The 60,948-nt window shown below is 51.0% G+C and overlaps 2 protein-coding genes and 1 long non-coding RNA gene across 14 annotated transcripts in view; 1 reads left to right on the forward strand and 2 right to left on the reverse strand.

Annotated features, from left to right (window-relative positions):
* The window catches only part of SUN1 (Sad1 and UNC84 domain containing 1), a 53,531-nt gene extending 51,147 nt beyond the window's left edge, over positions 1-2,384 (reverse strand). For 2 of the 7 annotated variants that reach the window (XM_082430624.1, XM_082430635.1), the window contains exon 1: positions 2,295-2,384. The gene's annotated coding sequence lies outside the window, so the exon portion shown is untranslated. Of the gene's footprint in view, positions 1-1,718; positions 2,262-2,294 lie in introns of those variants that run through there. The other 5 variants (XM_082430623.1, XM_082430632.1, XM_082430625.1 and 2 more) reach the window with 4 other exon arrangements.
* Positions 2,385-19,529: 17,145 nt separating this feature from the next.
* Positions 19,530-56,290, reverse strand: DNAAF5 (dynein axonemal assembly factor 5). Of its 3 annotated transcripts, XM_082430637.1 has the most exons (13): positions 55,594-56,287; positions 54,637-54,821; positions 47,444-47,568; positions 46,987-47,105; positions 43,470-43,702; positions 42,702-42,914; positions 38,924-39,067; positions 37,241-37,409; positions 35,208-35,355; positions 32,342-32,492; positions 31,482-31,638; positions 29,742-29,933; positions 21,357-21,743 (listed from the first exon to the last, which is right to left on the reverse strand). In XM_082430637.1, exons 1-13 carry the CDS (start codon positions 56,210-56,212, stop codon positions 21,607-21,609), a joined length of 2,592 nt encoding a protein of 863 aa, XP_082286763.1. In that variant the 5' UTR covers positions 56,213-56,287; the 3' UTR covers positions 21,357-21,606. The 3 variants fall into 3 exon arrangements, with proteins under 3 accessions (XP_082286765.1, XP_082286763.1, XP_082286764.1); XM_082430639.1 differs by lacking the exons at positions 21,357-21,743; positions 29,742-29,933 and adding an exon at positions 19,530-20,639 and having other exon boundaries at positions 55,594-56,290; XM_082430638.1 differs by lacking the exon at positions 38,924-39,067 and having other exon boundaries at positions 55,594-56,289.
* LOC309645488 lies at positions 55,593-58,282 on the forward strand. 4 transcript variants are annotated; one of them, XR_014254919.1, is made up of 3 exons: positions 55,593-55,699; positions 56,491-56,716; positions 56,961-57,152. It is a non-coding gene; the product is annotated as an uncharacterized lncRNA (long non-coding RNA). The 4 variants fall into 4 exon arrangements; XR_014254920.1 differs by lacking the exon at positions 55,593-55,699 and adding an exon at positions 57,685-58,282 and having other exon boundaries at positions 56,350-56,716; positions 56,961-57,459; XR_014254921.1 differs by lacking the exon at positions 55,593-55,699 and adding an exon at positions 57,386-58,282 and having other exon boundaries at positions 56,354-56,716; positions 56,961-57,165.
* Positions 58,283-60,948: the final 2,666 nt, after the last annotated feature.

A 60,948-nucleotide genomic window follows, 5' to 3' on the forward strand; every position in this document is an offset into this window, starting at 1 on the left:
CAATTAAAAAATGGACGATGGACTGGAATGGACATTTCTCCAAAGCTATATAAATGGCCAACAAGTACATAAAAAGTTGTTCAACATCATCAGTCATTAAGGAAATGCAAATCAAAATCAAAATGAGACACCACCTCACAACCACTAGGATGGCCATAATAAAACGAAATGGAAAATAAGTGTTGGAGAGGATATGGAGAAATCGGGACCCTCTCACACTGTTGGTGGGAATGTAAAATGGTGCAGCTACTGTAGAAAACAGTTTGGTGGTTCCTCTGTAAGTTAAACATAGAATTACCATGTGACCCAGCAATTCCACTCCTAGTTATCAAGATATACCGCAAGAATGAAAACAGGTGCTCAAACAAAAACTTGTATACAAATGTTCATAGCAGCATTACTCATAATAGGCAAGAAGTGGAAACAACTCAAATGTCCACTAACAGATGAATGGATAAGCAAATTGGGATATATTCATACAGTGGAATATTATTGGGTTGTAAAGAAAAATGAAGTTCTGACACACACTACAACATGGATAAACCTCAAAAACATTATGCTAAGTGAAAGAATCAACACAAAAGGCCACATACTGTATGAATCCATTTACATAAAAAATCCACAACAGGCACATTCACAGAGACAGAAGAAAGACTAGCTGTTGCCAGAGGCTAGGAGCAGCGGATAAGGGGGAGCGACTGCTGATGGGCACAGGGTCTCCATCCAGGGTGATAAAAGAAGTTGTGCAACTAGGCAGTGGGGATGGTCGCACAGCACTGTGAACACACTTAATGCCAAGGCAGAGTACAGGTTAAAAAGGTAAATTTTATATTGTGTATTTTTACCACAATTTAAAAAAAAGCAGTTAGCTACTCCGCACGGATCCCCTTCCTGCCTCCGCTGAAGAAAGACTGGGGCATAAAGCCAAGGGCTCTCTAGACCAGAGGGTAAGAGGCACAGCTGAGTTCTAGAATGCATTCCTGTAAAGGGAGTAAGTGAGCACTTCCTTGCTCATCTGTGGAGGCCACAGCCCCACTCTTCTACCCGACTTCTAAAACGAGGCAGGAGGCTGGAAAGCCCGTCTCTGGGAATCTAACAAGTCCAGTAAAAGGCCCTGAAGACAATGACACGGAGCGTCCCTCGAGGTAACCCCACCCGTCTTCCTAGCCAACAGTGACAGGACCAGCGCAGGTGCAGAGAACGTCCCAAGGGCTGGGCAGGGTCCCGCTCTCGGCTAAGCGAGTTCAACCAAGATCACCTGACGTTTCAGGACAGGCGGACTCAAGCCAGCCAACACTTAGGCCACGGACGGAGACTGCGACGCCACGGCATTTAGAAACAAGAACATGTTACTAAATTTTAGAGGAAAAACAATAACCACCAAAAACCTCTGGGAAATTTAAACTCTGATGGCCCAAATAAAACGCTCAACACATGAGTTAGAAAACTGAAGAATCTAAAAGTCGAACAAGAAGACAAAGCTGGAAAATGGGAGAGAAAGATGAAAAAATAGAAAACCGGTCCAAGAGGTCCAGTGCCCCAATACAGTAGCATTTCCAAAACACACAGAAAAAAGATTAAGAAAAAAGAAGAGAAAACTGTCAAACCAAATAAGCTGAGAAAATTCCCCAGAACTACCCAACCGTCCCGCGTTTCCAGACTTAAAGGAACTCTGAGGCGTCCACCGAAATGGACGAAAATAGACCCGAACCGCTCACGTTTCCGAGCTGGGAGGGCGGAGCGAGGGAACGGGTCGTGCACGGAGGACCTGGCACAGGACCCGGCACCGAGCTGGGCCCGCCCGACGTCAGCGGCCTCCGCGGGCAGCGGCGGGCACGCGCGACCCCCGGGCAGAGCGCCGAGCCCGGGCACGCGAGCCGGGCAGCCGGCGTGGGGTGCGACGTCCCGGGGCCGCGCCGGGTGCCGGCAGGCAGGGGTCGGCGGGCCGGGGAGGGGGCGCCGTGGTGGGGGGAGGGGAGCTGACGGGGGCGCGCCCGGGTTGGGGAGGGGGCGCGGGGGCGCTGAAGAAGGACCGGGTGAGGCAGAGGGCGCCTGGGGGCAGCGGACTGAGGAGGAGCGGGCTGAGGGGGAGGGGACTGAGGCGCCGGGGCGGCGACGCCGGGCTGAGAGGGGGCGCGGGGGCAGCGGGGCTGAAACGCCGCGGCCGTTGGCGGCCCTAGCGGGGGCCGCGACCCGCCCGCGCCCGCGCCCGCACCCGCGCCCGCCACGAGGGACGCCCGGGCCCCGGCCCCACTCCGCCGGGACCCCCGCCCCGGCCCCTGGCTGCTGCTCACCTGCCTCGCGCCGCCGCTGTCGCTCCCCCTAGCAGCCTCCGCCTGAGGCCTCGTCTGCACCGCCCAGGCCCCGCAGACTGTGCCTCTGCCAGCCAATCGCGCGCCGCGCCTGGGAGAAACGCGGACGTCCACCAATCACGGGCGCGCCACTCGGAGCTCCTCGGCCAATGCGGAGGCGGCCTACCTAGGCGCCCAGCCAATCGAGAACTGTTGCCGAGCCGTGGGGCGGGGAAATGGGCGGGGCTCCGAGGCGGTGCGCGGCGCGAAGGGGGCGGGGCGAGAAAGCCGGGAGGAGGGGCGGAGGGGCCCCAGTCTCAGGGAGGGTGTGTGTCCAGAGGAGGACGCCGGTCTCAGGAGAACCCCGGTCTGGGCCGGCAACAGCCAGGCCGTCCCGCGCCGTGCCCGCCATCCCTGCAACACCCGTCCCTGCGCTCCGTGGCTGTTCTCGAGCCCCCGCCCCCAACACCCAGTACCTGTGCGGTCTCCGAGCTCCGCCCGCGTCCCCAGGTGTGCGCGCCGGGCCGCAAGTGCGCTCCTCCGAGGCGGGAGGTGGCGGAGCTGGGCCCTCCGGCTGCTGCCCCGGGGCCTGCCGAGGACACCTGCGCCTTCCTGACCTGCACGCTCCTCCACCCACGGACCACACAGATAACAACAGGCCACTTTTGGGTGGGGTTTTGCAGTGGCTGAGCCCTGCCCTTTACTATCTCTTGGAGTTTCACAACGGACTTGCCAGGTAGATAAAGAAGCTATTACGATCCTACTTTACAAAAGAGGAAACGGGGCTCCAGCGGGTTAGAGGGCAGGTGAGGGCGGGAAGAGCCTACCACATTGCCCGCTCAGGAAAAGACTTCCAGCGCTGCAAAGGAAAAACCAGTTGCAAGGGCCATTTTAATGAGAACATATTTATTACAGTAATGGCAATGGACTAATGCAATGTTAGCTGGCTGTCCTTGTAGGGTTTATGAAGAAAAAGGATGGCCTTTTTCTTCTCTTAGCTTATTAACTCACAGCACAGGGGCTGTGCCTTTAGCTGAGCTTGTAGGAAGTCTCATCCCTGGTATAAATTTTACAGATGCCGGTAGGTGTTTCATAAGCAGGGTAGGTGTTCATCAGGAGCATTGGCAGAGAGAGGAGAGAAGGTTGTGTCTTTTGAGTGTTGCCTGGGAGGGCGGGGGGTGGACTGAGGAGAATAAAGATCCGGATGAAGTCTAGGCCTGTGTTGTCTAGAGTAGCTACTGGCCACACGTAACTGTTGATCCCTGGAAACGTGGCTAGCCCGAACTGAGGCGAGCTGTGTGTGTATAAAACAGAATTGTGAAGACTAAGTATGAAAAAGAAGGTAAAATACCTCACTAATATTTTAAAATATTGCTTATGTGTTAAGATGTAATATTTTGGATATGTTGGTTAAATAAAACATTATCAAATTAATTTCATCTGTTTCTCTCTGCGTTTTTAATGCAGCTACTAGAAAATGTGAGATTTCATAGGTGGCACTCATGGTGTTTCTAGCGGACAGCAGTGTAGACATCCGTGGACACTTCTGGGTACGGATTCCACAGGGAAGGCAGATCACAGAATCAGTCTTCTTCCTCCCGATAATTACGAAATGACCAAGACCAGCTTAAAAGAAGAAAAGATATTTCACCGGCAACAACGAACAGGGAAGGGTGCAAAGCCACGTGCCATAAGGCCAAAGGAGGGGACGAGATACTGGCGGGGCTCCATGGGACCCCCAGTACATGGTGAAAGGAAGCTCACGAAATCCTGAGGGTCCCGCCAAGTTTGAGAGGAACAGCAGAGGATGGCGGGCAGCATCGGGAAAGGCAGGAACAAGCCTTTGAGGGTAGAAGCCCGTGCTTCCCATCCTGGGCCGGTGGCGGTGCGAGGCAAGGCCAGCAGCCTCTCAAATCACTTCAGCCCCACCCACTCCCACCCCAGCTCAGAATCCGGAATCTGAATGCCTCTCAGCCTTGGTGAAGGTGGGCACCAAGGCTGGGCTCACCATTTAGGCCTCCGGGCTGGGGAGTGGGGAGCGGCGGGGGGAGGTGGGGGGACACGGGGGGACGGGGAAATGTCCCTGGCAAAAAAACAACAGAAACAGGCCCTTAGAACACTCACCAGCAAGAGGAAACGAGCAGGACAAGATGCCCTGATGGAGGAAGCAGTAGCTGCCAGCCCCCCACCTCCAGCACACAGTGAGGGGAGGAAACCCATGACTCTCCCTGCTCTTGTCTCCTCCACCTGCGGGGAAAGAGGCTGCAACCAGGGACAGACCCCCCTGGTGCCGACTCAGGTGAGCGCCTGGAGGTCTCCTCTGGAGGGACTGCGCCCACCCTGACCACTTGCATCTCGTTTGTGCTGGCTTCGGCCGGCTTCAGCTGGTTGGTATTGGTCTGTGCCGCTGGGTGGGTGTGAATGAGTTCACCTGGCACTGCAGCTGCTCCGGGCCCTTCAGCACGGCCACAGTCACCTGGAGAGCACCCAGCCCGGCTCCTCTGGAGGCCGAGGCCCGAGCAGGAAGAGACTTCCCCATAGGCACCGCCAGGGGCGTCGGGAGTCCTCCTCCCCTCGCCGTGCTGGCCCCGCTCCCATGCTCTCTGCCTTCCCTCACCCTCTTGCTGTGGGCCTCCTACTCCACGAAGTCTTCCCCGCTCACCTGGCCCACCTGTGCCCCTTGACTTCGACCCCAGCGTGCTCACCTGGACGGCTTCTTGGGCACTTACTCCCAGTCTTCCTTCTTATTGGGACCGCATTAATTTAACATGTTTACTGGATGCCTACTGTGTGCCCTGTACTTAGTAGGTGTCGGGATCCACCACTGAGAATCAAGTGTGCTGCCCACCTGACACACCTACTTTCCAGTGGGAAGAGCCTTGCGCAACAGATACGTGTGTTTGTGCGTGTGTCTTACGCTTACTGAGTGAGAATTCACTATTCAAGAAAGCAAAATGGGTGGAAACACTGGTTTCTAGATGGAAAAACAAAAGAATTCTTCAGGTGACAGGTCGTTGGAGTGAGACAATCACAGTGCAGGCAGTTAACCTGGAACCTGATGTCTTATGGAGTTAAATCACGGGAGGGAAGAGAAAACTCCAAGAACAAAGCTACTTTTCCTTGAAAAAGAAAACAGCGCTCACAGTGTCATATGTGCAGAGACGGGGCATGAAATGTACTCAGGAAATGACAAGCTGTTAACTGAAAAATGTAGGTTTCTATATGATTCCATGTGTGTGTAGACACACACACACACACACACACACACACACACACGGCACAGAAAATTGCCAGTGATTCTATCCAAGTAGGGGCATTGTAAATTGTTTTCTTATTTGACTTTACCTGTATTTTGCACAAAATACTGAGAAATTTTTAGAAATTTTAGAAGTTTAGAAATGTTAAACTATGGAAAAAGTACAGTAATATGCACCCTGACTCCACTGTCCTAAATTAACAACTACTAATATTTTGCCGTTTTCTCATTGAAATTTTATTTTTAAAGAAATAAAACTAGATTCCAGATGAATGAACACCTAAATGGAAGGAACGCTACGGGGGCTTCCCTGGTGGCGCAGTGGTTGAGAATCCGCCTGCAAATTCAGGGGACACGGGTTCGAGCCCTGGTCCGGGAAGATCCCACATGCCGCGGAGCAGCTAAGCCCGTGCGCCACAACTACTGAGCCTGCGCTCTAGAGCCCGCGAGCCACAACTACTGAAGCCTGCATGCCTAGAGCACATGCTCTGCCACAAGAGAAGCCACCACAATGAGAAGCCCGCGCACCGCAACGAAGAGTAGCCCCCGCTCACCACATCTAGAGAAAGCCCGCGAGCAGCAACAAAGACCCAACACAGCCAAAAATTAAATAAATAAAAAAATTAAATTAAAAAAATAAAAAAGGAACACTACGATGTCAAAAGAAAATAATGAAGGAGGCTCTGTTTCCCAGGGGTGGGGAAAGATTTCTTAAAACAAACCTCAAAAGCACAGACCTTATGATGAAACACTGATGGATCTGATTACATCAAAATGAAAGATGTCTGCTCAATAAAGATACCGCGAACAAGCCAGCAGACAAATGACAGGTCAGGAGATATCTGCCATTTTTAAAAGACAAGGAGTTACTGTTTAGAATATACAAGAAGCTCCTGCAAATCAACAAGAAAAAGAGGAATGCAATAGGAAAATGGGCAAAGGATGGGAACAGGCAATCCACAGAAAAAGAAACTTAAATGCATGACAAGAATATAATAAAGAGTCGCTTCAGCCCATTAGTAATCAGAGAAATGCAAATTCAAGTAACTCCATACCACTCTACCCCCATCAGATTGGCAGCAATCAGAGTGGACAGCACCGAGTATTGGCGGGCATGTGGAGGGCCCAGCTCAGGGGGAGGGGCCCTGGAGCAGTCAGGCTCACAGAGACAGAAAGGAGGAGGGTGGGCACCAGGGGCTGGAGGAGGGGGATGGGGGTTAGTGTTGAATGGGGACAGAGTCTCAGTTTGGGAAGATGAGAAAGTTCTGGAGACGGACGGTGGTGACATTGCACAACGATGTGAATATTGTTAATACCCCTGAACTGGACACTGAAAAATGGTTAAGATGGTAAATGTTATGTGAATTTTAGTACAATTTTGTGGCTTCTGGAAAGCAGCCTCCCCGAGGTACCTCCCGTGGATGAAATCCTCCCACTCATTATAAAATCCACCTGCTTGGGGGCTTTAACCCGTTCCAAGGGGAAAGGGCAGCATGAAAATAGTGACCCAGGAGCCGGATGGGCCAGAATGAAGGCTGCTCCCAATGTGGGGCACAGGTGTCCAGACTCGTGTAACCAGGAGTGAAGATGCTGGGAGGTTTCAGCTCCCCAGGGATCTCTCCTGTGCCCTCTGCAGCCCCCACCCCTTTCCACCTCCTGTCCCTAGCCCCTGGAAACCACTAGCCTACCCTCTTTTCCTAAAGTTTTGTCATTTCAGAAATGTTGTATAGGGACTTCCCTGCTGGTCCAGTGGTTAAGACTCCACACTCCAAATGCAGGGGGCTCGGGTTCGATCCCTGGTCAGGGAACCAGATCCTACATGCATGCCACAACTAAGAGCCCACATGCTGCAACGAAAGGTACCGCACGCTGCAATAAATATCCGACATGCCGCAAGTAAGACCCGGCGCAGCCAAATAAATAAATAAATCAATAAATATTTTTTAAACAACGTTATATAAATGGTATACGGTATGTCAACTTCTGAGGTTGGCTTTTTTTTGGCTGTGTTGGGTCTTCGTTTCTGTGCGAGGGCTTCCTCTAGCTGCGGCAAGCAGGGGCCATTCTTCATCGCGGTGTGCGGGCCTCTCACTGTCACGGCTTCTCTTGTTGCGGAGCACAGGCTCCAGACGCGCAGGCTCAGTAGTTGTGGCTCACGGGCTTAGTTGCTCCGCGGCATGTGGGATCCTCCCAGACCAGGGCTCGAACCCGTGTCCCCTGCACTAGCAGGCAGATTCTCAACCACTGCACCACCAGGGAAGCCCCGAGGCTGGCCTTTTAAACTCGGCATGATTCCCTGGAGATTCACTCAAGTCGGTATGTTTATCAGTATTTGGATCTGTGTGGTTGTTTTTTTTTTTTTTTTTTTTTTTTTGGCTACACCACGTGGCTTGTGGGATCTTAGTTCCCTGACCAGCGATTGACTCTGGGCCCATGGCAGTGAAAGCTTGGAGTCCTAACTACTGGGCCACCAAGGAATTCCCATGGATCTGTTTTAACGCGAGACTTTTTTTTTTTTTTTTAATATAAATTTATTTATTTTTATTTATTTATTTTTGACTGTGTTGGGTCTTCGTTTCTGTGCGAGGGCTTTCTCTAGTTGCGGCAAGCGGGGGCCACTCTTCATCGCGGTGCGCGGGCCTCTCACTATCGCGGCCTCTCTTGTTGGCGGAGCACAGGCTCCAGATGCGCAGGCTCAGTAGTTGTGGCTCACGGGCCCAGTTGCCCCGCGGCATGTGGGATCTTCCCAGACCAGGGCTCGAACCCATGTCCCCTGCATTGGCAGGCGGATTCTTAACTGCTGCGCCACCGGGGAAGCCCAACGCGAGACTTTTTAAAAGGAGGTTGCAAACACGATAGGACTGATCAATTGGACCACGATGTGGATCTTTCTGTCGTGGTGAGTAGGGCGCTGTCCCTCCTCCTGTCCCTCTCTGACGACACTTCTCTGAACTTTGGGGACACCCTTCTCTCATGCAGCAGGAAATGGGACGCAGACAAACGTACACTTCACGCTGACTGGCAGCCCTGTTCTCCTGAAGCCACGACACCCGGACTCCCAGGGTCATCCATGTGATGACGACGTCCTGACAGCACCAGGGCTTAGACTTGCGGGGACCCGTTCCCGTTCTCAAAAGGTGCCCACCCTCCTGGTGGCCGCAGACATATGCTGGTGACCGGCTGTTTATGCATCAGGTCCTTTGCATCTGTGAGTTTATCACACAGGCTCCCATGTCTCAAATGTCCATTCTTAAATGCCCCGAAGCGTACTGGAAGTCTCCGTAAGGTAAACCTCTCCTTCTCGGGGATGTGGCTGTAAAGCAGAGGTAACTGAGATTTGAAATCAAAGTGGGATTCTTTTGAGTTCTGAAGCATTTCTGTTGTCATACAGGGAGTGTTTTTGCCTGTGGTGAGTCACTGTCACAATCTACACAGACCATCACACAACCAGGTGCAGCCAGTTCATCCACGTGTGGCCTCTTCAAAGACCCTCCAACCGGCTGGAGAAAAGCATATGAACCTCTGTCTTCCTGTAGGCCCTGAGTCCGTTCTCATCCCTGACGTATTTCCAGACTAGAGGAGGGCACTCCTTTCCCGCACCATGAGCGATAGGCTTTGACGGCAACCAGCACGTGCACGTCTTCTCTCTGACCGCCAACAACGACAGGTATCTTGTAGGAAGTATCTGAGAGGCTTCTGCTTCCATTTCTATGGTCAGAAATCTCCTTGCTTCTGCATATTCAGAGGAAAGTGAAAGGTGACCCAAACTTTCCTTATGAAAAGCCCAACATTGCAGGTAGGCAGATCTCACCTTTATGGGCAGGGTTGTGTGTAAGGGCTGGAGGACACTTAGCAGCTAAGGTCTGTTCATTTCTTTGGTAAGGTCACTGACCGGGCTTCCCTGGTGGCGCAGTGGTTAAGAATCCACCTGCCAATGCGGGAGACACGGGTTCGAGCCCTGGTCCGGGAAGATCCCACATGCCGCAAAGCAACTAAGCCCGTGCGCCACAACTACTGAGCCTCCGCTCTAGAGCCTGCAAGCCACAACTACTGAAGCCCATGCGCCACAACTACTGAAGCCCACGTGCCTAGAGCCCAGTACTCTGCAACAAGAGAAGCCACCGCAATGAGAAGTCCGCGCACCGCAACGAAGAGTAGTCCCCGCTTGCCGCAAGTAGAGAAAGCCTGTGCGCAGCAACAAAGACCCAATGCAGCCAAAAATAAAATAATAAAAAATAAATTAAAAAAAAAAAATCACTGACTGACGGAGTTTGCCAGAATTTACCTTTGCACTGGCACCAAACACGCAGACGGATGAGCACAGTTGAGTTTGTGGACAAGATAATGACAATCTTTGTTTTATGTATTCTGCAGTCTCATTAAACTCTTCACAGACATCAAGAAGACGATTTGAAACTCCTTTCTTCCAATCAAAGCAGCTAAGAGCTGGAAGAACAGTGTTTTGTTGCCGGGATCGCATGGGTCTCATTGGGGTGAGATCTGAAGGGTCAGCTCTACTCTGTCAGGGCAGGAGACACATCTCTTAGCAAAATCTTAGTTCCAATCTCAGAATGCGGAAATGTCACTTTACTCAGCTCCACAGGGCATGAAGGGACAATGCATCCCCAAGCTCCTGCAGCGGCTACTGACCATCTGTGGCTTTGGAGAGACAAAAAAGTTGTGGCTGGTTTACAAGAACTTTCCTGTCACATCAGGGACTCGAGGTCAGTCCCCACCTGTGCCTTCATCCCCCTCTATTTGAAAATCCATACCCAGATCTGTGCAACCCCACAGCCCGAGGCTTTAGCCACTATGCAAACTGCCACGCTCGTAACCACAGTTTAGAAAACATAAGAAAGTATTTAAAATTTTTTTTAAAACCCATAGATCACTTTGATCCCATCACCCAGAGGTAACTTTTGTAAACATTTTTATGTCTGTTCTGTCACTTTCTGTGTACATATGCGTACATTTTTATAGAAGTGCACCCTGTATATGCCGCTTTGCAGTCTGCTTCTCCACCTAGGATGCCCGTGGAATTCTTCTCCGCCCACAGACAGAAGTCAAGCTCTCAGTGCAGAGAAGAACTGAGCACAGGCAGTTTCTCCTCTTCTCACCTAAGGCTTCCTTGAAAGGATTAGTGGAGAAGCACAGAAAGGAGGTGGGTGGGGACGGGAGGCGCCAATAGATGACAGCATTCAGCAAATCTGGGCAAGGAGAAAAGCAGTTAGAAGAGTGGCCGAGGGAGCAGCACCCCAGAATAGGCACGGGGGTGGGGAGGGGGCTGGGGTGGCCTGGGCAGAGGCGGGGGCTTGTCTGTCCTGGTCTCGGAGGCTCAGCTTCGGGGTGGGGCTGGCACCAGGGATTAACCAGAGCTCTGGGCAGAACAACTGTTCCCTCCCAAATGCAGGCCACAGAGCAACTGGCAGCTGGCCTGGCTCCCTGGTCCAGAAGCCAGATTTCTCTTCTCCAAACAAATCAAGCAAACTGCTTGGTGCTTTTAGAGTGGGGCGAGGCTCCCCAAGGAATTCCTCCATCCGTCCAGCACCTGGTAACTCTTACCCTTGGACAGGACACTCCCGTCAACCTTTCTATTTAGAGGAGAGGCCTGTCAAGGAAACTGAGTTAGCTGGAATAACCAAGTAAGATCTGACCACATCGAGTGATGGGAAAGATTCAGTTCCATTCAGGGTGAATGGAATTCTCATACATTTCTGGTGGGACCGTCAAATGTTACAACTACTCTGGAAAACAGCTCAGCAGTTTATAATATAGTTAAGCCTACACTTTTTATGCCATCCAGCGATTCCACCCCTCGGCATTCGCCCAGGCAAAATGAAGATGTATGTCCATGCAGAGACTTGTACACGAACGTTTCTAGCAGCATTATTCAAAACCGAACTGGAAGCACCCAAACGTCCCTCAACTGATGAACAGGTAAAAAATTGTGATACAACGGAATACGACTCAGCAATAAAAATGGAATGAATAACTGATACATGCAAAAGTGTGGATAAGTCTCAACAACACTGTGTTGAGCATGACAATATAGAAATGACATTGTCATCTGTAATGTCAGAAAGCAGATCGGTGGCTGCCCAGGGCCTGGCTGTGGAGTGGGGTTTGACTGGGAAGGGTACCAAAAAAACTTTTGGGGGTAATGGAAATATTCTATATCTTGATTGTGATGGTAATTACACAACTGTATATATTTGTCAAAACTCATCAAAATATACACTTAAAATGGGACCATTTCATTGTATGTAAATTAAATCTGAATAAAATTCACTTAAAGAAAAAGAGACTTGGGACTTCCCTTGGTGGTGCAGTGGATCAGAATCTGCCTGCCAATGCAGGGGACACGGGGTGGATCCCTGGTCCGGGAAGATCCCATGTGCCGCGGAGCAACTAAGCCCACGCACCACAACGAAGGGTAGCCCCATCTCGCCGCAACTAGAGAAAGCCCGCGCGCAGCAACAAAGACCCAACGCGGCCAAAAACAACAACAACAAAACCCAGAGACTTAAAAAGTAAATGGTGAAAATAAAAAGGTCGATAGAATACTTAGAAAATAAAGCCAAATAATTATTTTAGGACATAGAAGAAACAACCCAAAAAGAAAAAGAGGAGAAAGAGGAGAAGAAAATAGGTGAGAAATGATGGAGCTGTGGAGGATGGTCCAGGATGTTCAACTTCATGTACACAGAAGTTCCAGAATTAGAGAATAGAGAAAACAGAGAGAAAGTTCTTAAAAACAAAGAAACAAACAAACAAAAATTGTAGAAAATGAAAGGGCCCCTCAAGCACAGATCAGGGTGAATGAAAAAAAAAAAATCCCCATCTAGACTTGTTCTTGTAAAATTTCAGTGTATTAGGGATAAAGAGACATCTTAAAAGCATCTGGAGATAAAATTCCAGTGACTCCTCCAAAGGAAAGACCATCAAACTGTAAAATTCCAGTGACTCCTCCAAAGGAATGACCATCAAACTGTCAACTGCAAGATAATGATAGAACTGTGCCTTCAAAATCCTGAGGAAAAATTTGGAATCTAGAAACCGGTGCCAAGTTATGAACGCAAATTAAAGGCCTTTTTAGACATGCAAAGACATAACTTTCTGAGGATGTGCTTATAATGTACTTCAGCATACGAAGCCAGAAACCAAGAACAGGAAAAGCACGGGACCAGTGGGCCATGGGTGATGTCCGCAGTGACGGCCGGGCAGCGGGCCTGACAGCAAAGAGGCCAGGGGCTCTGGGACAGACAACCGCAGGGAAAAAGGCAGGCTGTGGGGGCTTCTACGATCTACAAGCAAAGCATGAAAAAGCATTTTCAATCTGTTCTAACCGTAAAGAGCAATCTTGACAACGTACAAGTAAAAGTCTGGGTGATGGGAGTTGGGAGGAGGGTGGAAGGCGGACAGACAAAGGACAGGACTCCTGTCTTCCCTTGGGGGAAAGGATAGCGATACCGTCCAAAGCTGGCAGGACAAGATATAGAGATTTAAGGATTGTATATTGTTTAACGCCACACAGGTACTCGAGGAAAACCTACAAGAATAATAGAATTATAATAAACGGAGGTGGGAGGAGACGTGAAGGGGTAAGTGAGAATATGTTCTCTACCCTCACCTGATGTGGTCCTGACGTCTGACTCTTGCCGTCTGTCCAATCTTGCCTCCTACCGTCTTCCTCTCGATCATTCGTAAGCTCCCTGACTTGTCTCCTTGCTGTTCCTCCAACTTGCCAAGTTTGTCCCTGCTCAGGGCATTGGTACCTGCCAAGCCAGTAGAGACAGGTTGGGCGGCTGAGATTCCACAGAACCACATTCATCCCAGCATCTCACCAGCTCGTGCCTTGCTGAGCCACAAGGGTCAGCCCTGATGCTGAAGGTCCCTTGCTCACCCGGTCCAAGAGAGTGGTAAATTCACCCTTGTCCACTTGTACTTTGCAAAAATAGTATACAGACTTCCGATGTACTCTTTGCCTCATTTCCCCCAGTGTTAACATTGTTATGTCTCATACCTTAAACACTTAAAAAAAAATTATTTATTTTTTTATTAAGGTAACTAAGAATACTTAAAAAAATTTTTTATCCATTTATTTGGCTGCTCTGGGTCTTAGTTGCAGCATGCAGGATCTTCGCTGTGGTATGTGGGATCTAGTGCCCTGACCAGGGATCAAAACCGGGCCCCCTGCATTGGGAGCGTGGAGTCTTAACTGCTGGACCACCTGGGAAGTCCCTATACCTTCATCGCTCGGTTAAGGTGTTTTGGTCAAGTCTCACCACTGTGAAGTTACTATTAATCCCTTTGTAATTAAAAAATATCTTGGGGCTTCCCTGGTGGTGCAGTGGTTAAGAATCCACCTGCCAGTACAGGGGACAAGGGTTCGAGCCCTGGTCCAGGAAGATCCCACATGCCATGGAGCAACTAAGCCCGTGCACCACAACTACTGAGCCTGCACTCTAGAACTGGGAGCCACAACTACTGGGCCCACGTGCCACAACTACTGGAGTCCGCGTGCCTAGAGCCCATGCTCTGTCACAAGAGAAGCCACCACAGTGAGAAGCCCGCACACCGCAACCAAGAGTAGCCCCCGCTCACCGCAACTAGAGAAAGCCCGCACGTGGTAATGAAGACCCAACGCAGCCAAAAATAAATAAATAAATTTATTAAAAAAATTATCTTGGGGGAGATATTTGAAGCAATAATCTGTCTCAAAAGTTTTGCCCACTAATCTTAGAATCCATCAGTAGATCTTGCCTGGGACAATTATTACTGTGGTGTGTTTGCCTAATGCTGATTTTCTCTCTCTCTCATTCCTACTATATCTATTGGAATACTTTTGTAAGGAAGGGCTGTCCTTCCTCCCCCACTTATTTATTCTTTTTTTTTTTTTTTCTTTTTGGCCGCACCGCGTGGCTTGTGGGATCTTAGTTCCCCGACCAGGGATTGAACCCAGGCCCTTGGCAGTGAGCGCTAACCCTGGAGCACCAGGGAATTCCCTATTTATTCTTTCTTTATATCACTATGGACTCGTGGATATTTACATTATTCTGTAACTCATAAGCAAATAGCATTATTATTAATTTTGCCACTCATATAGTTCCAGCTTTGGCCACTAGGAGCTCCTTCAGGTTGGCTGCTGAGTCCCCATCCTTTTTAGAGCACTTCCTTACTTTCTGGCAATGCAGGACACGCCAGGCTCATCTTGGACTTTCCCTGCCCTAGCCCTGGAATCAGCCACGTAAGCCCATGTATAGGTGTTGCTTGACTTGCAGCGCTCTCTACCCCAGGTACGAAGAAAGGAAGCGGGTGTGGTGAGAAGGAAGGGCACCCCTGCCCTCTCCTTCTCCCGCCCCTGGCCCCGGAGACAGGTTCATCCCCGGCTCCCTGTTCTTCCCTTCAGGAAGGGTGGTGCTAACAGCAGGTGGGGTGGGCTCTTGGTGGACCGCGCCCCGCTGCCCCCCGTCAGTATTCCCCAGTTGGGTATGGGGTGTAGAGCTTGTGCTCAGAGCGTCATCGGAAGAGGGTGGGCTAACTGCCAGCCGCGAAAGCTACGGTCTGTCAGCATCCCGAGCCCCCCACTCACAGGCCCCTGGTTCCCTTCCAAATCTCTGGGGGCCGGGGGAGCCCCAACTGGAGGAATGGGAGTCTAATCCCTACCGGCTCGAAGACTTTCTTACTAAGTCACAAGCTTAGGACATGAAAAATTCATTTTTTTTCCAGGTCGTTCTGATCAGTATTTATCTCTATCTGTGTTTCAACTCTGACGTTTAATCTTGCAAGTAAGAGAACGTGCTGCTCAAACTGGCTTAAGCTAAACAGGTTTCGGGGACTCAACTGAAAAGACGTGGTAGGACCGCAGGTGCAATTTGACGAGGGTTCTGGCTCCATTTCTCATCAAAATAACAACCGCCACAGCGGCGCGCCCCGACTGGACCCCCAGCCACTGAGGAGCGGCGACGCCTGCGGGCCGCTCCGGGAACCTGCCGCGCTCCGGCGGGGCTGCACGGGGAGGGGAAACTCGGCGGGGGCCACGTGACCCAGAATCGGCCAATCGGGGCCGCCGCCGCCACCGCCGCCGCCACCGCCGCCGCCGCCAGAACACAAGGCCGCGGGCGCTTCTGCGCACGTCCGGCCCGAGGCCGCGCCGGCGCCCCGGATTGGCCGAGGCCGGATTACGCGGCCGCGCCCTCGCCGCAAGGTCGGCTGCAAGGACGGCTGGCTGGGCCCGGGGCGTCCGTGAGTCGCGGCTCCGCGGCGATCTTGGGTGCGGCCGGGCCCGGCGGAGACGTGGAGGCCGTTAGGACGCGGGGCGGGAGGAGCGGGGCCCCCTGCCGGCGATGGATGCAGGGCCCGTCAGCGGCCGCGGGGATGGGGGTACTTTCTCTTCAGGCGAGGGCGGCGCGCACCTGCCGGAGGCGCGCAAGGAGGCCGGCCGCGGAGCTGCAGGCGGGAGGGGTGGCTGCGCGCCTGTGGGGGGCGGCGGGGGGCGGCGACGGCGGGACCGGGCCCGTCAGCTCCGTCAGCTGCACCCGAGCGGGCGTCACCAGCGCTGCGTGCCCCGCGGCAGGAGGCCAGGCCGCCGGGGCTTCTGGGCCTCGGGCCGGAGTCGGTGGGAGAAATCCCGTCGCTGAACTGTTAGAAGATACATTTTTTTTAGCATGTTTATTGGAGTATAACTGCTTTACAATGGTGTGTTAGTTCCTGCCGTATAGCAAAGTGAATCAGTTATACGTATACATATATCCCCATATCCCCACCCTCTTGCATCTCCCTCCCACCCTCCCTATCCCACCCCTCTAGGTGGTCACAAAGCACCGAGCTGATCTCCCTGTGCTGTGTGGCTGCTTCCCACTAGCTATTTTACATTTGGTAGTGTATATATGTCCATGCCACTCTGTCACTTCGTCCCAGCTTACCCTTCCCCCTCCCCGTGTCCTCAAGTCCATTCTCTATGTCTGCGCCTTTATTCCTGTCCTCCCGCTAGGTCCTTCAGAGCCATTTTTTTTTCCTTAGATTCCGTAGATATGTGTTAGCATACGGTATTTGTTTTTCTCTTTCTGACTTACTTCACTCTGTAGGACAGCCTGTAGGTCCATCCACCTCTCTACAAATAACTCAATTTCATCCCTTTTTATGGCTGCGTAATATTCCACTGTATATATGTGCCACATCTACTTTATCCATTCATCTGTCGATGGAAGAAGGTACGTTTTTATCTTGTAGGGATTTTGTACACCAAACTGAAATTCCTAATTTTAGTTTTGCCATTAAATGTCATTGAGGCTTTAAAGTCGTATGAGAAATGTTAACAGTAGCTTCTGAAACATTAATTTTATTTTGTTAATAATGGGAAGACGTACAGGCTAAAGCACTTCCATGAGAGGTGTTAGTTGCTAAAGCTGTCATCCTGCCATGAAAACCAAGGCCACTTCTCAGGGCAAGTGAAGTCTTTCCAGGAGGGTCATTTTCAGCAGGTAAAGAGCTGTAGCCAGGCGAGCAGCAAGACTGATGTGTATGCTTATGTGAAAAAAATACCTCCTGCCTGGACATGCAGCCCCAAATAATCGATCCTGAGGCCGAAAATCCCAACTCAAATGCCTGTCTTGGGAGACTGGAAACGGGCCAGTGTTCTGTCCCAAACCCAGTCCCCCTACGTTAGTTTAAAAGGCCATTGTTGGGACTTCCCTGGCGGTCCAGTGGCTAAGACCCCGTGCTCCCAATGCAGGGGGCCCAGGTTTGATCCCGTCAGGGAACTAGATCCCACATGCCACAACTAAGAGCCCACAGGCCGCAACTAAGAGCTCGCGTGCTGCAATGAGGATCCACGTGCTGCAGCCAAATAAATAAATAAACATTTTTAAAAAATTAAAGAAAAGGCCATTGTTGTCCCCACCTTTACATTTGCCATTTTCACCACTTCTCTTCACTCTCAATCTTAGCCAAAACTGTCAACTCCCTTTTTGAAGAATGGAAATGTAAAGGAACTAATGTAAAGTCCTAGAGGATGAAAGTGCCATCAGGCCAGGAAGAGAGCACCTAGATTTCTAAATGGATTCTTCTGTCTGCAGTTACCACGTGTTGTCAGCTGACAATGGGCACTGCTTTGCCTCTTCAAATTACACTTTTCCAAAACATTCAGAAAACCCTGCACAAGCACCTAAGAACGACGGAGCAAGTGCTTTTGCCTTTGGGACAGGCTCCAGGCCTGTGTCCCAGCCAGCTCCTGAAGCCATCACTTGCTTGTGGGAAGAGTCACAGGAAGGAGGCTTAGACCCCCAGGGAGAGAGGCTGAGGGGTAATGGAGGCTGCTGCCTCCCTACTGAGATAGCAGCCGGTAGTGGAGAGGCAAGCCTTTGCTTGGTAAGGGGACGCAACGCTTCCTGCTCCTGCCTGGGGAAGGCAGCCTCTGAGAGCGCTTGGTCTTAGCTTTGGCCTCCCAAACTCAGCCAATGATTGTTTTTAGTTTTGGTATTTTCAATTATGAAAAAGTTCACACAAAATCCACACATACACAAGTAGAGAAAAGAGTACAACAGGTCCCTAAACATCTGTCATTAGTTCAGTGGTTAAAAAGAACCATGGAATAGCTTTGCCTGTTCTAGAAGTCCAGTAAAAGATGCACTCCTTCACATCTGGCTTATTTCAGCCTAATGTCTGTGACAGCCACCCATGTTGCAGTGTTTAGTTTCTTTTGATTGCAGTCTAGTATTCTGTTGTATGGATATACTACAGTTTATCCATTCATAATTGTTGATGGACATTTGGGTGATTTCCAGTTTGGGGCTGGAATAAAGCAGCTATGAACACTTGGGTACAAGTCTTTGCATTTTCATTTCTCAACGAGACAACTTTTTGGTAAACTTTTTGCTTCGTCCTGAACATCCTTCCCTGGAATAGGGCTCTGGTTACACAGAAGAAACAGGTGTGCTGACTTAGGAGCCAAGACCATCACCCAAGTCAGTCGGGTTTCTGATTTCTGAGTTAGTCTCAGCTGAGTTGTATTTTTGACTATGGAACACGTGCACAAGAAAGTAAATTCAAAGGTACCAAGAGGCATAGACCCAACTTCCACTCCAGTCTCTCAGCCCTACAGGTCCCCTTCCCAGAGGCCACGACTCTTACCAGTTTCTTTTGTAACCTTCTAGAAATGTCTTATGCACATAAAAGCAAATAGGCAGCTCCTTCTCTCCTTTTACATATGCTGCATTCCATACACAGTGTAGTGTTCCTTGTTTTTTACAATTTTAGAGGTCATTCCGTACTGGCACATATAGGGCTCTCTTTGGCTACTAAAAGGTAGGTGTTTCATCTTCAACCAAGCAACTCACCCTAGAACAAGGGTCCCCAACCAGGGAACCAGGGAACAAGGGTTCCCTGTTAGGAACCGGGCCGCACAGCAGGAGGTGAGTGGCGGGTGAGCTCCGCCTCCTGTCAGACCAGCAGCAGCATTAGATTCTCATAGGAGCGCGAACGCTACTGTGAACCGCGCGTGCGAGGGATCTAGGCTGCACGCTCCGTATGAGAATCTAACGCCTGATCTGAGGTGGAGCTGAGGCGGTGACGCTAGCGCTGGGGAGCAGCTGCAAATACAGATCATCATCAGCAGAGAGGTTTGCACAGAGAACGTAATAAATCAGTCGCTTGCGGACTCATCAAACTCCTATCAGTGAGTGGCAAGTGGAAAACAAGCTCAGGGCTCCCGCTGATTCTGCATTATGGTGAGCTTTATAATGATTTCATTATATATTACAATGTAATGATAATAGAAATAAAGTGCACAATAAATGTAGTGTGCTTGAATCATCCTGAAACTATCCCCTCTCCCCCTTCCGTGGAAAAACCATCTTCCACAAAACCGGTCCCTGGTGCCAAAAAGGTTGGGGACCGCTGCCCTAGAAGGATGTACCTTCATTTAGGTCACGGAAAGGAGATTTTAAAAGGAAGTAAAACTTGTTTTTGAACCACAGCATAGGTAGAGGCAAATAGATAAATTATCTTTATGAAAATAACTTTTTGAGCTTCTTAAATTCAGGAAATGAAAAATTTCCTGAATACAGCAAAAATTTCTTCCTAGATACAGCACAAAAAGCACAATCCATAAAAGAACAAATCAATAAATTAAACTTCTTTTGGGAATTCCCTGGCGGCCCAGTGGTTAAGACTTGGCGCTTTCATTGCCATGGGCCCGGGTTCGATCCCTCGTCAAGGAACTAAGATCCCACAAGCCGTGCGGCACGGCCAAAAAAAATCACCTCTCATAGGCTGTTAAGATTGTGTCAGGTGTCCTGACTCACTGCAGCGCTGCCTCTGAATAGTTCCCCTAACGATGCACAGAAGCGAAAGCGCACCGCTAATGCTTCCGTGGCAGCCGCGTGGCAGCTGGGCTGGACAGCAGCTGGGGGGGGGGGGGCACCCGACCCGCCTGCCTTGTGGGAGGTGAGGGGTCGAGCACGTGGTGCCCTCTCAGCCGTGACACTGAACGTCTGACCAAAGGTAGAAGATGGGGCTTCTTGCTGGATGTGAAAATGCGTGGCTCTCAAGGCAGGGGTCCCCATACTTTAGGGACATCGGAATCCCCCGGAGGGCCAGCTGCTGGGCCCCAGCCCATCGTCTCTGATTCAGTAGGTCTGGGCCAAGGCCTGATAATACGCATCTCTAACAGGCTCCAGATGGTGCTGAGGAAGGACACGCAGAGGACACAGAGGGCAGAGGGCAATCAGGAAGCTGGGCGAAGACCACACCTGAGGGCATCCTCCATCCTTGTAGTCGTCAACTACAGACATGGGGTTTGGAGAGAAACTGGCTTCAGAGACTCGGAAGGGTCACTGCGGTCAGGAGTTGCGTCACCATGGGGCCGGGGGTGCAGTGACCCAGGTCTGTGCTGCAGGTTCAGTTCTCAGCCCTTCTCCAGGTCCGACCCCCACCCGGAGGGTGAGCCCTTGGAAGCCTTGCTGACACCCTTGTCTTAACTTGTTTGGAGCTCCTGCCACCCGGTGTCCGGACAGGGCACTACAATGAGCAGCGGGGACCCCTCAGTCCAAAGGCCCAGGATTCTCGAGGCTGCGATCACTGTGAGGTTAGATCTAAGGAAAAAAATGAGTCTCAATTTCAATTATCAAAATACACAAAGACAGGCATACAGAATAGTTATAATAAATATTTTAAGTAATATTTTCAAACACCAAAGCATAAATGTTAGTATTTGATTTTTGGAAAAAACACAGCATTTTTTTCCCCTTGTGTTAACATAAATATTTGGCTTATGGAAATAAAACTCACTTAAAATGAAATCTTTTAGGCACTTGGGGATAGAAAGTGCAGGAAAATATAATACAACTTTACTGTACTGCTACTTACAAGAGAGCAACCAAAATTATATCTGATTAAACATCCTATTTTCAACTGTCAGAATTACTGACCTAAGAAAAAATACTGTGACCAAATATATCCACATAACATTTTAAATTCCAGTGTATTTTAAATGGGAAAGATTTCACTGATAATAGTTCTTAAGATTTCAAATTCTTTTCAGTCTTTCACTGAGAGATATTAAGTTTCAGGAGAAAGAACATTTCTTTTAATCATTTTGTCTTTTTTCTTTTTAAATACTCAAGAACCTTCTCGGTGGGCATTTAAGCAAGAAAGAACCAATGAGCCATGAACCTAGCAGTGCACGTAGACTAAAAAAAAGAATGTGCTGATTTGGTATGAGAAGCTGACATCGAATTTGAAGTTGGCTGTCGGTTTCTGGCAGACCTCTCAGTGAATTGCATGAGTTGGCCATAAAGTACAGAAGCCACTCAGTGAAAGTCATTTATTTCAAAAACCGCTGGGTGTGAAGAATTGTCCCGGCAGAGCACCGGCCGTGGTGCTGAGAGAATACAGTCTTCTCGCTGTTAAAGGCTTGCTTGTGGAGGTCCTCGGCTGTCCACAGAAAGGTGCCCTGTGACGAGATTTAAAGGCCACGCGTCCCAGTGCAGGTGAGGCCGAGGCCTGGGTGTTCGCTCCCCCTCCAGCTGCTGTGCTGAGGCTCTGCTCCCAGGACTCTGGTCACGGGGCGGGTGGCAGGGCCTGCAGGTGCTGTAGCAGCTGCTCGCAGTGGGTGGGTGAACGATGCTTATGGAGGACGGCCTCCATCTCTCTCACCAGGAGGTCAGGGAAGAGGACACTGCCTGCTTTGAGGGCCTCTGCAAAACAGGAAAACACCTTTATGATGCCAGGAATAAATACTAAGCCAAGCTTAGCTTCATATTAAAGTTACAACAGCCATAAACAGAGCAGAGTGCAGAGCAAGGGAAGTGATCGGGGGTTAGGAGGGCATTGCATAACGATTAAGGGGTCAGTTCTCAAGAAGACATAACGATCCTTATCACGTATGAGCCCAGTAACAAACAACGTGAGGCAAAACCGATAGCTGTGAGGAGAAATAGATTAATCCACTATTGTGGCTGGAGACTCCCATGCCCCTCTCTCAGAAACGGACAGATCCAGCAGGCAGGAAATCGGTAAGTACACCCAAGCGGAACCCAAGAGCACCATCCATCAATCAAATATCTATAGACTATCTCATCCAACGATAGCAGAGTATACATTCTTCTCAAGCTCCCAAGGAACATTCACTAAAATAGACCACGTTCAGGGCCATAAAACACACCTTCACAAATATAAAAGGACAGACATCATACAATCTCTGCTCTCAGACAACAATGGAATTGAACTGGAAATCAGTAACAAAGAGATAACTGGAAAATTCCCAAATATCTGGAGATTAAACAACACATTTGTAAATACCACAATGGTCAAAGAAGAAATCTCAAGAAAAATTAAAAAATATTTTGAACTAAATGAAAATGAAAACGCAACTTATCAAAATCTGTGGGATGCAGTGAAAAGCAGTGCTTACAGGGAAACTTATACCATTAAAGGCACACATTAAAAAAAAAAGATCTAAAATCAATAATCTAAATCACCACCTTAGGAAACTAGAAAAAAGAGCAAATTAAATCCAAAGTTAGCAGAAGAAAAGAAGAATCAGAGCATAAATCAGTGAAATCTGAAACAGAAAATCAACAGAGATCATCCACAAAACCAAAAACTGGTTCTCTGAACAACTCTTTGCCCACAAATTTGATAACCTAGGTGAAATGGACCAATTCTCTGAAAGGCATAATTTGCCAAAACTCACATGAGAATAGACAATCTCAGTAGACCTATATCCGTTAAAGAAATTGAATCAATAATTAATAACCTTCCCAAACAGAAAGCACCAGCCCCAGTAGGTGAACCAGATGAGTTCAGTGGCGAATTCTACCAAACGTTTAAGGAAGAACTGATACCAATTCTCTGCAATCTCTTCCAGAAGATAGAAGCACAGGGAACACGTCCCAACTCATCCTATGAGACCAGCATTACCCCGATACAAACTCAGAAAAAGATACTACGGGAAAAGAAAACTACAGACCAATATTTCTCACGAACATAGATGCAAAAATCCTCAACAAAATATTAGCAAATCAAATCCAACAATATATAAAAAGCATCATACACCAAGACCAAGTGAGATTTATCCCAGGTATGCAAGGCTGGTTCAACATTTCAAAAATCAATTAACGTAATCCATCACATCAACAAGCCAAAAGAGGCATCACATGATCATATCAATAGATGCAGAAAAGCATTTTGACAAAGTCTAACACCCACTCATGAGTAAAAACATTCAGTAAACTAGGAATAGAGGGTAACTTCCTCAATAATGAATACCTATGAAAAAACCTACAGTTAACATGATACTTAGGGTAAGAAACTTGAAACTTTCCCACTATAATCAGGAACAAAGAAAGGATGTCCCCTCTCACCACTCTTTTTCAACACCAAACTGGATGTCCTAGCTAATGTGATAAGATAAGAAAAGGAAATGAAAGATAATATACACATTGGCAAGGAAGAAATAAAACTGTCTTTGTTTACAGATGACATGACCGTTTATGTAGAAATTGGAAAGAACTGACAAACTCCTGGAACTAATAAGTGATTATAGCAAGGTTGCAGGATACAAGGTTAACATACAAAAGTCAATCACTTGGACTTCCCTGGTGGCACAGTGGTTAAGAATCCACCTGCCAATGCAGGGGACACGGGTTCGAGCCCTGGTGCGGGAAGATCCCACATGCCACAGAGCAATTAAGCACATGTGCCACAACTACTGAGCCTGTGCTCTAGAGCCCGCATGCCACAACTACTGAAGCCCGCATGCCTAGAGCCTGTGCTCCGCAACAAGAGAAGCCACTGTAAAGAGAAGCCCGCACACACAGCAACGAAGAGTAGCCCCCACTCGCCACAACTAGAGAAAGCCCGCGCGCAGCAATGAAGACCCAACACAGCCAAAAATAAATTAAAAAAAAAAAGTCAATCACTTTCCTATATACCAGACATGAATGAGTGCAATCTGAAATTAAAACAATATCATTTACAGTAGTACCTTCCAAAATGAAATACCTTGGTATAAATCTAACAAAATGTATAGAAGATCTATATGAGAAAATTTACAAAACTCTGATGAATGAAATTAAAGAAGAACTAAATAAATGGAGAGATATTTCATGTTCATGGACAGGAAGACTCACTATTATCAAGATGTCAGTTTTCCCAACTTGATCTCTATATAGATTCAATGCAATCCCAATTAAAATCCCAGCAAATTATTGTGTGGATATTAACAAACCAACACAATATCGAAGGAGAAGAACAGAGTTGGAGCACTGACACTACCCAACTTCAAGACTTTCTATAAAGCCACAGTCATCAAGACAGTGTGGTACTGGCAAGTAGATCAATGGAACAGAACAGAGAGACCAGAAATAGGCCCACATAAATGTGGTCAACTGCTCTTTGACAAAGAAATAAAGGCGATACAATGGAGCAAAGACAGTCTTTTCACAAATGGTGCTAGAACAAATGGACATCCACCGCCAAAAAACAAAACAACAACAACAACAAAATCTAGACACAGACCTTACCTCTTTCATGACAATTAACTCAAAATTGATGATAGACATAAATATAAAACTCCTAGAATATAACATAGGAGAAAACCTAGGTGACCCTTGGGTATGGCAATAATTTTTTAGATAAACACCAAAAGTATAATCCATGAAAGAAATAATTGATAAGCTGGACTTCATTAAAATTAAAAACTTTTGCCACAGATTGAGAGAAAATATTTGCAGAAGATACATCTGATATATATGGAAACACAAAAGACCCCAAATAGCCAAAGCAATCCTGAGAAAGAAAAACGGAGCTGGAGGAATCAGATGCCCTGACTTCAGACTATACTACAAAGCTACAGTAATCAAAACAGTATGGTACTGGCACAAAAACAGAAATATATATAGATCAATAGAACAGGATAGAAAGCCCAGAGATAAACCCACGCACCTATGGTCAACTAATCTACGACAAACGAGGCAAGAATATACAATGGAGAAAAGACAGTCTCTTCAATAAGTGGTGCTGGGAAAACTGGACAGCTGCATGTAAAAAAATGAAATTAGACCACTCCCTAACACCATACATAAAAATAAACTTGAAATGGATCAAAGACCTAAATGTAAGGCCGGACACTATAAAACTCTTAGAGAAAACATAGGCAAAACACTCTTTGACATAAATCACAGCAAGATCTTTCTTGATCCACCTCTTAGAATAATGAAAATAAAAACAAAAATAGACAAATGAAGCCTAATTAAACTTAAAAGCTTCTGCACAGCAAAGGAAACCATAAACAAAACGAAAAGACAACCCACAGAGTGGGAGAAAATATTTGCAAATGAAGCGACCGACAAGGGACTAATCTCCAAAATATACAAACAGCTCATGCAGCTCTATGTCAAAAAAAAAAAACAACCCAATCCAAAAATGGGCAGAAGATCTCATCAGACATTTCTCCAAAGAAGACATACAGATGGCTAACAGGCACATGAAAAGATGCTCAACATTGCTAATTATTAGAGAAATGCATATCAAAACTACAGTGAGGTATCACTTCACACAAGTCAGAATGGCCATCATCAAAAAGTCTACAAACGGGGCTTCCCTGGTGGCGCAGTGGTTGAGAATCTGCCTGCCAATGCAGGGGACACGGGTTCGAGCCCTGGTCTGGGAAGATCCCACATGCCGCGGAGCAACTAGGCCCGTGAGCCACAATTACTGAGCCTGTGCGTCTGGAGCCTGTGCTCCACAACAAGAGAGGCCGCGATGGTGAGAGGCCCGCGCATCGCGATGAAGAGTGGCCCCCGCTTGCCGCAACTGGAGAAAGCCCTCGCACAGAAACGAAGACCCAACACAGCCATAAATAAATAAATTAAAAAAAAAAAAAAAAAAAAAAAAAAAGTCTACAAACGATAAATGTTGGAGAGGGTGTGGAGAAAATGGAACCCTCCTACACTGTTGGTGGGAATGTAAATTGGTACAACCATTATGGAGAACAGTATGGAGGTTCCTCAAAAACCTAAAAGTAGAACTACCATATGATCCAGCAACCCCACTTCTGGGCATATATCTGGAAAAAACTCCAATTTGAAAAGATACATGAACCCCAATATTCATAGCAGCACTATTTACAATAGTCAAGACATGGAAGCAACCTAAATGTCCATCAACAGATGAGTGGATAAAGAAGATGTGAGAATATTACTCAGCCATAAAAAAAGAATGAAATAATGCCATTTGAAGTGACATGGATGGACCTAGAGATCGTCATACTAAGTGAAGTAAGTCAAAGAAAGACAAATATCATATGATACCACTTATACGTGGAATCTAAGAATATTATACAAATGAACTTATTTACAAAACAGAAATAGAATCAGAGATGTAGAAAACAAACTATGGTGACCAGTGGGGAAAAGAGGGGAGGGATAAATTGGGAGACTGGGATTGACACATACACACTACCATATATAAAATAGATAACTAATAAGGAACTACTCTATAGCAAAGGGAACTCCACTCAATACTCTGTAATGACCTATACGGGAAAAGAATCTAAAAAAGCATATGTATATGTATAACTGACTCACTTTGCTGTACAGCAGAAACTAACCCAACATTGTAAATCAACTCTACTCCAATAAAAATTTAAAAAATAAAAAATTAAAGGGAAACAAAAAAATTAGCAATAAAGTCTTAAGAAAGACATATCTGATAGAGGACTATTATCTGTAATATACAAATCTTAAAACTCAACAATATGAAAACAAACAACCCAATTAAAAAATGGGCCAGGGACTTCCCTGGTGGCACAGTGGTTAAGAATCTGCCTGCCAATGCAGGGGACATGGGTTCGATCCGTGGTCTGGGAAGATCCCACATGCCATGGAGCAACTAAGCCCGCGCGCCTAGAGCCCTGCTCCACAACAAGAGAAGCCATCACAATGAGAAGCCCGCACAACACAACGAAGAGTAGCCCCCAAACGCAGCCAAAAAAAAAAAGGGGGGGGCAAAGACCTTAATGGACACCTCATCAAAGAAGATATACAGATGTAAAATAAGCCTATGAAACGATGCTTCACATGATATGTCACCAGAGAAATGCAAATTAAAATGAGATATCGCTACACACCTATCAGAATGGCCAGAATCAGAACACCACATGCTGGCAGAATGGGGAACAACAGGGACTCTCATCATTGCTGGTGGGAATGCAAAATAGTGTGGCCACTTTGGAAGACAGTTCGGTGATTTCTTACAAAAATAAATATTCTCTTATGATATGATCCAGCAATCACATTCCTTGGTATTTACCCAAAGGAGCTGAAAACTTACGTTGGCAAAAAACCTGCACACAGATGTTTAGAGAAGCTTTATTCATAATCGCCAAAATTTGGAGGCAACCAAGATGCCCCTCAGTAGGTGAATGTATAAATAAACTGGTTCATTCAGACAATGGAATATTAGTGCTAAAAAAAAAAAAAAAAAAAAAGAGCTCTCAAGCCACGAAAAAACATGGAGGAATCTCAAATGCTTATTACTAAGTGAAAGGAGCCAATTTGAAAAGGCTACAGACTATATGATTTCAAGTACATGACATTCTGGAAAAGGCAAAACTATGGAGACAGTAAAAGATCAGTGGTCGCTGAAGTTTGGGAGGGCGGGGAGACAAAACAGGTGGCGCACAGAGGACTTTTAGGGCCGTGAAACTATTCTGTATGATACTATCAACGTAACGATGGATACATGTCATTATATACTTGTCCAAACCACACGATGTACGGCACCCAGAGTGACCCCTAACGTAAACCGTGGACTTGGGGTGACTGTGGCGTGTCTGCGAGGCTTACTGACTGGACCAGATGCAGCACCTGGGGGGGCTGCTGACCACGGGGGAGGTGGTGCATGGTGGGGATCAGGTGTGAGGGAGTCTGTGTACCCCCTGCTCACCGTCTGTACGAACCGTGCGGTCTGTACGAACGGGGAGGGCGACGGCTGGCCGAGAGCCCCAGTCGAGCGCACGTGCCGGCCCCTGGTGCAAAGCCAAGGCAGACAACCTGTCTGCTCTCAGCTGTCGCCGTTGTAAGCAGTTTCCATTGGTCTCGAATTCACAGTTTGTTTCCGTTGCCCGGAGAGCAGCGACGCGGCGCCCTCACTCAAAGCACAACGGGGCACCTGAACTTGCGGGTGGCCTGGGCAGGGGCTCTCAAAGGGTGCCCCAGGGTTTCTGGGGGCCCTGAGACCCTTCAGGGGGTGTGAGTCAGAACTCCGTCCACAGTGACACGAAGGGCGTGACCCCCAGCTCACGGGGCACCCTCCGCACTGAGGGCTCAAGGCCAGGGCGGCACAAGCACTGGCCGGGCTCTGGGGAGTGAGTCACTGCAAGAGTCAGTTAATGTCCTCAAAGAGGCATGAAAATCATCTACTTCATGAAATCTCAACCCTTGGGCACCCAACTTTTAGTAAACTCATTCCAATGAAGTCTGGATCTTCTAGGGACTGACAGAGTCTGCCCTCCACCGAGCGCCCAGCGTGGATGGTCACAGATCACGCCGTGGCTGGATCTGCTCTCTGTCTGCTTCCTGTTCATCCCTCCTCTGCGTCCTTCTCGTTCTCCTTTCTTGACTTCTTTTGGGTTATTTGAACAGTTTTTAGAACTCCACTCTAAACTGAAGTCTGTTTATGGCCATCTCAGCCATGTGGCTTCGCTCACACGTTGGTGGTGGTTCAGGGGATACGACACGCGTCCTTCCTTTTTAGCTTTTCAGCACCCTGGGATGGAACGGGAGGCACACGCGTGTGCAATGGGGCCGTGGGCTGGGCAGCTCCCAGACACCACTTTTACTTGAAAGAACGACCAGTGACAACTGCCTCTTGTTATTCAGACTTGGGGACTCAACAGGATGCTTTCTTGTAAGCGAATGAAGTGACAGTATTTGTGGCTGATGATAAAATTTAAGCTCTCAAGCAGTAATCAGAATTATAGAAACTTGTTTCTGCCACCAAAAGCCTGACAGCCTCCCGAAGCTGTTCTTTCCAAGACTTTTCTGAGCTTGATGCCAACAGTGACTTTTTGACACTGAGAACAGAGCGCGTCCACGTTAGCGAGCACACAGGGCGGAGAGATGGACTTGAGCGGAACGGGTGTGGTTCCACAGTGGCTCCAGAGTCTACACTCCAAGGAACCTTGAGGAGACTACCACCTGTCCAGTCAGGGTGCGGTAAGGAAGAGGACCGCTATCAAGGTACTCCTCTCTTCCAACTACATCTGTGGTGGCCGTTTGTTTTTCACATACTTTAACCAAACAACACACATCACAACCGACGCAACGCAGAGATGTGCGTCTGGTTGTTTTCTATCAGCGCGACATTAGAGAGATTCACAAAAATGTAAAATAATGCCACTGTTCTTGTTATTTTGTTTTACAAAACACACCTTTCAAAACCACGTTATTTATGTTAAAATGTAATGGGTTTTTTGTTATTTTAAACAAATTAATCAGTATCTTAACATTTTCTCAAGTTTTAACTTCTACCACGGTGAACACCAGGGGCCGTAACCCACAGGACACAAGCTCGTTGGGACCCGCAGTGACTCAGAGGACACGGGTTGCGAGACTGCGGGCCCAGGGGAGTCCGGGCGCCCGGCCAGCTGCTCCCGTGCGCTGGCCCGAGTACGGGGAAGAAGCTCTTACCGAGAACTGCGTCCTGGATGGCGCTCTCGGGGTCGTCCAGGTACACGAGGAGCTCCCTGTACAGGTGCTGAATGTTGCTCTGGTAATAGCACTTCCCGGCCTCGTTCCTGACACGCTCCAACCAGGTGACCAAGGTGGAGGTGGCCGCCAGCCTCACCTCGTTGGAAACGTCATCCAGGCGCTTCAAGAGTTCTGCAAGGAGGGGCCAGACAGGAGAGTGAGCAGAGGTCCCAGGGCAGGCGGCTCCCAGCTAAGCTCCCAGCACTTGTGGAGCACCGGCCCCCGTCCTGGGAAACCCACAGGCGGGTGCTGGGGAGGCGGTGGTGGTAGCAGGTGTCCCGGGACCCTCGGCCACTCTGGCCCAGCGGTGGACTCCGTGGACACAGAGTGAAGGTGTGCTTCACACCCGGCCTGGGCGTCCTCGCCCTCTGACCTGCAAGGCGGCTGGCGGCCCCCCGGCTCCGAGATGCTCAGCCTCAGAGTCACACACAGGCCTCACGCCCCGGCTGCCCCATCCTCCCCGACGAGCAGACAGCACAGGAAGGGCGTCTGCTGACCCCGCTTTCCGCCCACCGTGGCTCTGGGGACAGAGCTGAGGGCCTGGTGACACGACGGCCACCAGCTACGTCAGCTGTGTTTCTGCTGAGCCTCTGGGACCAGATGTCCCACGCTGAAAGTGGACAGACAGTCCTTCCCGACCCGCAGAAATGCCTCCTGTGAACGGGTGAGACGTCTATCAATGCCTGCTCTTCTCACAGATCTAGGCGACGCGCCTGCCCCTACGACTGGCGCCTTTTAGAGACTCAGCCCCGCCCCCATCTTTGCTCCCAGGGTTTCTGTGTTCCCGCTTCCATCTGTTTCTCAACTTGCTTTTTTACTTCTTACAAACGTTTATTCTTACACATGCAATAGGTTCCAAGATAACACTTCATTCTAGCCGTAGGCGGCAACAGATGTTACGGCAGGGAATCCAGATGTTTACACAGGAGGGGCTAAGGGTCACCACTGCCTCAGGCACGAGGAACCGCTGACTTTTTGCCAGATTTGTTAGTTCCGCCTGTGAGCAGGGGGCCCTTCCCCGCCGCCTCTGCTCTCAGCTCCTCCGGTTCTGCTCCTGTTTCTGCCGGCTCGCCCGCTCTTCCTCGTCCGCCTCCCGGGCTGCTTCTTGCCACCCTTGGGGCCAGATGTGGCCCCTGCTGCAGGAAGTGCTCAACTCGTTTGGAACGGCTGTTACCCTGGTAGATTTCCGTGGATCTCAACCGCACGTGGAGAAGACGGCACTGAGGGCCTGTACCTTCCACCTCCTCCCAGCGTGGGCACGCCCACCAGCCCCTGAGCTTCTCGGCTGCAGGCCCACCTCCAGCGACGCTGCTCCGCTCGGGCCGGGTTTCGCTTCTGTGGCCGGGACTCATCGGTGCTCCCAGGCTCCAAGAGGCAGTGACACGGGGGACGCGAGGCAGGGCTGGCGCCCTCAAACCAAAGGCCACGGGGTGGTAGCCCCGGCTGCCGTGGGCGTCTAAGCTCCCACCCCGCAATTCCGGTCCACAAGACGTCTGTCCTGTTTCTCGTGCTACGTTACTTATTCAGTGACATTCAGTGACGTCATACCTGTCACATCCATGTTTAGACTCATAGCACCAACCTGACCAGAAGTCAAAGTAGCATTTTCTATTTTTCCTACAAAAGAAACAACTGTCAAACAAACAGAGGCATATGATTTGGAAAAGAAGAATGTCCTACCAGGATAAATCTTGATGAATTTGTCTGGATCAATCACACCGTCAGAGGTCTTTAAAAATACGTTAATGATTCGGCACGAAATTAATCGAGTCATCTGAGAATCTTCTTCCAGGGTGGTCAGAATTTGAGGCATCAACATTTCCTGCACTTCCTGTATCTGCGATAAAAAAAACCACACAAGCTATGGGTCAAGGCTGGTGCCACCCTCGTGACAGAGACCGCTACTCACGCACCGTGTACTTTGCCCGTCACTGAAGAGACTTGGTTTTGATGCGAGTGTGACTGAGTCTGGAAAGCTACTTGGAAATTTCTATGTAAGAAGCAGATCTGAATCTTGATTTTAAAATCCAGGTCATTTGAACATCGGTCAGTTGGTTTTTAAAAAATCTGTTATCCAGAAAGTCTTAGGCACCGATCCTACACAGCCCACTACTTACTAGCAGGACTGGGTATCGTGTCCAGTAAAGTTTGGGGGACATTTCAACTTAAGTAACAGCTGTTCAGGTACCACAATGTTTTGCCTACTTCTACTGTTTCCTCAATTCCTCATCTAACTGGAAATATGAATACAAACAACACTCTTGAGTCAGACTCCTGTGATGAAGTTCTTTTCTTGTAAACAGTAACAATCACCTAAGAAAACCCCCAGGTGACCCAAGGAAACAACAGGCTTTCCCCCCAGACCTCCGCTCGCCCTCCGGCCCCACAGTCCCGTCCCCTCGGTCTGTCTGGGAGCATCTGCTGCCACTATCAGGAGACTCAGGTGAGCGCCCTTCACCTGCGGCAGGTGCGCCGGGCAGGCCCCAGAAGCCCAGGGCACAGCCTGTTCCCCTCTTGGGTCCAGGACGCACGAGCCCTACCTGCTCATCTGACAGGACCCCGCTGCTGACAAGCGCCCAGAGGCAGGACACGGCCGCTGTGCGGATGGCCGCAGCCGTCCTCCCCGCGTGCCACTGCAGATTGGGGACGAAGATGTCCTTGATCAGGGTGTCCAGGTAGCCATGGAACTGTCTGGAGTGGACGCAGGAGAGGGTGGGTGAGGGGGGCACCGAGACTCCCCGAAGGAAGCGCTTCCATTTGGGAAACGGACTGGGCGGAGGGAAAAGGCCAAACAGACAAAACAAGCGGAAATCGAACACTGGACGTTGAACGAGAGCCCCCGCTCCCCGGGGTAGTGGCCAGGGAGGGGACGTGGGGCTCTCTCCCACGGCTATCACGGGGCAGGGCTGCACTCGGGTTCCTGCCGCCTCTCCTGGGACCGGACCCTGGGGCTGGGGGTGTATTCCAGCCTCCCTCCCACTCTGTGGCCGAGGGGCTTCCCCAACACCCCTCCTGGATCTAAGAAAAGGGTGGCCGCGCTACCCCGAGCACCGATGGGGCGGCACGTCACTCCCACAGGCGGCGACCTTACAGAGACAGGCCTCGAGGTCCCTGCGACCACGTGAGGTCCCTCTGACCACGCCCGCTACCTTGGCAAGAGGGCACCCTGGGGCTGCGCCTACGGTCCCATGTGTCAAGACACCGGGAGACACGGATGTTCCCGCCAACACAGTCGGGGACCTTCCTCTTGACACGCCGTCAGGACAAAGACAAAGCAAAACGAAATCGGGATCCCAGCCCCGAGCGCCACTGGCTGGCCTGGCCACCCGGCAGCGGAGCCACACGTGCGGCCCCGTCCAAAAGCCCGGGGAAAAGCCTCAGCCCTCCGTACGACTCCTGTACCCCACGGGCCTCTGCTGATGGAGCAAGACGTATTCTGCCCAACAAAGGACGCACTGACTTGCTTCCCAGGCCCGTTCCGGAGCGCGCTTCACGGGGGGCTCCCGCCTCCAGCGCCAGCTGCTTCCGGACCTGGACCAGCGCGAGGGCCTGCGAGCCCACGGCTGCGCGGCGGCCCCAGCAGGGGGCACTGCAGAGCCAGCGGCGCCTCCGACAGTGGACCTGGTGCAGGGCGACTCACACGCAGTCAAGGTTTTCTGCGTGCGTTAGTTCTTTAGCAAGGAGCTGCTGTTCCCTGCAAAGGGATTCACCAGGGGACTCTCTGGAAAGCCCAGCCCCGTGTCCTGGCTGAGGCGGCCCACGCGACGTGGCCACGAGGGCCTGAGGGCCGAGCGCTGGCCGTGAGGGGGGACAGGCAGTGGGACTCCAGTGATATGCCGGGAGCAGAAAAGGCACTGGACTCCCCAAGAATGAGTACCCTGCGTCCAGAGGACGCACAGCTGTTCGCACGCAGCTGGGCCCCGAGACCAGGAAGCCCAGCCCGGACAGGCCCACGGGCTCCTCCAGAACCACCAGCATCCGGGCCTCGCCCCACGGGAGAAGCTCCGTAACGTCCCGCACGAGGGGACGGCACTGGGCGGTGTCTGGGCGCCCAGAGAGAGGAGCAGGCCTCCTTCACTGGGGGTCGCACTCCAGCCAGGGTGCCCCTGCCCCCGCCGTCCTCTGGCTGGGGGCCCTGCACCACCTGGGTGTGCGGGTGCCAGAGGCGCTTTCGGGGGTGGGGTGGGGTGAGGAGGGGCCGCGGTCCTTTGCTATCTCAGACTCTGCCACTTTGTAACCCTGAGGTTCAAAACCAAGCAGGTGTTGCTCTCCAAAATCTTTCCTGCCTGTAAAAACAGTTAATCCTTGCACTAGGTAATTGTAAATTGAACAACTTTCTTTTCCTGATAGCGGTTTCTTTCCACAAGAAGACTTCAAGGGCAGCTTCTTGAGGGAACTCAGTTCAAGAGTGGGGGCTTCTTTCCTGGGGGCTGACTGTCCTCAGGGGGACGCAGCAGAGCAGGGGCCCCGAGGGGTAGTGACTGATCCGCCAACTCTCTACTCTCGGGGCAGCTGCCAGACCCGACTCAGTAACCTTTTTATAGTCTCTTCTAACCCTTGAAGTCTTTGCAGACAAGCAGGAAATAAAATTTCCTGCAATACAATGGGCTGGCTAGAGGCCCAAGAGCAGAGATCAGAGTAACATCCAGAGAAGTGAAGTCTGAATAATGACCCGTTATTTCCCCAGGAAAGTCCAGGACAGGCCGACGACAAAGATTTGCTCCCTCTCAGGGGATGGGTCCCCAAACAGCAAACAGCATCTCACTGCCTGACGCCCCACAGCCCGTCCTGCCGGGGATGCTGTGTCGCTTTGCAAAGGGGGAGGGCGGGGCCTGCAGACGGCTCTGCTCCGGGCCTCACGTCCAGCCTGGGCCGCCCGCCTCCTTCCCTTCGGGGCCCCGAGCTGGAGGCCCGGGTGTTCATGCTGCCTCAAGTCCCTCCGGAGGACAGGAGTTCCCTAAGTTCTAACCTTAACAGTCATTCAATCAATTCTCTGTGAGGCCTGAAAGGTACCAGAAGCCTTTTAAAGCTAAGAACAGCTGATGTACAAAACAGTAGTAGTTAACATTCCCTAAAACTTTTTCATTCAACGGAATATTAATGACCACAAGAACGCGACTGATTTAGTGTCTCTGTGCGGTGCACTCGCTGCCCGGACTACACCGTTTCCCTGGGGTGCTGGCTGTGTGGGGAGCCGCATGACAGCAGGACCCAGAGCTCGGGGTCACCCCAGGTCCCACCTGAGCCCTCAGTGGGGAGCACGTGGGGACCACTCAGCTGCAGCACAGCGTGGGGGGCAGCATGGGGGGACCGCGTGGGGGGCAGCATGGGGGGACCGAGTGGGGTGGTGGGGAAACCGCGTTGGGGGGCAGCATGGGGGGACCACGTGGGGGGCAGCAGACCTACCCCTGCGAGTCCACCGTCTCCCTGGCTCCCAGCAGCAGCCCCGTCAGGGTGGGGAAGAGCTTCAGGCGCATGGCTGGGTCGCGGGCTGGCTGGAGGCAGCTCCTGAGGATGGGGACCAGCTGGGGCAAGACTTCTCCGAGGGCAGGGCCTAGAGCACAGACAGGGGCCTCATTCCTACGTGGCAAGAGGATGGGAGGACGGGAGCCCCGCAGCCGCTCTGGCCGCAAGAGGAGGCGCGTGCTGGGCACGGCCAGCGGACGTGCACCCTCAGCTCCGGGAAGGATGCTCCCAGCCCAGGACGCCAGGTTCCCCCTCTCCCTTTGACCCTAACCCCGCCATGGCTCTAATTGTTCGGTATGTAAACTTTCTTTTTTTTCCTACATCTTACCAAATTCTTAAAAAAATTTAAAGTCAAGCAATCTTTTTTTTTTTAATTTATTTTTAAAATTTATTTATTTTTGGCTGTGTTGGGTCTTTGTTGCGGTGCACATGCTTCTCATTGTGGTGGCTTCTCTTGCTGCGGAGCACGGACTCTAGGCACGTGGGCTTCAGTATTTGTGGCACGTGGGCTCAGTAGTTGTGGCTCGCGGGCTCTAGAGCACAGGCTCACTAGCTGTGGCACACAGGCTTAGTTGCTCCGCGGCACATGGGATCTTCCAAGACCAGGGCTTGAACCTGTGTCCCCTGCATTGGTAGGCAGCTTAACCACTGCGCCACCAGGGAAGTCCCCAAGCAATCTTTTAAAGGCCAACCAAAACCCATTATTCGGACCATGTAGGCTGCTGGATGTGTGACCCTGAGCCTGGCAGCCAGCGTCCTTTCCCATGCCTGTTACTAGATGAACAAATGGTGCCACTGTCCCCGAGCCTGGAAGGATCCCAGACGCAGTGACGGTGCTCAGGACCTGGACCTGCACGCAATGGGGAGAACACAGTCTCCGCGGTCTAGACGTGAGCCGCAGCTCAGAAGAATCGGGTCACCAGCTGCCCTCCCCGCCAGGCCCTGTGCTGACCCAGGACATCGTGTGTCAGAAGTGAAGCCGTCGCCCTCAGGCCCTCTGGTTTACGCCCAGTCTGCTACTTCTGTACGCAGTCAGGACTTCAGTCTTTTCAGAGGCATCACCTCAAAGGCCAGGGTCAAAGCCAAACAAGCGTGGCTGGAGGGTCCACTGTAGCCCGAAGCTCTGCTGCTGCCCGGGGGCACTGTGGCCAGGAGCACGGCACACAAGACCGCGAGCTCGGAGTCCCGCTGCCCCGCCGGTCCTACCCTAATCCCCGGGCAGGAGGCCAAGCGGGCACAGAGGGTAGGCAGCACCTGGGGGAAGAGCACGGGCCACACAGGACGCCGTGCAAAGTCACGCTTTCAAGGTTTAACACAGGGACTTCCCTGGTTGCCCAGTGGTTAAGAATCTTCCCTCCCATGCAAGGGACGCAGGTTCGATCCCTGGTCCAGGAATGAACATGCTGCGGGGCAACTAAGGTCACGCACCACAACTACTGAGCTCATGCGCTCTGCAGCCCATACGCCGCAACTACTGAGCCCATGCACCACAACTAGAGAGAAGCCCATGCACCACAACTAGAGAAGCCTGTGTGCTGCAATGAAGAGCCCACGTGCTGCAACGGAAGATTCCGCGTGCCGCAACTAAGACCCAGCGCAGCCAAATAAATAAATAAATAAATAAATAAACAAAATTAAAAACATACATTGGTCCTATGTCACACTCTTGAATTCTTCTAAAAAAAAAAAAAAGGTTTAACATAAAAATGTGTGCCTGGGCAGACTTTAAAGACCCACGTTACAGCAAGCCTTCACTATAAAGTTCGCAGCATCTTTTCAATTAAGGTTTTGTTCCTTAAAACAGCTGTTCTCCGCAGGTTGAGAGTGACCGTGAGTGACTGTGAAGAACCAGGCCTGGGCGTGCCGCCTCCTGGGTGGTGCCGAGCAGCTCTGCCCGTCTGTGCCGGGGCTGCTGGGGCCACCACGGGACCAGCGCTCTGCACCCAGCCCGGGGGCGCCCGTCTGTGGCTCACCTGAGTGAGTGAGCACCACGTCAAACTGCAGGAGCTCCTTGGAGTGGCTGGTCCAGTCCTGGTGCGAGGCAGCCAGCCGCTCCAGGAGGGCGCCCACGTGCGCTCGGAAGAGCTCCTGGCTGCCGTCCATGCTCTCCACCGCGGCCAGCTCGGCCAGCGTCTCCTGAACCTGCGGGCGCAAGTCACAGGCTGGGGCGACCCGATCTTGGGACTCACAGACCCCACTGGAGACCCGTCCTCACCACCTGAGGGAGGGAGAGCCACTCGGGCACACGCCACGTGGCCCGGGGCTCCCACGACGCCCCTCCCGTCTGTATGAGAAATAACGAAATGGACAAACGAGCATCTACAGGCAGTTCAGGCACAGTCCCCCCACCCCAGGATGCCCCACCCGGAGCAGGGCAGTCCCTGCAGGGCGGAAGGCTCACCCTGGAGCCCCAGCCAGGCTCCATCTGTGCAGAAGGGGGAGCAGGCTGTTTCAGGGACTGCACGGAACAGACTTAAACCATGGGTGCCAAAGGTGGGCCCACGTCCTCGCTCTCCGAGCTCTTCACCTGACCAGACCGCCGGCGACAGCGTGTCTGCTGCTCTGCGGGCTCAGAGGAGAGGGAGGACCGGACCCTCCTCCCCCTAGGGCTGCAGGAACAGGACGCCCCCAGCACTCTGTGCAGCTGTCCCGGGGCCCGAGTCTGGCCTGCAGACTCACCCGTAACGACAGATTCGGCTTTTCTAGTATTTACAGCCCTATAGTGACGGCCTCCCTGCTCAGACACGTGCCCTCCCGAAAGGGGGTTTTTAAAGAGAGGAAGAAAACACAGTTTAGGAAGGCGCCGGGGAAGGGGAGGGCAGGCGGGGGGCCTCCCGGACACAGTGTGGATGGAGAGGGGGAGAGAGAACCAGGGGGAGAAGCCGAGGTCTCAGCTTGGGGAGAAGTGGTCAGACAGCCGGGTCTCTGGATGGTCCTTGCAGCTGCACGGAGCTGGATGTCAGAAGATTTTAAGTTAAATATAGAGCCTGGGGTGGGGGGGCGGGGGGGGCACCTCCCTGGCGGTCCAGTGGTTAAGACACCGTGTTTCCAACGCAGGGGATGCAGGTTCCATCCCTGTTTGGTGAACTAAGATCCCACATGCTGTGTGGCACGGCCAAAAAAATAAGGAAGCAAGGAAGTTCAATGGAGAAAAGAATTTGAAAAAAAAAAATACAGAGCCAGGGGAATGGAAACAACTGTGTAAAGCTGGGCTGCAACTAAATAGGAAAATCATGATATTATTTTCTCTCCTGACCTCCGGTGCACGTGTGTATTCTTAACCTCACTGAAACGCAGATTTGAGACGAGGGAGGCCTCATTTCTTGTCTGTTTCTCCTAGATTAAGCACCCGGCCTTACTCTGAGATCCTGAAGCCAATTGGCAGTTGGAGGGAATTTAAAATCCCGTGTGCCCCTGAGGCCGCCTCGAGAACGCCTCACCCCGCGCGTTCCAGACTCTTCCATCTCAGGTAGCCAGTGTGCTGGGCAAGTGCCCCTGAGGCCGCCTCGAGAACGACTCACCGCGCGCGTTCCAGACTCTTCCATCTCAGGTAGCCAGTGCGCTGGGCAAGCCCGAGGCTTGGAGTTCGACGGCAGAGACTGACAGATGGCAGCCTCCCGTCCCGGGAATGAGGCAAAGCAGGAGGGCCCCCTCACCTTGGCACCAAGGCCCGCGGGTCCCCACAGCGCCAGGACGGTCACCAGCACCTCCACGAGTGGCACGCCGGCCCCCCGGCAGTCCTCCCGGCTCACGGACACCACGGCCTGCACGCACTGCAGCAGGCGCTCCCCGTACAGGCGCTGCGGAGAGAGCGGGGCACCGTCAGCCACCCCTGCACCCGCCCGGCGGCCCACACGAGGCCCCACTGACCAGGGCCACGGAGCCACGGCGACCCCGCGAGTGGACTGGGCCAGGCTTCTGGCACATCAGCCATAAAGAGGGTGCCCGTCCGCACGACAGGGAAACCGAATCCCTGATGAATCCCCGAGAATCGAGGAATTCACGGCAACTTTGTTAAGTGCTGGATGGTATTTGAGTCACATTTTAAAAAGTTTGCGTGTGTTAGTGACACACACTGTGGAGGTGACAAGTGGAAGGACAGGGCATCTTGGAGCTGCTTTGAGCACCCCGGCTCTTCCCACCTCCCCCCCCCAGAGTCAGATGGAAGCTGGACCGAGGGGGACGCGGCTGGAACCGGGCGGCAGGCACGAGGGGTGCACACTGCTCCCCTCCCCTTCTGTGCACTTCTGAGTGTTTCTATAACACTAAGTTAAGAAAAATAAATAAAATTCTGTGATTCAAAGATGCTTCCAGACTGACGGGGGACAAGGTGACACCTCGGTTGGGTTGAGCCCATCTCTCACCTCCCGGGCTCCAGCCTCATCCACTGTGAAATGGGGGCCAGGAGTGGGCACGGGGTGGGGGCCCCAGAGAAAGAACTGCCTAGAACACCCCTCCCACACGCCTGCTCTGCTATGTTTCATAAAGGACAGAGGGAACCGGGGCAAAATGCTTAAGGTATTTTTTTTTTTTACTAATGGGGGTGTGAGCTCAAAAGTTTGGTGAAGATTTGGCTAGACAATGGATTGGTTCTAAATTCTGAGTCAGCTCTAAAATCCTATGACTCATTCACAAGTGATATAAATCATGGAAGTTTAAACAAAAAATTCACTGTGGCATGTCCCCAGCCACTCGGGGGTCCTAACTCCCCCGAGAAGCCAAAATTGGTGTTTTATTCAAATACTTACTTTTCCCACAGCCCCATTTCTTTCAGACCTGGACTGACTGATTGATTGATTTTTTTGAGGGCATGATTTTGGCTAATTTCTAAATGACCTATAATACACATTTAAGGAGCTACCATTCTTTCAATTAAAGTAAACAGGGATTGGGACTTCCCTGGTGGTGCAGTGGTTAAGAATCCGCCTGCCAATGCAAGGGACATGGGTTTGAGCCCTGGTCCAGGAAGATCCCACATGCTGAGGAACAACTAACCCTGTGCGCCACAACTACTGAGCCTGCGCTCTAGAGCCCGCGAGCCACAACTACTGAGCCTGCGTGCCACAACTACTGAAGCCCACGCGCCTAGAACCCGTGCTCCGCAACAAGAGAAGCCACTGCAATGAGAAGCCCGTGCACTGCAACGAAGAGTAGCCCCTGCTCGCTGCAACTAGAGAAAGCCTGCACACAGCAATGAAGATGCAACTCAGCCAACAATAAATAAATTTAAAAAATTAAAAAAATAAAATAAACAGGGAGTTGCTCTCAGCATTGGCTGAGCCATCTCTCGACACCTGCAGATGCTGGAACTAACCAAGGGTCTGTGTCCTTCACGAGCACTGCCCTCCTGCTGTGAACACGGCACCACCTCTGAGGAAACGGGGCCTTAACGTTCACGGATTACACGATATTTAACCAGAGGATTTTCAACATCTACCTACCTACCTACCTACCTACACACACACACCACACACACACACACACGGAAAAAGAAAACAAGACACAGAGGGAACTGACACAGAGGGAGATGCCACAACTTCACCGGAGAAAGCGCCAGGCACTCCCATCCCAGACCCCATACCCGATTCCTGAGTAAACAGGAGGAAACGAGTTACTTCTGTTTTATCAACCGTTTCTGCATCTCAGTACCCTGTCGATAAACAACCAGATTTCAAAGCAGAGGCTCAGGTCCTGTCAGCTGAGCCCAGGCCCAGGCAGATGAGCAGAATGTCTCTGGGGCCCTGCTGGCCCAACCCGGGGCCTTTACATTTAGTCTGGTCTTGAAGCATCTGCGGCCTGTCCTCACAGCCCCTGGAGAACGACTGCAGGAAACGCTAGCATGACCCCTCCCCGTGTGGAGGCCGTGCCTGCTGGCCGCCGGCGTGCGGGGACGGGAGTGGCTCGCACGCCTGGGGGTCACACCGGCTGGCCCCTTGGCCAAAGGCTGGCACGTGTCTAGAGACACGTGTGTGGATGAACGGTCAGGAGGGGTCCCTCTGTTTGCAGGACGGAGTAAATCTTTCCTGGAAGGACGGGAGGAACAGGAACCAAGCATGCGCTCTGAACTAGACGGATCGAGGGACCGTGGTTTCCTGTGACAACACTCAGGTGTGAAAAGACGTTTCCTTTGCTGCACAGCTTGCAACACGTGTACTGAAACACCTACACAAACTTTCAAGCTGCACCTTCTAGAACAGAAATGCTTCTGGAATGAAAATCCTCGTTGGAACCAGTTGAGTAAAAATGTGGAACTTTTTTCTGCATTTTTAGATTATCATAGTTTATCTTAAAAATGGGTTTTGGGAAAAGTTGAAATACGGCTGAAAACACCAGGAGGTGAAAAAGCCCACAAACGTCTCCCCTCCCAGACCTCTGCTCCAGCCCCACATCTGTGTTTCCGAAGCTGCCGTACAGGCTTATTAAGATGGTTCCCACACGGCTGTGAACGTATGTCAGAGTCAAGGCCAGATGCAGGTGTGGAAGTGCATCTCCCGGCGGCTGAGCGGGAGCTGGGCACCCCTGTGGTCCAGCTCTGTGGCCGTGGCAGCCACTGTCAAGTGTCAGGTGTGCGGGGCCAGCTTCCCATGGCCCAGGGGGCCTGCAGTGCATGGGTCAGATGCCTGGCGAGGCAAACGCTCGTTGCTCTACAGAGAGATGGGAGGGTCACTGTCCAATGCAAAGACTCAGGGTTTAAGCCCATCACAGCCATGCGAAAACAAGGTCATTATTTATCCTTCAATAGCAAACAATTGTAAATTATTCCAAATGACTAAGCCTAACTACCTACATTGTTTCAGCTTCAGATGTAATGGATTTACTGCTCAATTTAAGACAAAACAAATCTGTAACCACCAAGCACAGCTCCCAATAACAGTTGCAAATCAGCTTGCCTGTTGGAAGCCCCGTTAGAAGCCAAGTGACGGCGGTAAGAATAAGCTCACCGTGGAGACACCGCGTCCGACATGGACCAACAGATGGGGCGTGTGGACTCCCAGGTTCTCTGGGTGGGGGGGGGTGGGGGTAGGGGGGTCTCCATCCGAGACCACCCACAGCAGTGCCACCCTTAGAACAGAACTGTCCTCGACGATGGACGTGTTCTATCCTACACCGTCCAGTGCTGCAGCCACTGGCCACACAGGGCTACTGGGCGCTCGAAATGCGGCCAGCGTGACTGAGGACCTGCCTTTGCACTTTGTTTCATTTTACTTTAAACGGCCACCATGGTGGACGGAGAAGGATGGGCCAGGAAGCACGTGCGTCCAAACAGGAGAACCTCAGGGCCGCACCCCAGCGACCACGTCGGTCAGATGTCCCCACGAGGCCTGTGGGACTGACAACTGCTACGTGTGGACAGTCCCACAGGGGATTGAGTCACCGTGGAAATGGGTGGACTCTACGATCCCCCCAGCCCCACCCTCTCCCGCGCACACTTACCTTTTCAGACCCTTGGCAGATGTGAGCGTGGGCCAGCTCCACAGCGATGACCTTCACATGCGGCCGGAGGGCCTCCCTCGGGCAGCCCCGGATGAGGGAGGCAAGGACCAGGAGGCCGGAGGGGGAGGGAGACTTCCTCAGCGTCGACAAGATCAACTTCAGAAACACCTCCGGGCTGACGAAGGTCCCGATCAGCTCTGCGGATCTCGTGCACTGAGGGCAGATGGAGGAGGCCTGAGGCTGCCACCCCTCCCAGCCCCTCGCTGCTCTGAGTCTGCCATGCCCACTTTCACCTGCCAGAAACAGCCCTGCAGGCCCGTCTCTTCCTAACATGTGCTCAAACGCCCACGAGAATCGGCGAGTCCCCTCATGAGCTCAGAACTGCCCGGGGAAGGAGTTCGTGCCATTTGGCGGGGGGAGGGCTGTCAGCGCGTCCTCTCTGGGGCCCGGCTGCCTGAGCTGGACTCAGGGGGGCGGCTCTGCACGTCTGTCCGCGCAGTGACCGCTGCAGTGGCCTGCGGGTGGAGGCTGTGTTTACCTTCCGACACAGGGCCGCTCACCTGCACGTGCTTAGAGAGCACCTTTAAACGCCATTTTGTATGGGCACGCAGGCTGGATGCAGACGGCCGGGGAGAGCCCGGGGGCCGCAGGAACACCTACACCTGCACACGGGGGCGACGGCATGCCTGCTGCTATCTGTCCAAGCTCACAGACTGCAGAACGAAGAAGGGTGCACGAGGCCCCGAAGGACGGCGGAATGCCACTCACACTGCGGACCACGGCCATCTCCTCGTCGGCGCAGGCGCGGAGCAGGGTGCGCAGGACGGGCTCCAGGTGCTGCGTGATGTGGGCTTCCGCGTGCAGCAGCAGTACCGCCAGCAGCTGCGCCGACTTCACCCTGGTCCCCACCACCCAGTCGGTGATGTCGTGACAGATGGCGGGAAGGATCTTGGAGAGGTTTCGGAAGACCAGCTCCCGGCAGCCCAGCCCCGGGCGGCTCCCTGTGGGTCATAAAGATGGGTGGGAACCCGCGGAATGCACAAACAAGATCTCAATGACTCGTATGGAAAGTCGCTTACTACACGTTCCTCATTTAAGGCACACCTACGGGTTTTATTTTGAGGTCTTAAAAAACTCAAACCAACCCTGAAGACAGAAATGAAGCCACAAAGTGTCATAATTTACTTTAAGTTTTTACAGCGATCCTGAGGTGTGACACACAATAAACTACATGCTCGAAGGGCACAACCCTGTAAGTTTTGACAAATGGATACAACTGTGAACCATCGCAGCCATCAAGATGACACACACCTATCGCCCAGAAGGTCCCTGTGCTCCTGGCGATGCGCCCCGCCCTGCCCTCCCCCCAGGCAGCCCCGGTGGCTCCCATCGCTGTGCTGTGCGGAGCCGCAATGTCTAGATCTTCTGTGAGTGCAGCTGCGCAGCACACGCCCCTCCCTGCCTGGCTTCCTCCGCTCTGAGGCCCATCAAGTGGTGGGGGCGCCGGCCCCTGCTCACTGCTGAGCGGTGTTCCGGCACACGGACAGACCACAGTCTGTCCACCTGCCGACGGACATCTGGGCTGTTCTGCCATGGGCTGTTGCCGACGAGACTTCTCTCGGGTGGGCGCCCAGGAGCGCCACGGCTAAGCACATGGAAGGCGGGCACTAAACTGTTTAAGAAATGGCCGAGCGGTTTTCCAACGCTGCTGCACTGCTGTCTGCCCTCCCCAGCCATGCACGAGACCTGAAGCTCCTCCACGTCTGCACCACACCTGGCGTGGGCAGTCTTAGGTCAAGCTTCCAGGCAGGGAGGGGGCATCTCCTTGTGGCTTCAATGCGCATTCTCCTCATGAGCAATGACCTGGAGCACTGTCTCATGGGCGTGTTTGACATCTGTGTGTCTTCAGTGAAGTGTCTTTTCAAATTTTTTTTGCCACTAAAAAAACTGGATTGTGTTCTTGATATTGAGTTTGAGAGTTCTCTCTGTGTTCTGGACACAAGTCCTTACGTAAACAATTTGCAAACATCTCAGTCTGTGCCTTGTCGTTTCATTCTCTTAATGTCTTTCAAAGAGCAGAAGTTTTCATTTTGATGAAAAGCAATTTATCAGTCATTCTTTTGTGGAGTGTATTTAGGTCGTACCCTTAGATCCATGTGGCATTTGGGGTTAATTTTCGTTTATCAGGAGGGTTGGATCCAAGCCCACTTTTTTTTGCACATCCAGTGATTTCAGCACCGTTGCTGAGACGTCTTTTCTCCCCTGAATTGTCTTTGCAACTTGCCAAAATTCAGAGTCCACAGGCCTGTGTCTGTTTCTGGACTCTGCTCTGTTCCACTGGTCTGTCGGTCTGATTTTTTACGTTTTTAATTTATTTTTGGCTGTATTGGGTCTTCGTTGCTGCGCGCAGGCTTTCTCTAGTTGTGGCCAGTGGGGGCTACTCTTCGTTGCGGTGCATGGACTTCTCATTGCAGTGGCTTCTCTTGGTGTGCAGCACGGGCTCTAAGCGCGTGGGATTCAGTAGTTGTGGCACATGGGCTCAGTAGCTGTGGCTCGCGGGCTTAGCTGCTCCGCGGCATGTGGGATCTTCCTGGACCAGGGATCGAACCCGTGTCCCCTGCATTGGCAGGCAGATTCTTAACCACTGCGCCACCAGGGAAGTCCACGTCGGTCTGTTTTTATGTTCATAACCTCGCCATCTTGATTACTGTGTTTTTATGTCTTGAAACCAGAAGTACTCATCTTTCAACCTGGGTCTTCATCTTCAAAGTTCTGGCTGTGCTAGGTCCTTTACGTTTCCTTGTGAATTTCAGGATAAGTTTCTCAATTTCTATAAAAAAGCCTCCGAGGATTTTGATTACAAGATTCTGACCTTAAAGACTCAAAACAACTCTAGAGATAGAAATGAGACAGTGACATGTCAAAGTTTAAAGCGTGTTTTAGTAAAAAGAACAGCTTGTACCATGAGGCCTCACTTTGAAGTTTTGTTCCTGTTACTTTTCTCTTTTTATGGTATATGAGAGAATTAGTTCTAAATGTTTCAGATTCTGTTGGCTGTTTAAGTGAGCTTGTTATAATTTTGTAAAAAACAAAAAACAAAACAATAAATGCCCTTTTCTTCCTGATGACATGTCCCTTGTGGACAGTTTGTGGGATGAGGGGACAGGTTAGGACCGTCTGGGGAGTGGTCCACTGACAGGCGGGCACACGGCCTGAGAGGCATTTCCAGAGATGCAGGCCTCACTCTGAAGATGGCTCTGAAGCCTCCTTTCCTGTACTTGACACGGCAGACATGATAATTTAAAAGATGGTGCATTCTCAAACTTTACTAAATCAGAAAAAACCCTGCTGGCAACTAATTTTTGTACCTTTTCCAAAACATGCGTGATTTCCCCTTATAGCAGTTGTGCGGCGTGGGAGGTGAAGCTGCATGAATAAACATGTGGACCAAAAAAACAAAAAGCACAGGCCTCCCAGGTGTGGGGGAGGAGCCGCCTTCTGGGTCTCACAGTGAACAGCAGCGGGTACACACGCGGCGTGAGCAGCTGTCTTCATGCTGCCCTTCGTGCAAGGCGTCCCCTCCAGGGCGGCCGTCCGAGCCTGACTTCACCTGACCAGGGCTGGAGGGGCCTGCGGGCCCCGGGCCCGGTCCCTGCCATGGTGCTGCCCGTCTGACCTGGTGCATGTTTACCAGGCTCTGTCCCTGCCAGCGGCACTCCACCATCGCTCCACTGTAAGAAGACACCTGCAGACAGACTGCAGCGATACAGGCGTCCGATCAAGTTCAGTGGAAGGGACTTCGTTCCCAGACAGAAAGCGTTTCCAGAGCAGAAGAAACTAGACACGTGTGGGGTTGAGGGGCAAGGAGGAGGGCCGCAGCCCGGCGGGCAGGGGGCTTCCTTGGAAACGCAGCCCGGATCTGACTCAAGAGCTAAGGGAAATCACGGTGTGCCCGTGCACACACAGGCACCCGCGGGCGCTCACAGTCTGGCAGAGAACCACGACGAGGGGCAGGACGGGAGGTCCAGCAACGGGAGCCTCTGTTCTGGGGGTAGCGTCACCCAAAACACAAGGACTGCATCTCACCGGCTACCTGTGTGTTTGCTTCTTCAGGCGAAGCTCACAGAAAAGCTTTGTGAGATGACAAAGCACCACCCATGTCCAACATCTCCCCATCAGCCTCGCGCTCCTCGGCTGGCTGCGCCCGCACGTACCCAGGGAGGCCTGCCCAGGACCGCGAGGGACTCGCCCTGCCCCACCGCTGGCCTGGGCTGGCCGCGCTCACCTGGTGAGGGGTGGTGTGCGGGGGGCGGGCCAGCGAAGTCCAGCTTGTCCTTGAGCTCCTCCTCGTTCTCCATCTGCCAGCGCAGCCCAACCTGCTCCCAGAGGCTGGCCGCCCCGCACCTGCCGCACAACACAGACCCAGGTCGGGGGGCGCCCTCCGGGGGGCGGCCGGATCTCTCTGCCCGAGGGAACTCACCAGCGAGTCTGCTGTGCCTCCATCACTAACCCAAGCAAAGTGCTAAAGATGCAAAACTGTACTGTCAAAGCCCCATGGCCTCCCAGCACGCAGGATGCGGGGACACGGTGGCTCCTGCGAGACTCTGGACCAAAGGAAACAACCACCGCTGTAAACAACAACTTAGGAAAAGCCAGCGCCTGGTGAGGCAGAGCGGGAGGGAGGCACGCGGCACGGCGGGTCTGGGGCGGGACCTCGGCGCGTACGCCACGTCGCCACTTACGCGATCTCAGGGATCTCGTCGTCGAGGCTGCTCAGCAGGAGCGGGAGGAGCTTGTGGAAGAACGAGCAGCGGTCCCGCAGGCTCAGTAGCCAGGCCCCGGCCACACGCGTCACCGCCTGGCGCACCTGCAGGCAGAAGGCGGTGAGCGGCCTTCACGTGCGTGGGCACCGCGGAGCCCCGGGCCCACCATGCGGTCACAGAGGGGCCCCAGAGCCGGCTCAGGTGCTCTGGCAGCTCTGCCATCCACATCTCGGGCCTGGAACGAAACGCTGGGACCCTAGGTCTCGCTGCTGCGACCCCTGTCCTCCGGGCTCAGGCCGGACCCTCCACTGGCCGCAGCAGGTCCCGCAGCCCCGCCTCAGCCCTGTGGCATGTTTGCGGCCTCCTGTGTGGGAACCTCCCGGCTGGGCTGGGCACTGGCCGCCTACGTCCGAGAAGGTGGCGTGCATGCCTCTACCCACCTCAGCCACCGCAGGGAAGAGGTGAGCTTCGTGTCGCGTGTGACCCAGGGAGCAGCAACAGGGCTCCGTTTTTATCATGTTCTGATTGGACCCAAGGATTCTGATGCCCATTCCAGTTCAGTCGGGCAGGATCCCACCCACGGGGGCTCGGGTTACATCACACCCCGCGGGCCCCCGAAGTAGCCAGCACTGGGCGAGGAACAGCCCCCTTGCCTCGGCTTCAGGTTCTCCTCTACGTCACTGGAACTCACCTGGGAGGTGAGGTTGATGCTTTCATCCGCCCCTCCCCTCCCCTTCCGTCTGCCCCCTCCCCGTGGCCCCCTCTGTCATTCCTGAGCACCAGTGAGGGGCTGGGGGCCAACCAGACCTGCTCCCTCTCCCTTTCCACCAGGGTTCTGGCCCAGGGCAGGCGCGCACAAGTGCCCAAGGGCCTGAGCCGATCGCCTGCGGGGCGCCAGCAGCAGGGCAGGTGGGGCTGTTCCCAGCCAGGCTCCCGGGCAAACGCCTACACGGTCACATCCTTGGAGCCTCAACAACAGGGTCAGTGTTTTATCCCAACTACACAAAGCACACAGAATTCCGTCTTCTAGATGAAACATCTACAATCAGAGATGAGCAATGTGCAGAGGGAGCTCCCGACGGTCAGGGCGACCCCGGGGCAACCGAGGGCATGTGCCTGTTTACGGGCAGCGACTTAACCTGAGCTGGGTGCGCTCACCTGGATGGTGCACTCAGGGGGGCGGGGCCTTTCTGGGCCTGGAGGAAGCTGTGACAGCCCTGCTGCACCGGGACACCACCCCTTCCCACCTCCTTGGACATATCCTGCAGACCTCAAGTGACCAGGCTCCCGAGGGAGAAGCAAGGCCATCCCTCTGGGTCCCCTGCTGAGAAAGTAGGGAGGGACAGGCCTCTCATCACCTCCTGGGTAAGTGATCAGAGCCTCTGGTCTTCCTGTGAAATAGAACAGGCACCTGGAGCCATTCTGGCTGTCCGCACACACACTAGCGAAACTGTCCTGACTCGTGCACGTTCAATGTTTCACTGTATAAAGTAACTGTGACCAGCACAGAGAAAGGTGCTCAACATCACTAGTCACTAATACCCAGGAAAATGCAAGTCAAAACCACGGGGAGATACCAACTCACGGATGCAGAGGAACTGGATCCCTTGTACATTGCTGGTAGGAATGCAAGGCAGTGCAGCCACGTGGAAAACACTTTGGTGACTTCAACAAGCTACACATGTGTTACTGTAGGACGGACACAGCAATTCCACTGAGTGTTCACCCGAAAGAAGTGAAGCAGGACTCAAACGGATCCCTGCACACCACCGTCCTCAGCACCTCTGGTCACAACAGCTAAAAGGCGGAAACAACCCAAGAGTCCGTGGACGGATGAATGGAGGAACACAACGTGGTCTGTCCACATGGTGGATGTTATTCAGCCTTAAAAGGAGCAAAGCACTGACACCTGCCACAGACGGATGGACCTCACCAACATGATGCTGAGTGAGAGAGGCCAGTCACAACAGACCCCATCCTGATTCCACTTACATGAAACAGCTAGAATTGTCAAATCCAGAGAGACAGAAAGATTAGAGGTCATCAGGGGGGTGGGGGGGACGGGAAGTAATTGCTTAGTGGTCACAGAGTTTCTGTTCGCGATGATAAAAAAAGTTTTGGATGGTGGTGATGGTTGCACAACACTGTGAATGTACTTAATGCCTCTGAATTGTGCACTTAAAAATGGCTAAAATGGCAAATTTTGTTATAAACATTTTACGATAATTCTTAAAATTAATGATGTAATATATCAAAAACACTGAACACTTTAAGTGAGGGAATTGTACGGTATGTAAATTATGTCTTGATAAAGCTGTTTTAAAAAATGAAACAAATCAAAATAACAAGTTAATTATAAGGGAGCCCCCCATAAGATGATCAGCTGATTTCTCTACAGAAATGTTGCAGGCCAGAAAGGAGTGGCAAGATATATTCAAAGTCCTGAAAGGGAAAAATCTGCAACCTAGGATACTCTACCCAGCAAGATTACCATTTAGAATAGAAGGAGAGAAAAAGAATTTCTCAGACAAGCAGAAACTAGAAGAATACAGCAATACTAAACCTATCCTAAAAGAAATATGGAACAGTCTTCTCTAAATAGAAAAGAAGCAAGAAGCTATAGGAAAGAGAAAAATCACAATTGGAAAGTAAACCACTTAAATAAACCAGTATACAGGTTAAAAAAAAATGAAAAAAATTTTTGTGAGAGCAACAATAACCACAATGAATGACAATAGGATAAACATGAAGGTGTAAAAGAGGACATCAAAACCATAAAATGTGGGGGAGAAGAGTAAGAAAATGTAGATTTTTTTTTTCTTTCAGAATGTGTTTGAGCCCATAATGACTATCAGTCTAAAGCAAGCAGATATGATTATGGGTTAACATACTTGAAAAACAGGGTAACCACAAATCAAAAACATACAACAGATTCACAAAACCCAAAAAGAAGAGAACACAAGCATAATATAAAAGGAAATCATCAAATCTCTGGCTAGGCTTACCAAGAAGAAAAGAGAGAGGTCCCAAATAAATAAAATGAGAAATGAAAAAGGAAAAATAACAACCGATACTGCGGAAATACAAAAGACCGTAAGAGAATACTATGAACAATTATATGTCAACAAATTTGACAACCTAGAAGAAATGGACAAGTTTCTAGAAACATATAGCTCACCAAAATTGAAACAACAAGAAATAGAAAACTTAAACAGACCGATTACTAGAAGTTAAGTAGAATCTGTAATAAAAAAGCTCCCTGCAGGGAATTCCCTGGCGGTCCAGTGATTAGGACTTAGCGCTTTCACTGCCAGGGCCCAGGTTCAGTCCCTTGTTGGGGAACTAAGATCCCACAAGCTGCATGGTGTGGCAAAAAACAAACAAACAAAAACAAAACAAAAATTCCCTGCAAACAAAAATCCAGGACTGGATGGCTTCACCGAGGAATTCTACCAAGCATACAAAGAACGTATACCTATCCTCCTCAAACTCTTCCAAAAGACTGAAAAGGAGGGAACACTCCCAAAGACATTCTATGAAGCCACCATCACCCTGATACCAAAAACAGACAAAGACACCACCAAAAAAGAAAATTATAGGCCAATACCTTCGATGAATATAGATGCAAAAATTCTCAACCAAATATTAGCAAACCCAATCCGAGAACACATAAAAAAGATCATACACCACGGCCAAGCTGGACTCATCCCAGGGTCACAAGGATGGTTCAACATACGCAAATCAATCAATGTGAAACACCATATCAACAAAAGACAAAAACCACATGATCATCTCAATAGATGCAGAAAAAGCATTTGATAAAATTCAACATCCATTCATGACAAAAACTCTTACCAAAGTGGGTATAGAAGTAACATATCTCAACATAATAAAGGCTATTTGTGACAAAACCACAGCCAACACAATCCTCAATGGTGAAAAGCTGAAAGTCTTCTTCCTAAAATCTGGAACAAGACAGGGATGCCCACTCTCACCATTTCTATTCAACATATATTGGAAGTCCTAGCCATAGCAATCAGATAAGAAAAAAGAATAAAAGGTATCCAAGTTGGAAGAGAAGAGGTAAAATTCTCACTATATGCAGATGACATGATACTATATTTAGAAAACCATAAAGACTCCACACAAAAACTACTAGAACTGATGAACAAATTCAGCAAAGTAGGATACAAGATTAACATACAGAAATTGGTTGCATTTCTTTACACTAACAATGAAACATCATAAGGAAATTAAAACAAAAAAATCTTTTAAAAATTGCAACCAAAAAATTAAAATACTTAGGCATAAACCTGACCAAGGAGGTAAAAGACTTATGTGCTGAAAGCTATAAAACATAAATAAAGAAATCTACAGATTTAATGTGATACCTATCAAATTACCCATGACATTTTTCATAGAGCAAGAACAAATAATCCTAAAATTTACATGGAATCATAAAAGATCCAGAATTGCCAAGGCAAACCTGAGGAAAAAGAACAAAGCAGAAGGCATAACCCTCCCAGACTTCAGACAATACTGTAAAGCTACAGTAATCAAAAGAGCATGGTAGGGGCTTCCCTGGTGGTGCAGTGGTTAAGAATCTGCCTGCCAATGCAGGGGACACGGGTTTGAGCCCTGGTCTGGGAAGATCCCACATGCCGCAGAGCAACTAAGCCCATGCGCCACAAGAAGCCACCGCAATGAGAAGTCCGTGCACTGCAACAAACAGCAGCTCTCGCTCGCCGCAACTAGAGAAAGCCAGTGTGCAGCAATGAAGACCCAACGCAGCCAAAAATAAATAAATTTATTAAAAAAAAAAACATTATGGTATTGGCACAAAAACAAACATATGGATCAATGGACTAGAGAGCCCAGAAATAAACCCACACAACTATGGACAATTAATCCTTGACAAAGGAGGCAAGAATACACAATGGGGAAAAGACGGTCTCTTCAGCAAGTGGTGTTGGGACAGTTGGACAGGTGCATGTAAATCAATGAAGTTAGAACACACCCTCTCACCATACACAAAAATAAACTCAAAATGACTTAAAAACTTAAACATAAGACACGACACCATAAAACTCCTAGAAAAGAACATAAGCAAAACATTCTCTGACATAAATCATACCAAGGGTCAGTCTCCAAAGCAATAGAAATAAAAGCAAAAATAAACAAATGGGACCTAATCAAACTCACAATCTTTTGTACAGCCATGGAAACCATAAACAAAACAAGAAGATGACCTACGGACTGGGAGAAAATATTTGCAAATGATGTGACCGAGAGATTAATTCCCAAAATATACAAAAAGCTCATACAACTCAACAACAAAAAACCGAACAACCCAATCGAAAAATGGGCAGAAGACCTAAATAGACATTTCTCTAAAGAAGACATACAGATGGTCAACAGGCACATGAAAAGATGCTCAACATTGGTAATTATTCGAGAAATGCAAATCAAAACTACAATGAGGTATCACCTCACACAGGTCAGAATGGCCATTAAAAAGTCTACAAATAACCAATGCTGGAGAGTGTGGAGAAAAGGGAACCCTCCTACACTGTTGATGGGAATGTAAGTTGGTGCAGCCACTATGGAGAACAGTATGGAGGTTCCTCAAAAAACTAAAGCTATAGCTAACATATGATCCAGCAATCCCACTCCTGGGCATATATCCAGAGAAAGCCATAATTCGAAAAGATACATGTACCCCTATGTTCACAGCAGCACTATTCACTATAGCCAAGACGTGGAAACAACCTAAATGTCCATGGACAGATGAATGGATAAAGAAGATGTGGTATATATATACAGTGGAATATTACTCAGCCATAAAAAAGAATGAAATAATGCCACTTGCAGCAACATAGATGGACCAAGAGATTGTCATACTAAGTGAAGTAAGTCAGAGAAAGACAAATACCATATGATATCACTTATATGTGGAATCTAAAACAGACACAATAAGCCTATCTATGAAACAGAAATAGACTCATAGACATAGAGAACACACTTGTGGTTGCCAAGGGGGAGGAGGGTGGGAGAGGGATGGAGTGGGAGTTTGGGATTAGCAGATGCAAACTAGTACGTATAGGATGGGTAAACAACAAGGTCCTACTGCAGAGCACAAGGAACTATATTCAACATCCTGTGATAAACCATAATGGAAAAGAGTCTAAAAGACAACATACATATATGTCTAACTGAATCACTTTGCTGCACAACAGAAATTAACACAACGTTGTAAATCAACTATATGCCAATAAAAAAAAAAAAAGAAGAAAGAAACAAATCAAGAACCTGTGGTTGGAGGCAGGGTGGGTTGCTGCGAGCAGCCTGGGGCCAGACCCAGGCCGGGAGCAGGAGGCCAGCTCCAGCTGGGGGCCCTGCGTACCTTACACCAGCCCCAAGCCTCGGACGTGGAGGACTTCCGCGGGAAGGAATGAGATGATATTTAATGTATGGATGGACAGGACATGAGGAGGCTGGCACTTCTGCTGTCGGGGCCACAGGGGCCAAGTGCCAACCACCCTGCAAGTCCCCCACCGGCAACCACTGCTCCTCCCGCCCCAAGGGACCGGAGCCCTTCACCCCATCCACCCTTTGGGAGAGAGCCTGCCCTCACAGCCTTCACTCTGCTCCCCACGGCCTCAGATCCACGACACGCCCTCTGAGCTGGCTTCTGCCAACAAAAGAGCCGGTTCTCTCACCTCCACCTGCCTCCTGTCTTGTCTGTCTGTCTCTCCTCAGGCCCCAAAGCCAATGGAAGGAATTACCCCAACACACCAACCCTGGCTCCATCCTCCTCCCAGGCCTCGTTCGCCAACCTCTGCGGCTTTTCAATTAAATCACCTTGATGGAGGAGGATGTTACAGATGCTTCTGCAAACCGTGGAAATACTCAGTTTAGAGTTTCTTCCTAAAAGGAAGCAGTCCTCTTCCCCATTCCTTAGAATTAAGAATAACAAATATATTAAGACAACTCAGCTCTCCCCCAGCTTCTCAAAGACGTGAAATAGGAACACCTGTGACCGCGAATGATGGAAGGACATTTAACGTCACATATAGTCTTTAAAAAAACACAAAAGTGAGTGAGTGACAAATAGCACACTGGCACACTTCTGGTGGAGAAAAGGGACTGCCTGGAGGAGAAACTCTGGTTACCTGGGGGACGTCATCAAAGAGCCGCTGAGCAAAGTGAGGAAGGACGTCGTCCACTGACTTCCCGCTGCCAAACTGGATCACCGTGCCCGTGGCCTCGATGACGGCCACCCGCACCTTCCAGTGCTGGTGGGAGATGGACTGCATCAGGGGGCCGATCAAGGACTCCGACTGCATGTGGAAGTGGTCTGTGGGACGGGGAAACCACCAGTCACCGGGGGAGCCTGGGAGTGCCAACCCTGGCCCGGCTCCCTTGGGCTGGCCACACACAGCTTTGTACCCACAGCACCAGGAGAGGCGCAGAGTTGGGCGTGTGACCCAAACAACACCTCTCCGACCCAGAGGCTTGGGAGGACCAAAGGGAAAAGGCTGGGGCTGGACCCGTCTCAGCTGAACACAGAGCTGTAAGGGGAGAACCTGAAGCTGCAGATGGCTGTGACAGGCACTCCAGAGTACGCTGAGTGGGGAGACACTGCGCGTCCCCACCTCTGGATAAGCCTGCAGCCAGACACCCAGCACGACCGCAGGAAGCTGGATCAGTACCGCCTCAGGCAAAGCCACCCCACTTCCTAAAGGCCTCACAGGAAGTCACGACCAGGGGTTCTTCGTGACAGCCAAGCGAACCCTCTGGTTGAGCAGTTGTGCCGCTGCTTGAGACCCTTCTGTAAGGTCGCTATTTCAGTGATACTTCGGGCGAGTTATTTCAGCGCTCGGGTCCTCAGATCAAGGCAAGCTCTGGTCCACTACTGCCCAGTGTGCGGGGAGCCAGAGGAGACCCCGCGCGCAGAACTGCGGGGTGGGGGACAGAGGGGACGGCGCTGAGACGGGGAGATGCTTCACTCGGCAACCAGCGAGCATCCACTGCGGGCAGGCACTGCGCTCCGGGCTGCGGGTGCAGCAGGGCGCGGACCGGGGCGGGCTTGGGGAAGGGGCGACGTGGGAGGAGACAAAGGCGGGCACCTGGCGTGGCGCGCGCCAGGCCCGCGGCGCACTCGCAGCTCTCTCGGCGCACGGCGGCGAAGGGGTCAAGCAGCGTGCAGCGCAGCACGCGCACTGCGTCGTCCAGGTGGGGCGCGAGCGCAGCGCCGCTCAGGCGTACGGCCAGGTGGAGCAGCTGCACGAGCGCCAGGCGCAGCTCCTCGCAGGCCTCGGGCGGCGGGCGGCGCGCGGGCTCGGGGCCGGCCAGGCGCGCGGCGAGAGCGGGCAGCAGGCGCGGGAGCGCGTCACGGGGCCGCGCGGCTCGCCGCAGGCCCAAGTCCAGTAGGTGCACGGCCAGCGCGCGGCAGCGCTCGGCCGGGTCGGCCAGGCAGCGCAGCAGGCGCGGCAGCAGCAGGCGCGCCCACGGGCCCTGGAAGGCGGTGGCTGCGGCGGCGGGGTCGCCCTCGGGCGCCTCGGGCCGCGCCGCCTCCAGGGCGCGCTGCAGCGCCTCCAGCGCGCGCCGCCGGCCCAGCTTGCTGTCGGCCTCCAGACCGGGCAGCAGGCGGCTCAGTACGCGGCTTAGCTCCGCCGCCTCGGCCGTCTCGGCGGCTCCCGCCGGGTCCGGGGACGCCGCGGCCTCGGTCGGCACCAGCGCCGCCATCTTCCCCGCGTTGCTAGTCACCAGGGGAGACCGGCGCTTTTACGACGGTCGCGGCGCGGATTACGGCGCGTTTTCCGGTCGGCTCCGAGAGTAACTTTATTGGCAGCTCGGAACACTGACAGGACACGGCCGGGGGGGCGGGGCCGGGGCGGGGAGTCGGAGGGCTGAGGGGACGCGGGCCAGGCCGGGGGTCCTGGGCAGGTCTGGAGCCCGATATGATGGACGCTGCGGACTTGTGTTCAGTGAGGCGTGGTGGTCGTGCTCTTTTGTGTCCTCAGGTGGCTACTGTGACCCTCACCTCTCCTGCATGCCCGGGTCGGACCAGTTCCGTCGGATACGGTGACGTGGAGAGGGCACCTGGTCTCTCCGGCTCGGGTCTTGGTCTAGTGGGTGACACGTTAATCAGCGTGCAGTTACCGTGGTCCTGAGGGATGAAGGCCAAGGAACTTGGTGTAGACTGGAAGGCTTCCTGGAGGAGGTGACAGCCCCAGCGTAATATAGGGGGTAAGTAAGAGTTAACTAGGTGAAGGGGGCGTGAAAGCGTTGCAGAGGAAGGGGACAGCATGGTCAAAGGCCTATGGTGGGAGTGGGACTGCTCAGTTGGGCCCCCCAAAGTTCACGTAGTGGAGTCCTGACCCCCCCAGGACCTCAAAACATGACCTTACTTAGCAATAGGGCCATTCAGACTCATCAAGTTAAGAAGGGGTCATTAGGATGGGCCCTAATCCACATGACTGTGTCCTTGTAGAAAGGGGAAACTGGAGACAGACCAGCACACAGGGAGAACGATGTGAACATGGATGGCCATCTGCAAGCTCAGGAGAGCGGCCTGGAACAGACTCACTCCCTCAACGGCTCTCGGGGGAAGCAGCCTCTGACACCATGATCTTGGACTTCTGGATTCCAGAACAGTGGGGAGATAAATTTGTGTTGTTTAAGCCACCAGGTTTATGGTACTTGTTTGGGCAGCCCCAGGAACAAATACGGGGAGGGGGCCTGACACTGTTCCAGGAAATGAAAAAAGTGCCCTGTGGCCAGAGCCCAGGGGCCCAGGGGGAGCAGGGTCCTCTGAGTGGCTCCACTGGGTCCCAGTGGGGGATGCAAGGGGGGATTTAAGGTGGGAGAGTTTCACGTAAGGTTTGTGTTTTTAGAAAACTGCTTTGGCTGTTGCAGAACAGGTTAGCAGGGAGCCAGGCAGTCGCCATGTGAGGCCGTTGCGAAGGCCATGCTCTGGCTGAGATGAGCGAGTAAGCACTTAAATGGGGGTGTTGGACTTCCTGCCCCAGAAGGTGCTGCAGACTCACTTTCCCGGCTACTCCCCACGAAGTACAACTAAATGCCTTGCAGCTAGTTCAGCAGACAGTGGGGAAAGGCTCTGAGCTGGAAAGGAGGCGGGCTGACTGGGGACTCCAGCACGGGAGGAACAGCCATGGGATGGGTCCCTGGGGTGGGTTTCTCTTTCTTGCTTACAGGTTCCTGGAATAGGCGCTAGAGGGGGCTGCAAGCCAGACGTGCCGACAGGCCACTCACGGAGTACATGATCACTGCCTCGGCATCTGTTCTGTGTGGCCCTCTGCCTGCGGGGCCTTGAACTGACAGGAGCCCTCCCTCGAGTGCGTGCCCTAGGTGACAGCCCGCAGAGCCACCAGTAAACCGAAGTTCCTGATGTGACCCCCCCAACACCCTTGTGATAACCTCTCTCCTGTGGGCCCCATAGATTAAACCCCTGTGAAGCTCACCAAAGCCCTGCTCCCTCTGGTTTGAGCTGACCTATCCAGCCTTAGCCCAGGAACCCCAAAGCACAGCCCTGTGGACCTAATACAGGTGTGTGCCCCGGGTCCTGACTCCTGGGCACTGTGCCTGTACCTCCTCCAGGACCTGTGAGTCATAAGCTTCTCTGTTCCGCTATTTCTTGAGGTCTTTGTTGAACCACCAGGCAGCCTGGCCACATGCCTTCTGACACTGCAGGCAGCACCCACAGGGATGGAGTGACGGCCAGGGCAGCACCAGGAGAATGGAGCAGACAGGAAGGGCATTGCAAGGGCCGGGAAAATAAAACTATCATTGGAACCACAGGCCATAAAAGTAGGCTGGAATTTACACACTAAACCTAAATGGGGTGACTTTCTGCTGAAATAGAAGATTAATTTTTTTTTTGATGTGGACCACTTTTTAAAGTTTTTATTGAATTTGTTACAATATTGCTTTTTTTTTTTTTTTTTCTTTTTTTTATGTTTTGGTGTTTTGGCCGCAAGGCATGTGAGATCCTAGATCCCTGGCCAGGGATAGAACCTGCACCCCTTGCATTGGAAGGTGAAGTCTTAACCACTGGACCAGCAGGGAAGTCCCTGAAATAGAAGATTTAAATAAAATCAGGTTTCTTCTAACACAATAACCAAAATGTCCAGTATACAGTAAAAAACCACTGGTCATACCGAGAACCAAGGAAAACCATTATTTGAACATGAAAAGTGAACTGACGTGAACACCAAGATAAATCTTGGAATTATCTGACAAGGATTTTAAAGCAGTCATAAAAATGCTTTTAAAAATATTTATGAATTCTTTTGAAACAAATGAAAAATTAGAAAATCTCAGCAAAGAAGTAGAAGTTGTTAAAAAACCAAATGAAAATTACAGAACTGGAAAATACAATAACCAAATTAACGTTGTGTCCATCACCGGACACAGTGATCACTTCACCCCTGGATGGACATGATAATAAAGTGGAGATGACAGGAAAGAATCAGGAAACTCAAAAGGTAGAGCAATAGAATCTGCTCAGTCTAAGCAACAGAGAGAAATAGACTGAAAAAGAAAAGTGCATGGAGCCTCAGATCCACAGGACAATCATTTTTATCACCAGAGTCCCAGAACAGGAGGAGGGAGAATGTGGGCTGAAAAAGTGTTTGAAGAAATAATGGCTGAAAACTTCCCAAATTTGGTGAAAGACATAAACCCATAGATACAAGAAGCTAAGGAACCCCTATGTAGGATAAGCCTTCTAAAAATCCATACTAAGAAACATCATAATTAAATCTCTGAGGACTAAAAACAGAAAAAAAATGTAAAAACAGCCAGAGAGAAATGATGTGTTTCCTAGAGAGGAACGCCAGTGTGAATGACAGATTTCTTATCTGAAATCACAGCAGCCAGAAGGAAGTGGCATATTTTTTATATCTGATGGTTGAAGCAAAAACTATAATACTGGGACTTCCCTGGTGGTGCAGTGGTTAAGAATCTGCCTGCCAATGCAGGGGACACAGGTTCAATCTCTGGTCTGGGAAGACCCTACATGCCGTGGACCAACTAAGCCTGTGCACCATAACTACTGAGCCTGCACTCTAGAGCCCATGTGCCACAACTACTGAGCCCGTGCGCCTAGAGCCTGTGCTCCTCAACAAGAGAAGCCACTGCAATGAGAAGCCCACACACCACAACAAAGAGTAGACCCTGCTCGCTGCAACTAGAGAAAAGCCCGCACGCAGCAACAAAGACCCAATGCAGCCAAAAATAAATAAATAAACTTATATTTAAAAAAACTATAATACCGATGAGCTCGGTGCACGTGGGGGAAATATTTACAATAATTATATTTGAAAAGTGAGGACGGGGGCCTCCCTGGTGGCGCAGTGGTTGAGAATCTGCCTGCCAATGCAGGGGACACGGGTTCGAGCCCTGATCTGGGAAGATCCCACATGCCGCGGGGCAACTGGACCCGTGAGCCACAATTACTGAGCCTGCGCGTCTGGAGCCTGTGCTCCGCAACAAGAGAGGCCGCGATAGTGAGAGGCCCGCGCACCGCGATGAAGAGTGGCCCCCGCTTGCTGCAACTAGAGAAAGCCCTTGCACAGAAACGAAGACCCAACACAGCCATAAATAAATAAATAAATAAATAAATTTAATACTTGCTACTCTAACTAGCTCCTCTGACATCTCTCTGTTAAAAAAAAAAAAAAAAAGAAAAGAAAAGTGAGGACGGTAAAGGGAGGTTTCTACGCTGCACTAGATGTGGTGAAACATCGGTACCAGTAAACTGATAATTACATACGTGCACGGGAGTGTGTAGAACAGCCACTAAGAAAAGTAAACAGTGATATACTCAATACGTTATAAAGTGGAATTCTAAAGGATATTCCAAGTATCCCACAATATGGCACGAGGAAACAAACACAAATAATAAAATGGCAAACTTAACCTCTAATTATCAATAGTTCAAATGTAAAGGGCCCATACACACCAGTTAGAAGACAAAGATTTGCAGAGGGAATAAAAAACCACGACCGAACTATATGTCATTTACCGTATGCTAAAACTCACTTCAAACGTAATGATGTGGGTAGGTTGAAAGAAAAAAGAAAAAGATATCATGTAAACATTCATTTATAAAAAGCACAATGACTAATAGCTAATTTCCCTTCAGAGCAAGGGAAATTTCTACAGAAAAAGAGGTCCATTGTATAAGAATAAAAGGATCAATCCACCAGGAAGATACATAGCAATCGCAAATGTTTATGACCCAAACAACAGACCTTCAAGATACACGAAGCAAACACTGGCAGAGCTGAAAGGAGAGAGACCAACCCCCAGTTACAGGTGAGGACCTCAGCACGCACTCTCCACAACTGCTGGAACTCCTAGACGTTCCACAAGGACAGAGAACACCATCAACCAAAGGGATCAGTGGACATTTACAGACCCTCCACCCAACAGAGCAGGATGCCCGTTGTTCACAG

Source organism: Balaenoptera physalus, assembly GCF_965194825.1.
Source record: "Balaenoptera physalus genome assembly, chromosome: 16".
NCBI lineage: Eukaryota > Metazoa > Chordata > Mammalia > Artiodactyla > Balaenopteridae > Balaenoptera > Balaenoptera physalus.

Bases quoted from the DNA above. Each gene is read 5' to 3' on its own strand.
- DNAAF5 (XM_082430637.1), bottom strand. From the start codon at position 56,212: ATGGCGGCGCTGGTGCCGACCGAGGCCGCGGCGTCCCCGGACCCGGCG. The intron at 32,493-35,207 runs GTAGGTCTGCTG...CGTCCACTCCAG, and splicing joins GAGACGGTGGACTCGCAGGG to ACAGTTCCATGGCTACCTGG. The intron at 29,934-31,481 runs GTAGGACATTCT...CCCTCCTTGCAG, and splicing joins ATTCATCAAGATTTATCCTG to AACTCTTGAAGCGCCTGGAT.